Below are 54,543 nucleotides of genomic sequence, written 5' to 3'. Positions count from 1 at the left end.
AAAGTGCAACATCTCTCACCCCAGCAAAATTTGCTTACTTTTGCCTAAACCAAATTACAATTTCAAGTTTAGATTTTACACGTTTATAAAAAAGCTATGCAAGTCCTATAATTAAGAAGACAGATAGCAAATAGCAGCAACATTATTAACAAACTGGAGACCCAAACAACAAAATGGAATATTATTAACATAGTGTTGACGATGAGTAATTTGAGTTGCAACGATACTTAAGTGGAAGTAAATTTTTACAAATGCATGTTTGCCATTTTCAATATAGATACTCTATTGTCATTATTCAAATGATTAAAATGTTAAATAGCACATGTTTTTCTTTGAAAAATAATTATCTTTCGTGAAATGGATTACTTAAGGTTAAAGAGGTAATGCAATTTATAACTGAAGAAGTTGTTATTAATACATACAGTAATTGACAATTGTTTTGTTTATCTTCCTTTTTTCAATACGAATCTATATTGAGTAATTTTTCCGGTAATAAAATTGATGGTGAAGGATAATAATTAGTTATCTTCAACCCATGCCTACTTATTTTCTTTTATCCAGTTCACAAGCGGCTCAAAGTAAAATAATTTCTCAACTTCCGGGTTTAAGTTTCAATTCAGGTAATTTTACTTCATTTCGTTTCAATTTCAATTGGAAACAACTTTTTGAACAGTTTTTTATTGATTCTTTTTAACTATTGTTAGCTCTGTATACTGGAGATAGAATGACAGAAACAATCCACAACAAAATGTTAAAAAAAGTCTCGATATAATTTTCATATTATCTTCCTGGTTTGAACAAATCTTTTAACTTACCATAAATTAACTGCAAATTTTGCGTAATGGATTTGCCCATATTTGAATTTTGCTTATTTTTTTCAAACTTTAACGGATTTTAATATTAAAGTACAAAAATTGAGCTGTTAACAGAATAGAACCTTGTCCTGCTGCGTTTCATGGAGAGTCCTAAGTTAATCCTAAATCCTAGGACTTATGACCAACTTTAGGAGAAAAAGTTTTTGCACTTAAGACCGTTTCAAGTAACTGTCATATCTTTTGTCTTAAACTTAAGACTTATGACAAATTCGCTCTCCTGAAAAAAGGTACAAAATACAATGGCACGGGCATAATACATCTACATCTACATCATACTGCTTAACAATCAATTCTGATTATGACTAGCAGGCGCGTTGTCAGGGAACTGTTAATAAAGAAATTGTTTATATGCAAATTAAAAAGTTAAAAGAATAAAAGTTCTACAAGACTATTAATTTAAAAACATAGTGTGCAGTTTAGAATTTATAGAATGGGTCAAGCCTCTCAGTAAAGATGTTTAAACTGGGGCTGGACTGAACAGTTAGGGGAAGGCTATTCCAAAGACGTATGCTCCTAGGAAAGAAAGAATTTTGATGATATTGTGTCCTCGAGTAGGGTATCAGGTAGTTCAGATTTCTTGTTTGAGTAAGGTATTGGTGGTCAACAAAAACAATGTTGTTTTGGATTTTATACAAGTAGGTTACAGCACTGATGTTTCGACGCTGTTCAAGGGTTTGCCAATTAAGATCATTTATCATTTTTAGCTCGACTTTTCTATGAAAAGGGGAGCTATCCTACTCGCGTCGGCGTCGGCGTTGGCGTCACACCTTGGTTAAGTTTTTCGTACCACCCCACTTTATTTCAGAAGTATTACAAGTATGGCTTTGAAACTTACCATACTTGTTCACCATCATAACCTCCATCTACAGACAAGAGTACATAACTCTGTCAAGGTTTTTGACAGAATTATGGCCCTTTTTTGACTTAGAAAGTGTATTGAGCTTGGTTAAGTTTTTTGTACCACCTCACTTTATTTCAAAACCATTGGAGGTATTGCTTTGAAACTGACCATACTTGTTTACCATCACGACCTTCATCAACAGACAAGAGGACATAACTCTGTCAAGGTTTTTGACAGAATTATGCCCCTTTTTGACTTAGAAAATACATTGAATATGGGTAAAATCCACTTATTGCCTTAACCCTTTGAGATATTGCTTTGAAACTTTTAATGCTATTTCACATCATTACCCCCATCTGTACGCAAGAGAAGGTAACTCTGTCAAGGATTTGTTTTAAAAATTAAGGCCTTTTATCGACTTACAATCTTGGTTAAGTTTTTAGTACCAGTCCACTTTTTGACTGAACTGTTTGAGATATTAATTTGAAAGTTGGAATACTTGTTTACAATCATGATTCCCAAACATGTCCAGGAGAAGGTAATTCTGTCAAAGATTTTATTTGAATTATGGCCCTTAACTGTCAATGTTTTGTATTATAGGCAAGCACTAAAAAACTCAGTTTTTTTTTCTTTCTTACCAGCCCTCTTTTGACTTAAACATTTCAAACTTTGCTGCAGTGTTCAAGGGTATCACACAATTCAGTAAAATAATTCTTCACTAAATATCTTAATGCTCATGGCCATTGTTCACTTTAAAAATACAGAGATTCTTGTATTGCCTTTTACTGCAAAAACTTTTTTTATTGGCAAGCAATAAAAAAGTCGAGCGCGCTGTCTTACGGACAGCTCTTGTTGAGACACTACTTGTATAGTCATATTCATTAAAAATGTATCTAGCAGCTGATCTTTGTACTTGCTCTATCTTATAAATTAGGTATTTCTGCCAAGGATGCCAAACTATGGAGCAATATTCAACCTGAGGTCTAACATAGGTCTTATATGCAGTTTCTTTTATCTTTTTATTTGGAGTTTTAACATTTCTTCTTATGAATCTGAGGGAGTTATTTGCTTTAGATGTGATTTTGTTTATATGTTTGGTCCATGAAAGGTCTTGACTAATAGTGACTCCTAAGTATTTCGCTTCTTGAGTTGAGTTAAGTTGGATGTTATGGAGGGTATAAGGAAATATTACAGGGTTTCTTTTTCTTGTTATCCTAAGAACTTCACATTTGTCAGGGTTGGGTTGAATTCCATGGACCAGTCTTTTTCCCATTTTTCTAAAGCATGAAGGTCATCTTGGAGGCTTTGGGCATCTTGTTTAGATCTGATGGTTAGGTAGACAACAGTATCATCTGCAAAGAGTCTAACCTTACCTTTGACACTATCTGGGAGGTCATTGATGTAAGAAAGGAAAAGACAGGGACCTAATACCGAGCCTTGGGGGACACCTGAGAGAACTGGTAGAATTCCTGATTTTTGACCTTCAACTACAACTTGCTGGGAGCGTGACTTAAGGAAGGAATGGATCCAATTTGTAACCTCATAACTTATACCCAATCTTTCTAGTTTACTCACAAGTTTGTGATGGTCTACCTTATCAAATGCCTTACTGAAATCCATGACTATGACATCAGTTTGTTGGCCACTTTCAAGATTGTCATGAATTTCCTGGGAGAAGCTTACTAGCTGGGACTCACAACTCCGTTTTGACCTGAAGCCATGTTGATAGGGGCTAAGGATGTTGTGTTTATCATAAAAGGACATAATATTGGACACTAAGATGTGCTCCATCAATTTGGACGCTATGCATGTGAGGGAGATTGGTCTATAATTGCTGGGTTTGCATTTTGGGCCTTTTTTGTAAACTGGGGCAATTATTGCATGCTTCCAGTCTTCTGGGAAAATACCTGTTTTAAGTGAGATCTGGAAGATGTGGGTCAGTATGGGAGTAACCTCTTGATGGAGCTCTTTTAATAACCTAGGGGATATTTGGTCAGGACCAGAAGCTTTATTTGGGTTTAGGTCTTTTAAAAGTTTCTTCACACCATCTTCCGATATAGATACTTCTGGCATAGATGGGTGGTGTTTTGGAATAAGCTTCTGTTTGCAAGCCTGGGATAAGCTAAGGGGCTGGGGCCGAGAGAAGACAGACTCAAACTGGGAGTTAAGGATATCTGCTTTAGCGACTGGATCAGTAAATGTTTGACCTTCTGATTTGAGGGGTGCCACACCACAGCTTTCAGTTTTATTACTTTTAACATATTGGTAGAATTTTTTATTTTTCACATTTTGGGAGTCTTGGCTAAAAATGACAGAGTCTAGGTATTGCCAGTATGCTTTCCTAGTTTCTCTTTGGATTTCACTTTTAAGTACTTTGAGCTTTTTGACCAAATCATTTGATGGGGACTTTGACCTTTTAATGTTTGAATAAGTTCTATCACGTTTCCTAATTTTTCGAATAATGGACTTGTTTAACCATGGTAGATCTCGACGTGTTTTAGTGACTTTAGTTGGTATGTGAATAGAACAAAGGTGGTTTAGTGCGTCCTTGAAGGAAATCCAGGCTTTGTTGGGATCAGTGTGGTGTGTTTCACTGTAGACCTTGGCATATTTACTTACGTCATTTTTTAAACAATTCCAGTTTGCCTTATTATAACATTGGATTTCCCTCTTTGATTGAAGTGGATGCCCTCTGTTAATTTTGATTTCATGAAAGACTATGTCATGATCTGAGGAGCCTAAGGGAGGTAGGGTTTTTGTACTATGTACGTGGGAAGGCATGTTTGTGAGGAACAGGTCAAGGACGTTGTTACCTCTGGTAGGGATGTTGACCATTTGCTGTAGGTTCAAGTTAATGAGATTTTCAAGGAAAGAAGTGTATATGTTTGGGAACTTACAACCTTCTGTCAGGGATTCTGTTGACCAGTCGATGCTTGGCATATTGAAGTCCCCAAGCACCCAGACAATACTATTTTTGGGGATCTTTTTTATGGATTGGATTTACTGTGTAATTGATCATAGCAAGTATACAAAGTAATGTATTGCCCTCTTATCATGTTGAGTGAAAATATATACCATATTTCACAATAAAAGATGAAATAACCCTTTTATTTAATTTCATAGTAAAAAATGGTTACAAACCCCCAACTGCAATTGTACAGCGCGCAGTAATATGCGTCTTGTTTTGCACGCGATATTTTAGCGCTACATTGTGACGTCATGTAAACAACTCTTTAAACGTCTGTACAGCGTTAATGACTGAATTAAAGATATTGGTGTTCGGATTTATTTTCTTAGTTAGACCATTATCTATCATTCTATATAGTTTTCAAAACAAAATTCAATAAAAACAAAATTCAATAAAAAGTTTTTTGGTTTTGGAGTGATTTTGACTTAGGACAATCTTAAGATACCTTTAAACATTCCTAGACTTAGGACTGTTTTTGGTCATAAGTATAGGAGTCATAAGTTAGGACCTTTTTTAAGACTTTCTTTGAAACGCAAAATTGTCACAATCTGCTGATGTAATGCACTGGTTGCAAACCTTTGCTTGTCCTTTGAAATAATCCAGCTGATAATCCTTCATGGAAACTTGCCTCAGTTCTTACAGTGAGTTGTAGATTTCCTTGGATTGAAAAACACCATGGAATTCTTATTTGTAATGCTGTCTTTAAGCTTCTGGAAAGCCATATCTTCTTCATGGCCCCAATGAAATGGTACATTTTGTCCAGTCAATCTTCTCAATGGTGCTGTCAAAACTTCATATCTTGGAATAAAGTTTGAAAGAATCTGATATCCAATCGTGCCTAGAAAACTTCTTACTGCATCTCTAGATTCTGGAGCTTTACATTCTTTAACAGCTCTAACTTTTTCTGTTGTTGGCTTAAGTCCTTCACTGGTAAATCGATATCCAAAGAACTCCATGTCCTGTATACCAAATTGGCATTTGTCTTTATTGAATGTGATACTGAAGTCTCTAGCTCATTCAAGTACAGCTTTAAGTGTTTTGTTGTGATCTTTCATAGTCACACCTCCAATGAATATGTCGTCCCTTTGGTTCAGACATTCGATGTGCCACTGGTGAGTCAGATATAGATGATTCAGATACTCAAGATCTTGATTTTGTTGATGTTTCAGTAAAACATCTTAGAATTGGTAAAGAAGAAATTCACAGTAGTGACAGAGTAGGTGATTTCATAAAAACAGTTTCAATTGTAATTAACGATTAATGATGTCATTGTTCACATGGAACTGTCAAAGTGGAGCAGATGTTAATGTTATGGATGAACATCATTTTCATAAATTACTGCGTGGTACTTCAGAACATATAGCTCTTGAAAAATCCAAGTTGAAATTACACAAATGTACATTTGTAAATACACTCCAAAACAGACTGAAGGTATCTGTTGTTTTCAGAGCTACAGTAAGGAATGAAACAAGAGGAACCGAAACAACATTTGTTGTTCTTGAAGGGAAAATAAATTCTCCACCATTGTTGAGCAAAAAGACACTTTTTGATCTGGGCATGTTAGAAATACGACCAGACAGATAGTCAATTCCATTCTGAATATACAAGCGCAATCTGAAATAGATGAAATATTGAACTGTCATCAGGAAGTTTTTCATGGCATAGGACAAATTGAAGATAAGAAAAACAATACAGAATTTCTTGTGAAATTTTCGATGAAGGAAAATACTACACCTGTTGCTTAAAAGCCTAGACCAGCGCCATATTACCTTCAGGCACCTTTACGAGAATGGTAAGATGAGTGCATAAAAGAACAGATCTTTGAGTGTGTAGATCCAGGAGAGCCTATAACATTGTGTTCACCTCTGGTTGTCCAACCAAAGCCGAGATATTGCAATATGAGTAAAGAGTCATTGGGACCTCATATGATAAGGGCATGTGTAGATTTGAGAGTACCAAATACATTTTGTAAGTATATGGAGCGAAACAGAATTTTACAGGCACCGGTTATTAAAGATTTTACTTGTAAGTTTCATGATTGCAAGATATTTTCTAAAATGGATTTAAAAGAAAGGTACCATCAACTAACACTTCATCCAGAGTCAAGAGCTATTGCTACATTTAGTTCACCATGGGGTAATATGCGACCTAGAAGACTAATATTTGGAGCAAATCTTCACAGGATCTTTTTGATGAGGCCATGTTTAGAATTTCTGTCAGACAAACTGCCCCAAAATGGTTTCTTTTCCCACATTTACTACATATTTTACCATAAGCAGGACACAATTCTTTTTGTCGTGGGTGTATCCTATTGCAGTATTTACAAATTCCACTGTTATCTGTTGATCTTGAATCTGTGTGCCTGCTCTCGTATGTTTTCTCTCTGCTAATTTTAGCAACATCATGGGTATTTCTTTGACCCATTGCTCTGACTTGCATCGAAGTATCCTCTTTGACTTGCATCTCAGTCAATGTTTCCTGAAGTGTCCACTTCTTGTGTAACACATTGCGTATAAGGTCTGTGTTATCTGTTGTTTGAATTATTTGTTCCAATATTCTTGCATTAATGTCATGAAAGTCGCAGTTCACAGCTTTTTTTGCTCAATCTTGCCGCATTTTGTGGTCAGTGAATTTATTTAAAGACAGCGCCTGAATACACATTAGTTGGGGAATGATTATAGCCCGGTACCTGGACGATACATAGACAAGCAACGGGAGGTTATCGTGTATTCGTCTGGAGACTGGACGGCTTGATTGTAATTGTGGCTTGAGTTTGTTGTTATTGCCAAAAAAATGTACTTTTGAATATTTATTTATTTAATCAACATGAACTGTCTCATTGAGAAAGAATGTCTACGCGGATGATTCTGAAGTCAAAGTCAAAATATAATTGAAGGAACAGCAAACAGTGGTGGTTCAGTGTCACTCTTACTGACCATTTGCTTGGCCTTCCCCTTGCCTCGAGCAACTGCCTTCTTTGCTGGCATATTGACAACTGACTGATTTATAATAGAATATCATAAAATGTCGAGCATCCATCCTATCCATAGGCGCTGTCCGGACATTGGGCGGCAGATGCCTATTCTTTTGTATGCTTTTTGTAAAATAAGTTCGGCCAGAAGACACCTGGCGACTGTTTAATTCATGAGCACACAAGGTATTAGATTTAAAATCATCAGCAAGATCGTAAAAGCCTCTGATTCTGTAAAAATAGCTTAATCGGGCAGTGCCCATTGTATTTGTATTTTTTTTTATTTTTCTGTGAATCAATATGTAACCTAAGCTTAAGTGTAACTAATCTATCTGACTAAATTATGGAAGATAATTATGTTTAGACATGTAGCAAATGGATAAATAGAACATTGCCAAACTTGACACCCAACCAAGAAAAAATAGTTTGTCATGCTTTATAAACATGTATTGATTACAATAAAGTTTATTAATTTATCTATAATTAATTTATCGTGAGTTGCCCTCCAAACTAAGGTATTCCTAATAATGTCCATGTTTTTGTTCTTAGCGCTATAAACATAACATATAGTGAGAAACTTGAGTTTTTTGATAAATTATTATTGGTTTATCACTTTTCTTTATGTTTATAATATTCTGTCTGATTTGATTATCACATCTTTCATACATTTTTACCGTAATTTTTTAAAGTGCAAAGTAACAGTATCAGATATTAACTGAATTGATTCTTTCATATTATAAAAAAAAAAGTAGAATACAAAAAAAAAACAAAAAAAACAACAGATACATGTACTGAATTTGGCAAAGATACATTTTGTTTACTTATCTTTATTAAGCAAATAAACAGAATGGATAAGCGATCCTAGGTTTTCCTCTTGGTATTACAGTGATTGTTCAAAAACTTGCCAGGAATATTGTAATATTCTATCAAAGCTACATACCTTTGTTTTTTTATCAGTTAAAAATGCTTTTTACCTCAAATACTATATATAAAAATATAAGAATTACAAACAAAGGAGATGTAATCACTTTATAAGATAAGATAATTTTAATGAATTTACACACTTTTTTATTTATATCCTATTAAACCATTTAGTAAAGTGTAAATAACAAAACTTTCTTGTTTATTTACAGAATTTACAGCATAAGTACATGTGACAGAAGATCTACAGTTATGAGTATAGATACAAGAGGCAATTAAATAATGCAAGACAACTAAATATGGCTTCAAATTTTAGTTCAAAACCACCTACAAAGCCATCATCTGCTCCGTATTTCTATGGTCGTATAACTCGCGATGAAGCAGAGGAAATTCTGAAAGAAAGTGGCGCTGTAGAAGGAATGTTCTTGTTGAGAGAGAGCATAAATCCATTGGGAAACTATGCTATAAGTTTATGTCATGCCAGCAAGTAAGGAAGTGATTTAATTCTAAAAATAACTTATTGATTTATGTTAAATTTCCCTAATGGATGTTTCCTAATTGAAACCCTTTTCACTTTTAGGTCATTTTGCCCAATAGAAATTATTATTCTAGAAAAACAGAGTTTGGAAAAGATCCTTATTTTTGCATACAAGTTATTGTTAAAGACTTTAATCAAAAACAATAAAAATCTTGAAAAAAATCTTGTCCCTTTATGTCAAAAAACCCAAGACTTTTTTTTAGTGAAGTCCCTTGAACCTAACTGACCAGTTATGTTACTGATAACAAATTTTATCTTATATTTTAGAGTTTTTCTCTATGTTACTAATGATAAATATATCTTGTATTTTAGAGAACACCACTATGTTTCTGATAATGAATCTATCTTGTATTTTAGAATACACCACTACGTAACTGATAGTGAATCTATCTTGTATTTTAGAGTACACCACTATGTTAATGATAATGAATCTCTCTTGTATTTTAGAGTACACCACTATGTTATTGATAATGAATCTATCTTGTATTTTAGAGAAAACCACTATGTTTCTGATAATGAAAATATCTTGTATTTTAGAGTACACCACTATGTTATTGATAATAAATCTATCTTATATTTTAGAGTACACCACTATGTTATTGAGAAACAGACAGATGGTACTTACATGATTCCGTCGGGGAAGAAATTTTCAGGGCCTATAGAACTAATTTATCACCACCAGTCACAAAAAGATGGGATAGTCACATTATTGACTGTGGGATGTAATAGACACCCTTCACAAGCTCCTGTTGCATTTAGGGGCATGACCTATAGTGACCTTGAACACGAACTTATTAGAAAAGCTAACTCGATAAAGGTAAAGCTATGCTTTTGTAATATTCCTTTTTTTTGTAAAATATTTGAAAACTTGTTAGTGAAAGTGTTTGTACATGGATATATAAATTTGTTTAGTTTTTTATCAGGCATGTACAATGCAGTATGATAATGTTAAGTGTTCAGGGGTATTTGAGCATTTGCCTATTTTCTACAAGTAACTCCTTTTTTTTACTTTTGAACAAGTGAAATCAAATGGTAAATAACCTATTGCTTTTAAACTTTTTTTCACAGAAAAACATGTGCTATGCTTAACTTTGGAAGTCTGTACATAGATTTAAGTTACAGTTACACTGTTATGACCCACTTTGGACCTGTGTCAATGTTGATTAACTTTTTTCTGAAAAGTTTTTTGTAAATATTACACTGTTACTTAGAAGCTTAATGATTATGTAGATGCACCTTGATTGTTTGCTTGTCAACCCCCAATTTTAGGTTAAAAGGTCAAAGTCACTGGTAACTATGTTAATGGTAGCAAAACAAAAAATGGTCATAAAATCAAGGTGCTCTTTTAATTATAGAAATGTTGGTACTCCTTGAATAAGGAAAATACTTCTAAAATCATCTAAAGATCTTTTTGATTTTTTAGGGAGTGAACAAAGAGCGAGCTTTGGGAGCACAGCGTGAGCATTTAGTCATCATGGTCGCTAAAGATTTACATACACGGCAACCCTGGTATCATGGGAAAATAAATAGAGTAGACTCTGAAAATAGACTCAGGACTTCAGGACACAAAGATGGCAAATTTCTGTAAGTAAATTATAAATCCGGCCATGATTTTTTATAGAAATATGGTACCAATTATGGTTGTGAAATCTGGGGAAATGTTTCGCATACAATGTATTGTCAAAATTTGGAACTACATTGTATCAAACAATGAAAACTGTATAGAGTGTACGTTCAACACTAAATTTATTGAACAAGTAGAATAAAATGATTATAGAGGCTAGCATAGTATTATTTTATTCAAGTAAAATTCAAGCGCATAAATGAAAAATACGGGTACTGCTTCTGTACAGGAACTGCTGGCATGCCAGTATGGGTTTGTCATATAAAGATTATATCCATTATGATGTTATATTTCAGTGTACGACTACGAGAAGACAAGAAGACCTTTGCCATATGTATTAGTTATCAAATGGACACAAGACATTATTTGATAGATAAAGATGAAAACAATAAATTTGGAATCCAGGATGGACCGAAATTTGACTGCATTATGATGGTTTGTTATAAGAGTAATAAATACTTCAAAAAATCTTGAAATTAAGAAAACATGTAAATGCTTATATCTTCAAAGGGATCTATTTTTCACGAACTTTCTCATTTCTTCCATGAAACATGGTCTGTGCACAATATTACTACTTTTTAAACTTTAAGTTGTCAAAATTGAAAGTTGAGGTGAGAGCTTATTGGAAAAAAATATTAAGATTTTTTAAAGGGAGATTAATATTTGGGTTTTGTGAAAGGAGGTAATGAAAAGAAATATTTTGGCTCTGTGCAAAGAGATCGATATTTGGCCCTTGTGATTTGAAGATTTATATCTTAAATTAAGAATGGACTTTCAAGATTTTCATATTGATAATAGCAGGGCATACTGTCATTCATTGCACCTCTCACTTTGAAACAAGCAGGAAAACTTTAAAACAGGAAGGAAAACAATGAAAAAATCATGCAGATAATTGTTATCCACTGTGACTTTATTTATTTCTATGAATTGACATAAGGAAACAACAACATATTTAATCATAAGTACTTTCAATGGGCTAGACACAGACCATGTGTCGGCCATTTTTAAAACATTATGTCATAAGTCTGATGATAAATGGTATTAAACACTTTAAAAACTAGAAATGTGTCATCATGCCACGGATGCCCCCGCATGCAGCCAAAATTTCAGATGTTATAATATTTAGTTCCAAATTTGTTTGCACAAATTATTTTTTTCATTTTAAGTTCAAAGCCCTTAAAACTTTACAATATTAACACAAACCATTTTCATACAATGTTCAATGCACTGAAATTATTCAGTCTTAACCTTTTGAAAATAGCATATTGCATATTTGTAGCCAAAATAATGGCTACATACATTTCCACAAAAGTATGAGTGCTGAAACTGAAAGTTCAAAATTTTTCCAACATTCAGGAAAGAAAAGTTTGTCCAAAATTATTGAACCACGACCAAATTCAAGCTTAAACTGCTTATTCCTAAGATGTATCTATATTATTTTCAAAGTGAAAGGGACATAACTCTGCCAAAAAATCATCAAACCATGAGCAAATTCCAACTTGACCTGCTCATTCCTTTGACATATCCATATGTTAAATTTGAGTTGAATATGTAATACTGTTGGGAAGATAATGGACAGAAACTGTAAATTTCATATTATTTTCAAAGTGAAAGGGACATTACTCTGCCAAAAATCATTGAACCATGACCAAATTCGAACTTGGCCTGGGCATTCCAAAAACATATCCATATGTCAAATTTGAGTTGAATGTGTTGTAACGTTGGGGAGATAATAAACAGAAACTGAAAATTTCATATTATTTTCAAAGTGAAAGGGGCATAACTCTGCCAAAAATCATTGAACCATGACCAAATTCGAACTTGACCTGTATTTTCTCATGACATATCCATATGTCAAGTTTTAGTTGAATGTGTTGTACCGTTGGGGAGATAATGAACGGAAACTGAAAATTTCATATTATTTTCAAAGTAAAAGGGGCATAACTCTGCCAAAAATCATTGAACCATGACCAAATTCGAACTTGACCTGTATTTTCTCATGACATATCCATATGTCAAGTTTGAGTTGAATGTGTTGTACCGTTGGGGAGATAATGAACGGAAACTGAAAATTTCATATTATTTTCAATGTAAAAGGGGCATAACTCTGCCAAAAATCATTGAACCATGACCAAATTCGAACTTGACCTGTATTTTCTCATGACATATCCATATGTCAAGTTTGAGTTGAATGTGTTGTACCGTTGGGGAGATAATGAACGGAAACTGAAAATTTCATATTATTTTCAATGTAAAAGGGGCATAACTCTGCCAAAAATCATTGAACCATGACCAAATTCGAACTTGACCTGTATTTTCTCATGACATATCCATATGTCAAATTTGAGTTGAATGTGTGCAACCGTTCTTAAGATAATGAACAGAAACGGATGATGACAGAATGACGGAAGGACGGAATGACGGAACAGGGTAACACTATATGCCCGGCCATTACATGGCGGGGGCATAAAAAATCTTTTAACAACAATTAGAATCTTACCATTGTTTAAATCACTCATCACTCATTATTTTAACAGCCTTTTGGGACTTTTTTATAGACATGAGTAAAGAGTTACTTCTTTTGGCCAAGACACAGATTAAAAGTATTTCATCTGAAAACTTTTGGTTTTTTTTGTGAGTATGTATGGTCAACCATGACCAATGTAACACTGGCAATATGAAAATATGCTATTAGCATGTGATAATCCCAAATAAGTGATGTTGGCTGTAAAGATTTTTAAATTTATTTTATTTTGATTTCAGTTAGTTGACCACTACCACAACAAGCAAGATGGGTTATTGTGCAAGTTAACAGAACCATGTGCTAGTCCTGGATTCAACGCAGACCAGCTTAAAAGTATGAAGCCTTCTTTACATTTACATCTATATTTAAACGTTGAGCTAGGTTTATGATAACTATGGTTATCTCTGTACTTTATTTAACTGCACTTTATTGTGCATTAAAGTTGGTTTTTGTATAAAATGACTTCCAAAAAAGGATTGAAAGGGACAATTTATGTTCAATCCTGAACAAATTTGACCAGTTCTTTGATTGGGTAACCACTATAAAGTACCTTGAGGATAGATGGCAATATCATGAGAGATACACTTATATTAGGAAGTAAAATATGATTGATGATAAGAAGCACTTGCAAATATCATGTCAAAAAGGAAACAAAATTCATTATATACTACAGATTAATTTGTACAATATGAACATTATGATGTCATGATTCAATGATATCATGAAGGAGAGCACATGACTTTACATGGCAGAATTAGTCAAAATGACTAACTTTTAGTAATCCAGTTACAAATACTTTTTACACATATAAACTAGTAGTATTGTTATCCATTTGGACCATACTTGATATTTGAAATAAGTTTGGAAAGGTTAAGCAACTTTTTTAAACCCTTTTACTGGGTGTTAACTGTTAAATCTTGAATAGAACTTGAGTTTATTATCAGTGCAAAGTGCTCTTTCATTACCTGTACAAAGTACTAAAAACAAAGTTGGTTGCCACTCATATGAATTTCTTTACAGAACCAATTTTTAGCTCACCTGTCACAAAGTGACTTGGTGAGTTTTTGTGATCATTTTTCGTCTGTCCGTTGTCCATCCGTAAACTTTTACTTTAAACGACATTTCCTCATAAACCGCCAAGCCAATTTCATCCAAACTTCGCAGGAATGTTCCTTTGGTAGTCAACTTTAAATATTGTTCAAAGAGTTTAATTCCAAGCAGAAGTCTGGTTGCCATGGCAACCGAAAGAAAAAACTTAAAATATCTTCTTTTAGAAAACTGTAAGAGCTAAGGCTTACATATTTGGCATGAAATATCATCTAGTCAGTGTCTACCAAGTTTGTTAAAATAAATGCCCTGGGGTCAAAATTGGCCCCCGGGGGGTCATTGATTTTCCTTATTTGTATATAGTATAACTTAAAAAATCTTCTTTTAAAAAAACCCAAATAGCGAGAGCTAAGATATTTAGCATGAGACATCTTCTAATAGGTGTCTACCATTTTTGTTCAAATAAGGGCCCTGGGGTTAAAACTTTCTTTAAACAAATAATATATATAATATATATAGAATATAATTTCACTGTGAAATTATCAAAATATAGTTTCACTACATGTATCTACTGAAAAGCAAGTATTGACTACAAAATCTTCAATAACTGTGTTTTATAAACAAAATTTTTAGATATTTTTAGGTATTTTGTTTAGATTAGTGTTATGTAGCTGCCAATGGAGGAATGAAAGATTATATGAAATTATCTTATTAGGATCAGAAAATTTTCCCTAAAAATGAGTATTAAAGATTTATCATGATGCATTACTATAATTTTCCCAGTTTATAATTATATTATTCCAATACAATTGCTTGCAGCAACACTCTTTGGGAGACAAATATTTTGGTTGTTGTTGGCATTGTTGCCATAGAGCGGTTAACTTCTTTGTTATATCTTCTTTTATTGTAAAGATGTTATTGTTATACAGAGGGCAGCCCTGTAGAGGTCGCCCTGTATTATTATTAATATTATTAATGCTGATTATCCCATTTTTCAGAATACATGGATTGTAATCTTGGTAACTTAGATTACTATTTAATGAAGTCTACAAGGCGGAGACCCAGTGTACCAGTCCCGCCTATACCTGTAAGTTCCATTTTTAACAGAATGATAATTACAGCTGTATTGTGATCAGAATAAAAATGTTGATTTTCATTTTCACATTAAAGTGGAAACCTTACATGTATTTTTTTTTAGATAAAAAAGTTTCAGCTAAATAAGTAAGCTATTAATAACTTTTAATACAAAGGCATGATATTTTACAAAGCATTTGAATAATGAGATGTGATATATATGATAAGGCAAGAAGTTCCTAACTAGTTACAATTGTGTTTTAGGGTCAAGAAACCCCTCCTCCATTACCATCTGTTGCTAAGCGACCAAGCCTTAAAGATAGGATTCTAAATAAAGTTAATACAAAAAGAGAATTACCCCCGACACCAGATGAGGCACAAAACCGTCTACTAGCAGCTGGTGACTGGGAAGGATCTCAAGGGAGTGAGTATTTCTAGAAAATAATATGAGCCGTGTCACGACAAAACCAACATAGTATGTTTGCGACCAGCATGGATCCAGACCAGCCTGCACATCCCCGCAGTCTGATCAGGATCCATGCTGTTGGCTATCAGTTTCTTTACTTGTTATAGGGTCTGTAAGCGAACAGCATGGATCCTGATCAGACTGCGCGGATGCGCAGGCTGGTCTGGATCCATGCTGGTCGCAAACCCATTATGTTGGTTTTGTCGTGAGGCGGCTCATATTTTGAGTTCTTGCAGATAGTAGTCAAAACACAAAATGTCAGCTCAGGTGCTTCATTTCAAGCACATGAATATGAGAATAGCTGTAAAGGACTTTTTTGACCTAGTGGTTAAGGTTGCTGACTTCTGTCCAGCTAGCTTATGGAAGGTGGTTGGTTCTACTCTGGTGCCTGTTCATGCAAGATATATTGCATGTATTGATAATGTCTGCATATCTTGCATTTTGACTGGTAGACAAAGTATCAAAATATCACTTTCTGTGGAAGTAAACAAATTGTTGGTTTTTTTGTTAGAAAAAAAAATTGTTTGAAGTAATTTAAAACAAACTGGAAGTAATTAATTCAATGCCAGATTACCTGCCGACTCTATGGACAACTTGAAATTGTCAAAATTACCTACACAGCAGTAAAAATTAGAAACCTCATCACTTTTGAAATTGCGAAAGCTGTTGATTGGCTGTTTAAAAGGTCATGAGAAAGCGACCTCTTATTGGTGCCCGTCAGATCTTGATTTTAATCAGATTGAATTTCTTCAGTATAGAATTATGAAAATGTTGACTTTGTTTTATATTTTGTCAGATAGCCATATTGGATTTGACAGTCGACGTGTTACACTTCAGCGACTTGGGATGGATGCTGACAAGTTGGAGGATATTTATGGCAGTGTGCCAAGAACGTTAAAGGATTTTGATCTTAAGCGGAGTCAGATAGAGATTCAGGAAACACTTGGTAAGGCTGTCAGATTAAAGTAGTGGTATTTATGTCCTGGTTTGCTCAATGTTTGAAGTTTAATTTGAATATGCCTGGTTTAATTCTGTTAGTTTAAATGGGGTATGAGCACTGCAAGCACTCAATTAACAAAAAAAACCTTGTAAAGCTCTTCACATGCCCCTCACAACCCACAGGTGCCTGATGTCTAACACATGCCCCCCTATCCTAATCCTATATTATAATAAACAATGTTTATCATAGATACAAGAAGGTATGAAGGGGGTATTAGGCAACAGGTCACCACTGCTACAAGTTCTAAATTCATCAGTAGTGGTGAATTTTTTTTAGCAATTATCTACGGAATTCAGTATAGGTTTTTGTTCTACTCAGTTGTCTTGTTAAGCCAAAAATAATGGTCAAAAGTTCACTTTAGGTGTTTCTCTGACATCAGCACTGGGACATGTTGCATAAATTCCAGCCCCCGAAAAGTAATGAAAAATGAATACAAACATTGAATTTAAGACTACTTGATAAAACAACTTGGTAGAAATTAGTAGAGATATTTGCAGTCTGTATAAAATGTTCAACACATGTCACCTCTTTACTTAATTGGAGTAAGAATGTTGCCATGGTTAAGAGGGGTGGTTTGATGGCATTTAGACAATAATGGGAATTACTTTTTAACAATATATTTAAAGGGACTGCACTGAGAATTTTTGATGACAGGATGGGAATTTTTTTTTTTTGAGATAACGAAAAAGCAATTTACACTGATTTTTGGCAAATACAATGTAATCACAATAAAAATGATTTTAATTATATTTTTTAGTATATATCTTTGTTATCCTTTGCAGATTTTTTCATTTTAAGTGCCTCACTTGATATTTGTATAATTTTCAAATTTTATGTTTTGATGCCTTTGGACCTCAGTAGAGTTCCTTTAAAATTCTTTACAGAACAAGAAGACTCAGAAAGATTTTTGTTTCATAGAAAGTATGTTTTATTGTGCCCCCACGTTAGTGGCGGGCATTTAGATTTACCCTTGTCCGTCCTTCCGTCCGTCCGTCCGTTCACTTTTGTGTCGCACGTAACTCAAAAAGTATTTGACCTAGAGTCATGAAACTTAACAGGAATGTTGATCAGCATGTGTAGTTGTGCACCTGGGTATTTTCGTGTGGATATTTTTAGTATTTTCGGAGTTATTGCCCTTGACTTAGTAAAATTTTGCAATTTTCAACATGTGTCGCACGTAACTCAAAAAGTATTTGACCTAGAGTCATGTAACTTTACAGGAATATTGATCAGCATGTGCAGTTGTGCACCAGGTATTTTCGTCTGGATTTATATAGTATTTTTAGAGTTATTGCCCTTCACTTAGAAATTTTTTGCAATTTTCAACATGTGTCGCAAGTTACTCAAAAAGGATTTGACATAGTCATTAAACCTTATGGGCAGCTTGCTCAGCATATTTAGATTTGCACCTGGGGTTTCGCTTGTGGATTTATCCAGTATTTGTAGAGTTATTTCCCTTGACTTAGTAAAAAGATTGACAAAACAGTGGCGCGGTGGGGGCACCCGTGTCCTATGGACACATTTCTAGTTTAGACTGTATTACATCTTTTAAGTACTTGCAAGGAGATTTGAGTTATGATTATGTACATTTTCATTGATATCACAGACCCCTGTTAAAAAGTTTGATGAGTATATATATGTTTTCCTTTTCTATAGGGTCTGGTCAGTTTGGGTCAGTTTGTAAAGGAATGTGTACTTTAAGAAGTGGTCAGCCGGTTCCTGTGGCGATCAAAACTTTAAAACAGGAAGATTGCCCATCAGCACAGGAAGTAAGTCAATTCATTTACACATATGCTATTCATTTACACATATGCTATTCATTTACACATATGCAATTCATTTACACATATGAGCAGTGCCGTGACAAAACCAACATAATGGGTTTGCGACCAGCATAGATCCAGACCAGCCTGCCCATCCGCGCAGTCTGATCAGATTCCATGCTGTTCGCTTTCAGTTTCTCTACTTGTTATAGAGTATGTAAGCGAACAGCATGGATCCTGATCAGACTGCGTGGATGCGATGGCTGGTCTGGATCCATGCTGGTAGCAAACCCATTATGTTGGTTTTGTCATGGCGAGGCTCATATGCTTTTATATATGCTGACATGTATGCTTTACTACTGTTGAACTACTTTACCATTTTTGGCTACATTGGATCATGTACATTTTTGGCCAAAATGCATCTTTGTTTGTATTGGATATACATGTTGTTACAGCAATATATTTTTTCTGTGTTTGTTAAAAAAAAATGTTTATATAATTTACAGCCGGAGTTGTTAAAAGAAGCTAAAATAATGATGCCCCTTAGTCATAAACACATCGTCCGTATGATAGGTAAGTACTTCAGGTCAATACTTTCAAGCGTATTAAAGGCACATTTTATGCCTCAGAAATCCATATTTTTTAAATTCTTTTAGAACTGTCAAACATGTGTGTAAAATGTTTTAATAGTGAATTTAGAGCATGTTATATGTTTAACAACTGAAAAAATCCATGAATGGCAGCTATGTGTCATTAAAGTAGCTTAAGGAAGTTCATCTATGCAAGAGGTAGTTCATTTATATGGTAAATGAGAAATTGTTTGAAACTGTAGCAAGATACCAAAAATAAAAGGGGTTGGTTTTTTTCAAAGAAATTAAAATGAAAGCATATGTGAGGCATAATGGGCCTTTAAGATAGTTTTATGAAAACAAACTGTACAATCATATTGTTGTAATATTTTTATGGTCACTGGACAGAGTTTCATACAAAATCTACATCAATTATTTAGTGTAAATTAATTTTTAACAAAATGAGAATGAAATGATTTTGACCAAAATATACAATTGTTATTGTAAGTCGTTAAACAGTGATTCCTCTTCTACTGAATATGGAGTTTTGAGGTCAGTGAGATACTGGTCTCTTTATATGAGCCGCGCCAAGACAAAACCAATGTAATGCGTTTGCGACCTCCGCGCAGTCTGATCAGGATTCATGCTGTTCGCCTACAAACCCTATTACAAGTAGAGAAACTGATAGCGAACCCGCTATGTTGGTTTTGTCATGACGCGACTCATATGTATTTTTCTGCATTACCTTAGAGGATAACATGTTTTTAGCTGTGGGAAAACAGGATTGACAAGTTCAGTAAATTTCATGTATATTCTTGTTTGACAAAAAATAAATAAAATTAAAATCTGATTGACCAAGTTAATTTATTTTGAACTTTAATATTTTTGAGGTCAAAATTGCAAAGTCAGCATTTTCTTAGTTGCACATTTTTTTAATCAATTTTTCTACTCTACTTGTGTTAATTTTTGTCAGCATGTTGGATTATTTTTTTGTTTTTAATTGCGTTTATTTAAGGTCGCCGCCGGAAAGCCCATATGGGCGACCGTACACTCAAGTCGGGCCATCCTAGAGCGTCCCACCGAGATTTTTTCGTCGAATTTTTCCAGTTTTATTGGTGGAGGAAGACCCCAGGTGCCCCTCCGGGCATTATTTCAGGCACGAGTGGGCACCTGGGTAGAACCACCGACCTTCCGTAAGCCAGCTGGATGGCTTCCTCACATGAAAGATTTCGACCCAATTGAGGATCGAACCTACAGCGGTGAGGGACCTGTGATCTCAAGTCAGCGACCTTAACCACTGGGCCATGGAGGCCCCCTAGCATGTTGGCATAACCTCTGCATCATTTTTTTATTGATTTTATTGAGTTTTTTTAACACATTTACCAATGTTTGAGCAAAGAACTTTCTTTATTTCAGGGGTGTGTAAATCTGAAAGTATTATGCTTGTTTTGGAGTTAGCTCCAATGGGCCAGTTAAACAATTATCTCAAAAGTCACAGGTAAGGTTTCAGCAAGAATTATAAAGGTTTCATCCTGTTTAATTAATTGCTATCAAATGTAATTTACTGAAAATTACAAACACTTTGTTAGGTATTAGATGCCTGCAGCTGGAAAGAGATTTGTTTTCTTTTTTGATATAGTATACATGTACTATATGGCTAAAAAATCTGTATATGACTTAGTTTATATAATTTCTATATATTTATTTCAGTTTTGTCTAATATTTTGCAATATTCAAATTATATTGACTATAGGGGGTTGGAGTTTTCTAAAAATTTGAAATTTACGAAACATATGATTGTTTTGTTTTCCATAAAAATAAACTTTTCTAAAGAAAAAAAATGTGGATACACTGTATTATCTTATGAACAGAAATGAAATTCTGTGACTTGAGGACTGATCATTTTGCAGAGCTGAAGTTCAGTGTCTTCAGTGCTTTGATTTTAAAAAAAATTCTTTCTGTTTATGTAATATCGCATTTTAGTTGTCTATATCTGTGATGTCCCCTGCTGAACAGCTAATTGTTTTATTGGGGGGGGGGGGGGGTGATAGGTGACCCTTGTTCTTCAACTTACACAGTATAGAGAAGTGATACATTGCATACATTTTTGATACATTGCCTTTTCAAGGTCTTATCTGGAATAAAAAAAAATCAACAATAAAAAAAACAAAACAAAAAACAAGTACAGTTAGTGGTGGAGTGATGGATCAAATTTGGGACCCTGTGGTAACAAGTCCAGTGGCGCGCCTGTTAACACTGATCTGCTCTTTGAATGTAATGGTCATGTCATTTATCTATGTTTCAGGGAGACAACTCAAGCCAACATTGTGGAATTATTATCTCAGGTTGCTATGGGGATGGAATATTTGGAATCTAAGAAGTTTGTTCACAGAGATTTAGCAGCCCGTAATGTGTTACTTGTGTCGGAACATTTCGCTAAAATAAGTGATTTTGGAATGTCAAAGGCCCTTTGTAGAGACAATAATTATTATGAAGTAAGAACTTTTTATCAAGGAATATTGCAGAAAGCTATGCATAACTGCATTGCTGATATTTTTATTCTAATCCTGTTTATTCAAGGTGTAACATTGTGTTATGGCTTTAGTCATGTATGCAAGAGGTCAGAGGGTTAATCTTTATCTGGGTTGTACCAAATAAGAATTATAAACATGGCGTCTGTGCTTTACATAGAAGGCAGTTTCAAAAAGATAGTGTAAAAATTGCGTCCATTCATTCTGAAAGAATAGGCATTTTAGGCTTGGTCGCCAGTTTTTAGTTTATGATTATGTTTTAATGACTTGATATAGCTGCTTTGGTCTCAGTACTTGAAGTACATTTAGACATTTGGACATATGTAACAAAAAGATTGTCAAGTGAGGGGCTTAAATCAAGAACAACTGTGCTGTAACAATAAATCTTTGAAAGTCCCTCTCAAAATTTCGTGTCATATTTTTGTATTATTTCACAAGTTCAAAAAAAGGAAAGCATTAAATTTGATAAGCCAATCATGAATGTGAGTTTTAAACATATTTGATGCTAACTTTTTATTGACATTTTAGGCGAAAGAAGCAGGTAAATGGCCGTTGAAATGGTATGCCCCAGAATGCGTGTACTTTTGGAAGTTTGATTCCAAATCAGATGTGTGGAGTTACGGTGTGACAATGTGGGAGGCCACTTCCTATGGTGACAGGCCATATAATGTAGGTTTATAAATGATAAGTAGTATAATCAGTTTCACTATTAATAAAAAGTCAGAAGATGTACTCTAACTAGTCATCAAAAAATAATTTTCCTTCCTTAAGCCATTGTATGTATTGAAATTAGTCATCAAAAAAATTTCCTTATAAGGTAAAAGAAAGGTACAGTTTTAATTATTTCAAATTTTTTATAAGTAAGCTTGAAGGTGAGAAAAACTAAGAAGTGGGCCTTAGTGGCAGAATTATAAAATATCTGTGACTAGAGTATTGTGCCCCTCATTGCTATGGGAACTAATTCTACTAGAGATAATGTTTGTTTTTGTTGTTTTTTTGTGATGAAGCATATGGACAAGTCAATGGGTTAATTTCACAAAAATGTCCTCATATTATGTAACCTTCATTTAGAATGATATGAGTTAAAGATTGTTTGTAAAATGATAAAATATATGTTCCTTATTTTTCTACTGTAGAAAATGAAAGGGCAGGAGATTTTACATTTCCTGGTAGATGAAGGAAAGAGGCTTCCTAAACCGGAGAATTGTGACGATGAAGTTTATGATGTCATGTTACAGTGCTGGGAATATGAGTAAGTTTTTCTTGCATCTCATTTCAAATTTTAAAGCATTTTCTTCTCTTAATACGCATTGTCAGATGTTTATGTCAACAAATAACAAGTCTTCTGCCCAGGATATGTCAGTGGTTATGTCTCTCAGGTTATTTCCAAGTTATATCTTTCTTGTTATGTCTAACTTTATATGTCTGATGCGGTTATGTCTAAAATTGTTTCTGTTCTAATTATATCTAAAATGATGTCTTTCTTATTCTGTCTAACTTTTTGTCTTATCAGATTATATCTTAAACTATATCTGTCCAGGTTATGTCTAAAATTATGTCTGGTTATGTTTAATGTTATGTTTTATCTAAACAAAGGCTGTGGCTGTTTGAGTAAATAAGTGTGTATTATTATAAACTAGGTAATTTTTAAGATTGAAGGCCATGTTTATGCAATATAGATTTAAAAATGACTAGATTTTTAACATTTATCATAACAAAGAGTTTTCTCCAACTTCCTATGACCTGTAACATTATACACAAATAGGTCAAAAGCAAACACTTCATTGTTGTAAGAGAACATTTTGAAAGTTATTCTCCTTGAAATTTGTCAAAGAAGCATTATGCATTTACTACCTGTTTCTACAAAAACATTGATGAATTGATTGATTTAATAAGATATTTGGTGTTATTGGTATGTTTCATGTACCTTAACCTTTGGATTGGGTTTTAGGTCGATTGGGTCAATGTCAAGGACATCTAAAATATGTCAAGGACACTGAGACTAAAAATAGATTTTCTTCCTCTTTTTTTTCCGCTGTAGCAAGGCCATGGTTTAAGCATTGTCTGAGTGGCATTGAAGAGCAGCCGCAGGTGTGGCCATGGGTGTGGTCGATATTTTTTGTGTTTTTTCTTGACCTTCTTCCTGAAAGTTATAGCATGTGTACTTTATAAAAGTGTATTCTTGCATATGATTTCTAATGTAATTCTAGTATGGTAATTACCTTTTGAGGATGGTAATTACTAATTAACTTCTGAATAAAATGCTTTATGGATTCTTTTCCTTCCTTTAAACTGTGTCGCAAACCAATTATGTTGGTTTTGTCATGACGCGGCTCAAATCTTGAATTGATTCAGGTTTCTGATGAATATTTAATTTGTGCCAACTCTTACTTTTCATAATCATTTGTTGCCCTTTGTATTGGTTTTGCCCTTTGTTTTGGTATGTGAAATATAGATGGTAAATCTTCTTTACCTCAGTCAGCTGGTGGAAATTGTTTTTTCCCCGTACTGTCAGTTCAGACCAAGATCAGCCTGCACTATTTTACTATCTGATCATGATCTTCACTGTTTGCTATTTAGTCAGAATAAAGTTTGTAATTTTCCCTATAAATGCTAATGGTTATGTCCAGATTAAAAGATGGACAAGTTCATATAAGATACAAATGTATTAAGCAGCTTAAGGGTTAATTCTAGATTTATTCACATTAATTGTGTTTCATATCATTGGTTGTGTTTTATCTTTATTATTTCTTATTTTGATGGCTTTGTATTTCATTTATAAACTCGTGTTAAAAATGATGATATTTTTTACTGGACTTCAGAAGCCTAAAATTTAACTATTATCAAAAGACTTCAGAGGCCTTAAATAGCCACTGCCTTTGCACTTTTATCATATTATTGCTATCATTCTTGCATGATATGCTCTGTTCTCTTTCAGTAAACATGACCGACCAACATTCTTGGAGATTCAGTCGTACATGTCAAAAATATACAGACGAATGGCGCGGGAATCTAACAGCTAGCATACGCAGGGAAATTATTTGTTCTCACTCAATAATTTAAATTTCAGGTTTACGTTGGTAAAAATATTGACATTAATTGTTATGCAATCTTGTGTGACAGTTGGGAAAAATAATTATGAACTACTCAAAAACCTACGTACATTTGTTACATGTGATAAGAATATTTATTGCGTTTAAGATGTACATTTGTATTTTTGTTTGAAATGAGTCTTCTGATAGTAAAGTACTGTTAATGTTTAAATGGTTTTTAATGGTTTTTATTATAAATTTGATGTATCAGTTAAAATATAGCTCAATAGCTTTTTCTTGAAAATCACTTTTTATTGTTAGCTGAGATAGGATTTTTTTGTCCCAAAATCTTACTTTTAACTTTTATTTTTTTAAGTGATCCATTTTTCTAACAGTCTAGAGTGATTTATTTCTCCTCCCATAAGTGGACCTTCTATCATTTACAAAAAAGCTATGGGTCCAAAATAAAAACAAAAATGACATTTTGTCCTAAAATTGTTTCTTAAAATCAGCAGTTGGCTGTAAGTTATTGTTGTAGAATAGTAGTACATTAAACTTTGTTATTGCATATATCTAAATACCATCCACCTGCTTTTTACAACAACTATGTTTCTTATTTTATTTAATAATTTTATTTCTTTAAAGTGTATAAAGCTAAAATATCTGCTGCAAAAATAAATTAAAAAAGAATGCTTCAAAAATGCTTATATGGTAATAAATATGGAAGTATATTGACTTAAAAACAAAATGGTGTATGTATGAAATCATTGCTTAATGGTTAAAAAAAACCTACTTACATTGTATAATAGCAGAAAAATGTGTTGTTCAAAACATTTTATTCTGTTCATGTACAATATCCATGAGTATTAATTTAAAGAAACTTTTTTTGCTTGATTGTGGAAACAATATAATTTTAGTGTTGATTAATTTTTAAAAAGTATTCCATAAGATATTCAATGACTATTGAATTTTTCATAAATAAGGGCACTTTTTTTTTCATGCAGTACCAATTAGATTGTTTTTTATTATGATAAATGGCTGTAAATACGGGACTGATTCTGAACTTTCAGACTGTAATTGTCTGTTGAATAGATATTGCTTTAAAATTTGAGTTTTTAACTTTTAAAGCTTAAGCCTTAAAAATGTATAGCTTTAACAGACAAAATATACAACAAAAATTTCAAAGTCTATAAAATCACTTTCTTTAGTTATTATTGTGCTGTTATATATGGAACGAGTTATATCAGAAAGACATCTTAAATCTTTTTTTTTAAACATGATTTTCAAAAGAAACAGAATAAGATATTCCCTAACAATGTTTTCGACTGCTATTTTTATAATGTTGAGTAATAATTTTTTCTCCAGCTTTTTTTTTTAAACACAAGCCTCATACCCTTTTAATTTACAATGTCAAAGGTCCTCAGATGTAAATTAAGAATTTTGATGGAATTTATTGAAATGATAAATCTCAGGACTGTCACACAAGTTTACTATACTGCTGTTGTTTATTTTGTTGTTGTTTTTGTTTGCTTATAAAGTGAAGTTAGTATCAGTTTTATAAATAAAAGTTCTATTTTGTATTAATCATTTTTGTTGCCAAGCTTTATCATGTTATATCAAACAGTATGTGTGTAATTTCCAAGAATGTCGCATTTAAGAAGTGCCGTACGTGCATGTACACATTGTAGTACAAGATTGAATAAGATTGACCTTCTGTCCATCAATTTATGATTTATTTGTTGTTTTCTTTTTAATATTGAATATTATTAAGTTTGTACTGTTTAAAGGGGTTCTCATATCAATGATAATTTTGTTACTGGTTACCAGTTTAATGTTTTGTTAAAAAAAATATTAAAAAAATCTGGATTACACCAGAAAATTCTATGTTATTTCTGGTTGATATCAGATTATTTTTACTCATTTCTGGTTTGTTCTGGCTTTTCTTTGCACAATGTCTGGTTTAAACTGACTTAAAATACTGTAAGAAGTTTTTGATCAATACAAGGAAGTAACAAGACAAAATTTCTGGTTTTGTGAAAATTTTGGTATATTGAAGAGTTAAAGTTTGAGTATGTTAACTCTATTTTAGTGAGGTAAAACTATAATACATTTACGTGTACACTATATGATTTTGGAAAGTCTCAACTTCTCCTCGGTTTTAAATGACAATCTAATACATTTGTACATGTAGTTATTCTGTTGATGTTTAAAATTAATATTATAAATTTTGAGAAGATTTTTTAGGAATTTCACACATCTTAACACTTTAATTACCTCAGGAAAGATGTAGTAAGTCTTTAGGATATCTTATTGTTTTATCATATTAAATATTTAGGTAATTTTTTTTCAGTAAAATATAACCATAGATACAATTGCATTTATTTAGTTACTGTAAATATCTCCTTATCTATATAGATAGTTCTACATTTGACAGAAGAAAAACAGGTCATTCAAAAATACAAAAAGACAGGGGGTAAACATTTGATATATATTTAGTATTGAAAGGAAGATAATGCAAATGCTTGATTGTGACAGTAAGTTGTTTAAATTATGTCCCTTGTTGTTTTGTATGACTGACATCAAATTTAACATCAAGAATGATGTTTCTTTATGTGTCATCCACATAGTTCTTTGTTTACAGAGCCTGAGAATTGTGTCTATATTAGGAGGCGGGCATTTAGTTAGTAGGAAGCTGAGATAAAAAGCTATGAATAGTCATCATGATATCATTTTTGCAATGTGTTATAGCACTGTTTTTTGTTTAATTTAAGTTAACGTTTTATCCGTCAAACAAAAAGTTTAGCATTAGGCCAGTTTCTCTTTCTATTTATGTGATTGTCTTCCTTCATGATTGATATTAAATGTTCGCAACCTACCCTTGCCATTATATCAGGAAAACTTTATGAAAAAAGACCTTTTCTGCCTTTTTTGGAAAAAAGTACCTTGCCTCAATTTGGATTTTTTTAGTGTCTTAGGAATATTGAAATTTCAAAAAAAAGTTCATGACTACCTTATACACGAGTTTAAAGTTTTTATTTATATGTATGCTCATATTACATGATATTTCTTTTAAGAAACAAGTACAAGAAGTCCATTTTAACTTTGGGCAAAAATTCCCATAACTATGGAGATGTAAGAGATTTTTTAATTAAAGGGGCCTGATTTTAGTTTTGACACCATTGCCCCTCACGGCTGTCAGTTAGAATCCCACCAAGTACTTTGGGCTTTTCCATATTCAGGAGGAGGTCCAAAGGTTTGTGTGTGCTTGAAAAGTTGGTTTTACATCAAACATCTCTTCCCCCCCCCTTCACTTCAAACTAAAGAAATAAATTAGAAATCTAAAAATTGAAGAAAGAAATAGACATTAAGCCAAAGGCATTTACTTGGTGTGTGTGTAACAGAAATAAGTTAAAGAAATGCATTGTTATAGTGTATAGATAGAAATTGTACTATGATGTGGATTTTTACTAATGAACTGTAAAATTACTTTCAGAAAGTTTGCCAATATCTAGTTTAGGCTCTGTTGCTGTGATCAGTAATATTAAATTGACCATAAAATGACAGGTAGTGTCACTGGAATAAGTCAACATTATAGTAGACTAGGAATTTGTTTATCAGTTATATTAGTTATATTATATATGCTGAATGACAAACTCAGTTTAATGTCCCACATCATGTTAAAACATTTAGCCATCTGGGCTTTTTATGAGACAGTCATTTGAACCCTGCTCTAAACCCCTGGTGGATAGTGGTGGAAGGGATGTTGCAAGTTTTTACCTTTTGTCTGAACTGGGCTGTTTTTGTTTTGGTGCCAAAATGGAAATGGATATTTGTAAAGTGTTAAATGGAGATTTTGATGATTGATTGTCGACCAACGAGAGAGTGGTGCTTATATCAGGCTTTTAAAAATTCAAAATGAAGTTTCTTCCATTCCAGGAGTGTTAGTTAGGTGTTGTTACGGTTGAGTGGTGTGTTATTAAAGGTGATGATTTCATAATTCTGATGTGTTGGTGTTGAATGTACTTTAAAAAGTGAACAAAGAGGAAACTTATGTTTAAAATGAGTATTAGCAACATTCCATTCTGGTAAAAAGAAAATAGTATTTACAAAAGGTAAAAAAAGCTTGCTCAAATTGCTCAACCCTTTTTGTTGCCGTTAAGATGGTTAGATGCATTACATTCACAAATTTAGTGTTAATTTATGACGGGTATGCCTGCCATAAAAAGTAGAAAATCTTTTACCTGAATTAATATCTTATTTTCATATATATCCCTTAATAGGTTGCAAATAAATCATTTTCTAACAGTTTTTTGTATTTTCCAAATACATGTACAGATGTGTAAGCATTTGTTAAGCTTTTTTTTACCTAAATAAATTCCTGTAATTTAAAGAAATTTCTGTGGCAGATTAACCATACTAATACAAAAGTGTCTCGTGGTGATGAGAGGGTTATTAAAAACTATGACAATTTGTTAAGAATTAATAGTGTCGGTATATGTTCTATTATTTGTAAAACTCTTTAGATTATAGAGATAAATGTTAATAAAATCTTTAGATTAAAATGATAATCATAAAAAATCACCTGCCATTTGTTTACTGTGATAGTTTGCATTTTTGTTCGATTTCGTTTGATTTTTTTGTCTGAATTTTTTTTTTCGTATTTTGCATAATACATTTTTAGTGAGAATTAATTTTAGATGTGTGCATGGAATTCTCATGAATTTTCTTTTCTCAGCCTAGCCTATGTAATATTAATTGCATAATTATGTCATCGATAAATCTTCCTTTTGAATATTTGAAAAAAAAGAAAAAAAGGTGAATATAATTACAAGTTTCCATGTATACAAAAATATTCTTATTCTCTATGCAATTGTAAAAGATTTGACCAGGTGCCTCATGGCTGAGTGGTTATGGTGACCTTAGTACTAGACCATATCTCTGTAGGTTCAAATCCCTTGGGGGAATTTATATACCTTCATCTCACAAAAGTAAATAAGCCACGCCATGACAAAACCAACATAGTGCGTTTGCGACCAGCATGGATCCAAACCAGCCTGTGCATCGGCGCAGTCTGATCATGATCCATGCTATTCGCTATCAGTTTCTCTACTTGTTATACCGTTTGTAAGCAAACAGCATGGATCCTGATCAGAATGCGGAGAGGCGCAGGCTGGTCTGGATCCATGCTGGTCGCAAACCCACTATGTAGGGTTTTGTCATGACACGGCTCAAATAAGGTTGGTAATTCTGAGGAACCCAGCCTATGCTTGAATTAGTTACATGACTGGTAACCTGGGGCCATATGACATTCACAGTGTCAGTTTGACCAACCGAAAAATAAAAAAAGTGGTAATTTTGGATACTTGCATGGATATTTTTTATGAATATTTTTATATCAAGTACATGTATGTAACAGTTATTGCAGTGTTTTGTACATTTCTAATTTGAATCTTTGATGATATGGGAGAACATTATGCATAATACTTTTGTGTTTGAATTTTTTAAAATACAGGGGAAAACTTAGTTTATAATGAACATTTAAGCCTTCATGTATATATACTTAGATATTCTTTCATCAGTTGATGAGTTGTATAAATTAAGCTGTGTGTCTCTCTGATGAAAGTGTGATATGATTTATATTTCACTTGTGAAAATTTCACTTTTTTTACTTTACTGTATTAGCATAAGATGAATTGTTATATCAATAATAAAACTGATTCTAGTTATATTCTAGTTATATAATGATATTTTAAAAGGATCATAGTAAAATGTATCTCACTTTATTGTAGACAACATCTAGATTTAGCCAAAGAATCTTCTGATTTTTTGTTTGCTTGTGTGTTTGTTTTTTCTTATGATTTGTGAGAATTTATGTAAATAGAATTTGTTAAATGTTATTTTGTTCCAGATTATGTTTGTTCTTAATTATTATAAAAATCATAGTGAAGTATTATGCAAAAATTATATATCATTAATTTGTCATTATAGTTCAAGTCTGTGTCTTTAATATTTTATTATTATCTACAAAAATAAAACATTCCATGCTATACTTACATTTCTATTGTTTCATGATATCATAATTTTTATTTGATATATAATGTAGTACATGTAGTTGTTTTAATTGATGCGTGTATGATGGAAATTACAATATCATAGGTACAAGTTTTCAGATATTTGCCAGAAAGTTCAGATTTTTTCTACTCCTGAAAGCCGTCTTTTTCCTTATAAAACCAATTGAAATGATACTAAAATCAGGGTTTTCAGGTCAGGTTTTCTTATATTTTTCACTTTCACCCATGTATTATTATATCAGTGAGATATTTTTGATATCTCTCACTATTTAAACATCAAATCAGCATAGACTAGATACAGAAACTGTTTTAATACAAGTGAACTTGTCACACAAATACTGTATATTAAAATTTTTCAAACCAAATCTGCAGTTCTCACTTTTTAACTTGTTTTCAATGCTCTTTGGGGATGGGGTAGGGATTCTCCCCTTTTCCAGATTTTCTAACTGCTTGTCATAAGAACAGAATTTTCAGATTTTAGGTGTGTTAACAACTTATTTACTATTGAAAGTGAAATATTTCAATTAAGACAGGCATTTTTTTTTTGATTGTTCAAATTAACATAGTTATATCCTCTCTTTAAAATGGAAAAATATTTGTACAACAGCATTTTCACCAATACAATATAATTTTGAGTAGCATTTAGAGATTCAACAATCTTTACATAATTAAAAGTTGAATGTTGAAAGTTGTCCAGTGTAGGGGATAGCACAGAAGGGCAGGTGGGGGTGAAGCTGGATTGTCGCCATGTTGCCTCCAGAGTGTCAAGTTGACCAATAATCAAGTAAGCGACCTAAGAATGCCTCTGTCCGCTTATTTGTCTTTATTTGGAAACATTTATATAATGTATTATCTAAAAAATCATAAGTTTTCTGACCTTGGATAAGGATTAAAAATTTTGTTATTGATTATAAAGATTAAAATCTTATTATGGATTAAAATACAATCAGATTGAAAGTACAATGTTATTGAAATAGGAATATTTTATTTCAGGTATTGATTAGTTAATGTCCAGTAATTTTGTTTTGTAGTTTATTTAACAATATAATGTCAAATATAAGTTCTTATGGGTAATAACTTAAATGCACTTGTACTGACAGACTGGTTTGTCATTTTGTGACATTTTTTTTTAAGCTGTCAAAATTCATCCTTTTTTATACAATGTCTTTTTTAGATTATAATGTAAATATATATAGTTTTATATTTTGAATAAATGTTTCAGCAGAATTTCTTATTATTTTCTGTCAAACAAAAAAATGACATTTAGGAATACTATTGTAAGTGTATATTACAAACTACTTGTTTCACTTGTTTTGGTGCTCAAGATATCAATTCCATATAACCTTGACATAATGGCCGTATTTGTTTACCTTTTTGAAATATAAACCTTTTTTTAGTGTGTGTGTATTGTTAAGCAGAACTGTAAATAAGAATAAGTGGTGTCATGTAGAAATATTTGTATAAATATCTTCTGTGTTATATATAGGAAGCATTGGCTATTGGCTAGTGCTATATGAATTGTTGACATAATTATATGCATGTAGGCATGCTCTTTAATTAAACTATACATTGTACTACAAACTCTCTTGTTACTGTTATCTTTTGATAATAAAATATTTTCATACTTGTAAACTTCTTTTCTTTTTCATTTTCTTGTTGTTTTTTTCTCTCTAAAAACCAAAGCAATGTATTGTGTTGTAAAGTGGCTTTCCTTGGGTTTTAGTGTAGTGAAATTGACAAGTAACCATCTAAAAATAATATATACTGCAGTTGAACGCAATTATTATCAATATCATTTGAAACAGTCTTTTTTTTTTTTTTTTTTAAAGTTTTATACATAAAACAATAAGCCTCTACCCCTCCAATAATTATGAATCCCAAATACACACCCTTTAATTATCACACTACAAACTTGGTAATTCTTTACCACTTGTACCCTCAAGAGGTTATTTAGCACTTCTATCCTCCAATGATCATTTAGCACTTCTACCGTCCAATGATCATTTACCACTTCTACCGTCCAATGATCATTTAACACTTCTACCCTCAAATGATCATTTACCACTTCTACCCTCAAATGATCATTGACAACTTCTACCCTCAAATGATCATTTACCACTTCTATCATCCAATGATTATTTACCACTCACCTCTACTTTCCAGTGATCATTTACCATTTCTGCCCTCACATGATCATTTACCACTTCTATCATCCAATGATCATTTACAACTCGCCTCAACTTTCCAGTGATCATTTACCACTTCTATCTTCAAATGATCATTTACCACTTCTATCTTCAAATGATCATTTACTTCTTCTACTCTCCAATTATCATTCACTACTTTTACCCGCCAATGATCATTTACCACTTCTACCGTCCAATGATCATTTACCACTTCTACCCTCAAATGATCATTTACCACTTCTACCCTCAAATGATCATTTACCACTTCTACCGTCCAATGATCATTTACCACTTCTACCGTCCAATGATCATTTACCACTTCTACCCTCAAATGATCATTAACCACTTCTACCCTCAAATGATCATTTACCACTTCTACCCTCAAATGATCATTTACCACTTCTATCTTCAAATGATCATTTACTACTTCTACTCTCCAATTATCATTCACTACTTTTACCCGCCAATGATCATTTACCACTTCTACCGTCCAATGATCATTTAACCACTTCTACCCTTCAATGATTATTTAACACTTCTACTCTCAAATGATCATTTACCACTTCTATCCTCCAATGATCATTTACCACTTCAACCCTCCAATGATCATTAACCACTCCTATCCTCCAATGTTTATTTGCTACTTTAACCCTCCAATGATCATTAACCACTTCAACCCTCCAATGATCATTAACCACTCCTATCCTCCAATGTTTATTTGCTACTTTAACCCTCCAATGATCATTAACCACTTCAACCCTCCAATGATCATTAACCACTCCTATCCTCCAATGTTTATTTGCTACTTTAACCCTCCAATGATCATTTACCACTTCTATCCTCCAATGTTTATTTGCTACTTTAACCCTCCAATGATCATTAACCACTTCAACCCTCCAATGATCATTAACCACTCCAACCCTATCCCTCCAATGATCATTTCAACCAATGATCATTTACCACTTCAACCCTCCAATGATCATTAACCACTCCTATCCTCCAATGTTTATTTGCTACTTTAACCCTCCAATGATCATTTACCACTTCTATCCTAAAATAATCATGTACCATTTCTACTCTGAAATGATCGTTTACTAAGTACTTCTACCCTCCAATGATCATTTACCACTTCTACACTCCAGTGTTCATTTCCCACTCCTGTCCTGTTTTGAACATTTACCACATCTACCCTCCAATGAACATTTGCCATTTCTACCGTCCAATGATCATTTACCACTTCTACCTCAAATGATCATTTACCACTTCTACCCTCAAATCATCATTTACCACTTCTACCGTCCAATGATCATTTACCACTTCTACCGTCCAATGATCATTTACCACTTCTACCCTCAAATGATCATTTACCACTTCTACCTCAAATGATCATTTACCACCTATACTCTCCAATGATTATTGCTACTTACCCTCCAAAATCATTTACCATCAACCTTCCATGATCATTTGCCACGTACCGTCCAATGACCATTTGCCCCTCATTGCAATGACCATTCGCCATTGATCAGTTGCCTAATGATCACAAATTCTTCCTCCCTAAGGAATATTATTCACCTCCCCTCTTCATTATAAATCCCTTTCCTCTTGAATATACCAAATTATTTTATGCTAACCAATGAGATTCTGAGTTTTATCGTTGTGATAAAATCAATATTAATCACAGTATATCACTCACAGTGCTGGTGATGTAGCTCTGTTGAACTTTTTTTTGACGTAGCCATTGAATGTTTGACGTCATCTTTATATCTACAAAGCTGTTAACAAGTGCCATCCAAACTCGAGACCAAACATGACCTTTCTAGGCAAGTGGTCTTTATTTGGTGGTTACTCTGTTCTATTGGACCCATGAAGTGTTGTCGAAAAGAGGCATTTATATACACGATGGTCTTAATTCACGGGCGGTCTTTAACACAGGTTTTAATGTATCTTTTTCCTGCTCTTATTTTACTTATTTAGGCAATTGATATAAAGAAAATTTATTTTTGTGAATATGCCTCAAGTATAAAGACTATCCACATCGAAGTGCGAAACATTCACATATTCAAGATTGCAATTTTCTCACTTCTCAGTGTGATATTTAGGATACTCATAAAACAGACAATTTTCCTTTATATATCTACATCTATATCATTTTCTGCTAAAATCGCCCTTCACTGTATGTTCAATATTGCAATTATAATTAAAAAGTGCATGTGTTCGATGAATATGACAAAGCAAAATTCGCATCCTTTACTACTGCGTATGAATTTCTTGTATAGTGCTTTTTACATACATTACAGGAAAACAAGTAGGCCATCGTTTGAGGAGTTATCATATAACATGAAGTCATTACACAGGAAGTTATTTCGAAATAGCGCCCGGGAATCTGGATACCTTCAACCGGAAGTAGCCACTAAGCGCGCGACATACCTCGAGTTCGAGTGATCACCTACTGGAACCGGAAGGTGATCAGCCTTTGCCAGGCCAGCCTTTACATACATGAAATTTAACCAGGTTCTATACTATCGGCACCTCATTTTTTGAAATTAAAATTACTTATAATATGAATGGACTGTTCCAAATTCAAAGCAGGACAAATCCGTTACAAAAATTTAGTATGTTAAGAGTTACGTAATCTGCATCATTATGGAAAATAAGGTTCCAAACCGTAAGGCAAACAACAATAACAAAAACACATTTCATTCAAACATTATTGCAAATGCCGGACTCATTTTTCAAACAAATATCTTGCATGAATTTATAGGTTTAAAACCAGTTATTACTTTTATATCTTCTTTTCATACATTGTTTTTATCTCTTAAAAAACAGATTTTAAAAACAATTTTACAAAACACTTGTCCATGCTTTAAGTGAATAGAAGATGGGAAGTTCTTTTCAGAGGAGTACTATTTTTTGAACTGACAATATTAAATACAAACTTTATAAATAACATATAGACATATGAATAAAGGCCAGGAGAAAAACTGGTTCGATTCTGGTGCCCACAAGCTTCTACCAGTTTTCAGGATAACGGATCTTAATTATATAAATCCGAGACAGAAACAACTGGAGGGTGACAGAATTAACTGGAGGGTATACTATTCTGAAATCGCAAACGCCGTCTCCAGCATTCTTTTCTTGTAAAATAACTGCAACAAAAATCTTCTGTTTAATAAAGACTTCTTGTACGAATACGTGAATTTATGTTTTTATCATTTTGCCTGCTGGCAGCCATGCTTGCAACTTATTCTACCCATGAATTTAGTGAAGACTAAGATAAGAACGTCCGATCCGACCATGGTCTACACTATTCGCTATGTAGTCACTACAAATTAAAAAAAGTCCTAAAAAATGATAGAGTCCAGATTGATAGAGTCCATTTAGAATATTTAGCGTGATAAGGTTTCGTAACATTCTATTTTCCGGACATTATTGAACCATCATGGTATGTCAAGGACAAAATAAAATACTAGATCAAATGTTGTAACAATTACAAATTTATTAAATATAAATACTATTCGGAGAAAAAAAGACAAATATCATATTTTTCAGTTTAATGGAAACATTGATAATGTGGTGCACTACATTCGACAAGTATTCAAGAAATGGCGTTGCAGCGTAAGAAAAAATGCGGAATTGCTGATTCGTGTCACGTGCTATTTTCAAAATATGAGAAAGTCATCATTTTGTCACACTTTCGCTCCGCAATACGACAGTCACCACTTTCTCGTATTTTCGCACCATTTTCTCGTATTTTCGCGTTTTCGCCTGGCTCCGTGGAGCGAAAATACGACATGGCACAAAACAGTCTATAGAAATACCACTTTGTCGCAAACCAACGCAAATGTTAAAACTATATCTACGATAAACATGTAAACGATGGTCTAACTAATTTTGTAAGCAATCACGTGTTTTGACTTTGAAAACAACTTTGCATTGAAAGCGGTTATTTTCTTTGCGATTTAACTTTAAGCTGTTTGTTTTGATCAAAATTTCATTTACTAATCCTTATTCTTAAAATTATTGTTGTCCTCTAAATATATGCCCGATTATATAAGTTATTGCTGGGATTATTAGCTGTATAATAATTATATTTTGTATTATGAATGACCTCTGTAGTGGTTACAAATCTCTATCAAAAATACTTGAGAAGTAAAAACATGTATTGCTTGCTATAATAAACTAAATTTACATAAATTAGGTATTATATCCTGGTATACTGAAAAAATCCTTTTTAAATTACAATGACACTTCAACCGGCTTGGCACATTGGTAAGAATAAAAGAGTCAAAAACTTTTACATTACGCATTCGTTAAAAAAATAAACAATCCCTCAATACTCGGATATCACTATTACATACCATTTCCACTTAATGTTACTGAACCTGTTTTCGTACTTTTAACATCTGCAAATGTATAAGGGTTGAATGCGGTTAGGGGCACAAGACGAGGGGGGACAATGAGTGGGGCGTGGGGAAACAGCAAATGTCAATGTTTTAGAGATGGTGTAATTTATTTTTCAAAGGAATATTTTTATAAAGAGCACTATGACTTTTGGTAATATCACTTCTTATGAGGTCAAGTTATGATATCTTGCAAAATATGTCGTTATCTCCATGAAAGGGGCAGTTATTGTATAGGACACGAAACAGGAGATGGGAACAGAAAAGTATCGGGTTCGAGTGTAATTTAAGAAGTAGTCTAGGAAATGATGTTGTTTTGTTTTGTCTTTCCAAAGTACCAAAACATTTTTTTAGATAAAAGAACAAAATGCGGGGTTGTCAAAAGCAGAATGTACAACTCACCAAGGAGCCAATAATTCTCAGTTTGATGATGTTTGATTTGTAAAAATGCATTGTACTATTATCGTAAATTATTCATTTTATGGCATAAAATAAATAAATAAAACCATATATTTTTTGATATGTCCATAGAACTAGCAAACGGTAAACCAACTTTCCTTTACCACATAAAACCTGTTTTTCAGAAGTTTATTATTATACAGAAGGTCTCTTTGTATACCGGTTGGACACATGTATAAATGCAAATTATACGGAAATTCCAACAAAAAACAATTGAAGTAAAATAATATTTATTTGATATCTAAAACTGTTTATGTAAATAAGACATAGTGACATTAAATATAAAATATAAATAACATATAATACATTGAGTAATATCATGCTTACAGCGCTCCCTTCCTGATTAATTTTCTTGTTACTACAATGTATATATAGTTACTTGTTTCTATATAATATTATAGCAACAAAAGAATGTTGTTTTGGCGCCAATATATTTAAACTTCTACAATTTGCCTGTGCGTGCACATACTGCATGCAGGCGTATGTAAATCTTTATTATTTATTGTCATAATCCTGTATGACTACGTAATCAACAAAATTATTAATCGATAAGTATTAAATTAATTGTACGTACTGCAAATTAAAAAATGTTTCCAAAGAAAGAATTTCTAAGATACAAAATGAAAATAAATCTGTTATCCTTAATGAAATGGAAGACAGTTTTTATAAAACATTATATTTAATGTTCTGTTATTCTATTTTCTTTTAGATGAATATATGTAGAAATTATCAAGAAACATCATTTAAAGGTTTTTCTTCATTTTTATCTGAGAAAAAGGGATATTTTACGACAGATATTATTATACATAAAAATGATTAAAACTTTAACAATATATAAACATGAATTCATGAACAAATAAAGTTAAAAAAGAAGATGATATATGATTCAAATTCATATCTACATTTTACAATATTTGACTAACTAAATAACATTAACTTATATACATAGAAGAAGAAAAATCATAGAATAAATGCATAAACATGTCATGTACTAAGGCTCCACTATGGGCTATACAAAAATGCAACATAGTGCTGCGTTATAGGAAATAGAAAATATGCAAAAACCTATAGTTGTAAATATTGTGCTAAAACTATATTAATATCACCTTGTTATGAAATCTTATCCATTTCTAAATCATATGAAAACATTTGTTTTGTTTCATGTGCTGATTTAATTTATATAAAATACTTAATTTACAATACGCCACCTCTTTATAAACATTTTATTTAATATTGCCTTTTTTTACTTGTTTCTCTATATGTCAAAAATATTGGCATCATTATCAAAATGTACTAACCGTAAAAACTACAAATAAGTTCAGGTACGAATTTTAGGTTCAATCGCTTTTAAAATTTTTATATTTACTTTCATAATTTTATATAAGATAGATGGTTTTTGAGGTTACTATTCGTAGGGTAAAATTGTGCGGTCATACAAATATCTGAATCTGAAATCAATTGATATTAAAGCCTAATACATTAAATAATATTAACAAATTATAATCAATTTCATATTAGCATACTATTCATGTGAGCGGGTAACAAGAATAAATGAGCCGTGTCACGACAAAACCAAAATAATGGGTTTGCGACCAGCATGGATCCAGACCAGCCTGCGCATCCGCGCAGTCTGATCAGGATCCATGCTGTTCGCTATCAGTTTCTTTACTTGTTGTATGGTCTGTAAGCGAACAGCATGGATCCTGATCAGACTGCGCGGATGCTAAAGATAAATGCTATCCTCAGATAAAACACATAATCTCTCAATATATTCATATATTACCATTGGTAAAATACAGTTTTTATCGACCGTAGTCGCACAAGTAGTAACAATTGACGCGTGATTGCAAAGACAAAGTATGTTCAAATCCTGTCATTTGGTATTTCTGTAAAAAAAATATAAGAAAGATCAAGGGCGCATCGCCGAAATAGGAAATACTTGTACATGATAACAAATTTTCGGTAACATTTTCGCGTTAATTTTCTATGGCCCTTTCTTGCCATAATCGTTAAACAATACCCTGTTATCATCCTGGAAAAGTTTATCAAAAAAGATCTACGGAATAAAACAATTCATATATGTGGAGGTGTGCTAAACCTTCGATAATGTTTCTCATTTGAACTGGGCACAAGCACTGATTCATCGTGTTTAAGAATTGGCTTTGGCGTTGTCTTCATGTAAAGTCTTGCGTGATGTAACTGTTCTTGACCAGGACTAGATGCTAATTTAGAATTTTCCTCGTCTGGCCAGTGCACGTGCGATAAATGTTTTGGTGATTCCATTCGCACACTTTTTTTCTTAGCTTTCAATACTGATTTTGGCACTGCAGCAACATCCTCCACCGAAATTGTTTCAGGCTTCGTTGAAGAATCGCTAGAATCTGATGTAGTGACATCATCATTTGCGTCTGTGACGTCATCGTCATGTTTCAAGAAATCGTCAATAAGAGTTTGAAATGCATCCGAGCCCCGCGGTATCTTTGAATTAGCAAACAGCAACACTAAATCGTGAATCTCCCCATCCTCGCTTGGAGTTTCAGCAGACATTTTTGGTTCCTTCAATTAAGCGGGTATTACAACAGCAAATGTGTCGTCACAAATGACGACACAAAAAACAATATTATTGCCTTATATAAACGCCTTGATAGTTGCGTTTTAATCTGTTCTAATTGTAACAGATATGTATCAGTGTTTAATGTAATATTTAATATATCAACATCTATAAACTTATCCAAATTAACAGAATGTTGATGTATGTCTGAAATTTATATCACAATTTTACATGTTTGTATTAGATCCCAACTTTATTCCATTCACTTTAAAAACTGGCAATGGCAGTGTAGATATTAGTTTCCGTTCATAAGAGCACGAATTCTCACCCGATAGTAATCTGTAAAACAATGGAATCACATTTAATTTATAGCTCCGTGACCTTTGTTTGTTTTCTCGATTTCTACTAACAACTTCATTAATGGAATAAAAATCAATTAAGTAAAACAATACTGTATTGTCTGTCAATCTTTTGCGTATAAAAGTCGCTAACATACAAAATAAGTCTATCCAAATTGATCACGCAGAGGTTAAAATAGGTATTAAATTACATACTCGTTGTCTTCCTCCAATATTCATTTGTTATAAAATCACATTTGTCAATCGGATACCGTCGTCTTTTGTCCTGCGTTTTTTTATTCAGCGTTTTGAATATACTGTATATGGCAAATATACCGTACAATGAGATTGACTATAATGTCTATACTATATATATGGCTTCAATCGTGCAAATGTTAAAACATGAAATCTTAAATACACTATCAAGCCCTTTGTATACAATAGATCCTTTACAAATATGGATTAAATTGTTTCGAATATGATTGTTATTATTAAATCGGTCAGTTATTAGTGCCAAGATTCGGATTATAATACCAAATCTATTAATACATACAGTTAAAGGATTTGTTTATGAAATATGAAAAAAGCTACAAGAATAAAAACATACGAGTTTAATTTCTTTTAAGCAGTTAGTCAATATCGAGTTTCGTGGTTTAACAAGTATAAGTCCTAAATCTAATAAATGTTTAAAAATGTTTGTTCATTTCACGAAGATATTAAGCAATATTGCAGGAAACATTTTTGTAAAATTACATGGTTTTTTTTATTCATATTGCTTGTAGGATGTTACTTGAATCAAGTCCCATTATTTATTTGTCAAGGGGATGATGTTTTTGTTATACACAATTATAGTACTAAAGACAATTCCCTAAGTTTACCTGCGATGATGATTTTAGATTCTAGCATAATTACATATGACCAAAAATAAAGTTTTTATTTTGAAAGTTCGAATGAACGGCACCGTTTGAAAAAAAAAAGGAATTAAGTTATTAATATGTTTATGCAGTTTTTAAAATTCTTATGAAAATATAGATATTTTTTTCTTCAAAAATACATAAAATCTCTAAAAACCATGACATTGCCGAAAGTGACTGATTAACGTACCATAACGATCAAATAACCCATTTAATACTTTGATAACAGAAAGCAGACGAAACTAGTTTTTACTAAACTATTTGCACAAGAAGAAACATTTGTTTTGGTACTTTCGCTGCAGACGATACCTATAGATTTATTCCCACGTTTTTTGCAGGATTCCTGAAATAACTTACCTGTTCAAAGCATTTCCGCAGGATCAGTTGATCCTCTTTACAATCATCTTAATTATCACAAGAGGTTAATTTAGAAACAAAACACGTGTTTTACGTGATACTCTTACAATAACCAATTTTTGCACGATGTTCACGTGGCGGATTAATTGATATGATAAAAGAAAAGTCGCTTCTTTATGGCTATTTGCTGAACCATATAATTTTATATATGTCTATAAATCATATTTGGATAATCTTAATTATTTTTTTCCCTAATCTACTAACATAATGCCAATCATTAAACTTAAATAAAAAACTTATTTAAAAAAAAAAAAACAGCAAAAGACATGTGCATTTTATTTAAAAAATATAAGTGATAAAATTGGGAATAAATATACTTATTTGGGATACAAAACAAAAACATGAAGTAATAAGCAACTCAACTCCATTCCAAAAACTTGAACAACAATTGATACGAGGGAAACATAATAATGACATACTACTGTATTAATTTCAGTTGAAGACGAATATCATTTCATTCTTTTAGCATGCTATTATGTTACGTCCTAAGAATATATATATTATAGCATAACCTTTAGTTTAAACATATTTATTCTCAGAATATGTACATAATAACATTTGAAATATATACACATACAAAATTTGAAAATATTCAAAGAAGAGGATAAGAACGAAAGACTAGGTCTTATAGAATTCTTCTCCTTTTAGTTGTTAAATATTTCGGTGTTGAACTGGTGATGTAAAATTTTCTGAGAAAAATATATATAACCATACGTATAATAGAAACAAATATATATGGAGTATGAAAGAAGTAGTTATTCAATTTCACAAAAGAGAAAAAGGGGTAGGAGAGTCTCATAATTATTTGTTATGTGTTAAATCGTTAAAGGAATCTTTTAGTTTTTGCTATAAAAGACTGCACGTTAGAGAATATTGTTGAATCATCCTCATCTGATAGGCCCGGGTTTCCGAAGAGAAGAATATCGAGATTGATATCAAAAGCTTGAATATTAATAAATAATTCATTTCGGTACACATTGTAGCGATAACATTCAAAGAAGAAGTGATAGTTGGTTTTGACTTGACCACATTCACATAAAGGTGAGGGAGATATGTTTTTTTTAGAAAAAGATGATAATTTAAAGAACTGCATTTTGTGCGAAGACGTGTATGGAGAACCTGTAATTTTCTGTTACCAGAGTAGTAGTATTTAGGTGTGCGTTTCCTGTTACGTGTTAAGAAGTTCTTGAATTGGTAAGTTCCGAACTTCGGTTGGTAAGTTGTTCCAATCGCGTATAGTAGAGGGAAGAAAGAAGTTGTAGTATAAAGAAGTTCGCGCATATATTCCAGCAGTATTATCAGAGTTACGTAAATTATAACGCATAACCTTTAAATTCAAGACGAAAGGTATGATATTTGATAATATTTAGCACTTAATATAAATACAAATACAATCAGCTTAATCCACCAAAATATCAACATAATCTTATTTTGGTCTTTGTGACTTAAATTTGTATGAAAATTGCATAACATCGGAAAAGTCTTAAATAAATCTACTTGCTTTCTTATCTGTAAAGTTTGCTTCTAAATCCATCTAAATATATTATGTATATATTCTATTTTTGTAGAAATTATGTTGAATGACGTAATGCAAGCTCTAGACAGGCTAATTAACAAAAAGGCAATAAAACACAAAGGTGAAATAAAAATACTTTTAGTTATACGTTGTAATGATTGAAGATTATGAGAAAATAATTATCAGCATATGCATTAAGTTCGGCATTAGACCTTAAGACCTCTTGTTTCTCGAAACAACCAGATACAAGACGAGGTGAATATTGAATCAAGCATAAAACTCCTTACATATATAGTGTTTTCTTACCACTTTATAGATCATATGTGATATTGATAAAGTAGATCATATTGGATATTAATAAAGTATTTGATACATATTTTGATATACAAAATCTGGGTATCTATTAGACAAACATTTCATTTTCAACCTTGTGTTTACCTGCATTTGTTTTTTAATTTTTGAAAATATGGAACTTTCTTTCTATCAGAATGCTATACATTTGGTATTAATTGCATGTTTTTAACTAAATTCCCAAAACAAATGCGTTTTGATTTAATAGTCTGTGTGTGACATTTTTTATCATTATAGCTTAAAAAGTCATGTTTGCCATTCAAGATTATCACAAGTAAAACTTTAAGCAAATCTTTCAAATGCTTGAGCCACTAATTTATAAATGATAAGTTTTATTTTTTTAATAACATTCAAATATCAGTCTCTAAAGAAATGTCTTCAATCAAGAATAGCAGCGCTGTATTAAGGTAAATAGAATAACTGGACCAAAACAATGACTAATAGGATATTAGATTTATAAAATCACTTAAGGGATCATATTCGCTTGCTAAAATGTATCATTGCTTTTCTTAGTTTTATTTTAGTTCGAATGTTGGAAACTGTAAGCTTGTTTAAACACTTTAGAATCCGTTCTCGAAATTATCTAGTAATTAGTGCAATTAAGTTACAGTTACAAACTTTTTATTTTAAGACTATTTCTTTGGCATCAAAATTACTTAAAATGACACAAACAGTTAGATTTCAAAAGAAAGTTGAAAGAAGATTATATATTATCTTCTCCATTTACACAAACTTCTCAGATCAATTATTTTAAAAGCTCATCTGTCGCTAAAAATAACGTCTGCAACATGAATTTCTCATCAATTTCAGTGATGAGGAAACAATAGGTAAACCGATGACAGGAAAGGTTCAACATTTTCTGAATGTTTTCGCATGTTTGTCAGTATGAGGCCAATATGGTGACCACAACAATTGTTTCCATGGAAACGAATTACCAAAGTATGACTTTTTTTATCTATTTCCGGTCCATTTCCTTCGATAGTTTAGGCGGAACAAATGATAAACTAAAAACAATACAAGAATGTGTTTAGCACGAGGAACTAAACTATAGTAACTGAACATGATACCCGAAGACTTTTTCCTACATAAATGTTTCAGGATATATAAAAAATAATTAATTTAATTCATACAATATAAACCTAACTGTATTACTAAAGAAAACTAATTTAATCGTTACACGGAAACGAATTGCATTGAACAGAAACTGCTTTTATCATAAGACATAGTTTATTATTGCACAAAACAATCAAAGATCCTAACACCAATCATATCATTTTATATGGAACTACTTACGTTTCTGAAGTTATAAAGTTAAAAGGTCATAACATTATCAAGTGAATATCAGGATTTGGTTTCCAAATACTACATTAACTTGTAATTATTATAACATAAAATTCTGTCATTTAAACGTATCGTTTGAATGTATTATTAGCCTAGCTTAGCGTTATATAATCATTAGTCAATTATCTCGTCTGATAACTTCATTAACTGGTTTGTCAGAGATTACAACAATTCCTAAATATTATCTTTTGCTGTTGTTATCTTCATAATACACATTGTTCATCTAAACGATTTTTGCTCTTTCATTAATACATTTTGCGTCAATAAGTACTTATTATTTGTTTTACCTGTATTCAATATCCATATACTAACTATAGAATTAGGAAGGCAGGAAAATATACCACTAAGATAAAGTGCTAGACAATATTCGATTAGATTATCTAAATCCATCGAGCGATTCGCAAAAGATATCAACGTCATCTCGACGGCCATTTTTGCGATGCGGTTGTCAATAACGTAACGTCTATACGCGTGGACGTTCTGCCGTTACTTGACAACAGGTGCGTAATGACCGGAAATAGCCTCAATATGGGATTTTGGCATGTCATATTCAAAAAAACGAAACGCATTTTTATTACTAATTATAGTAACATATGCAATAAAATTAGTTATTATTTAGCATATGAACATAAAACTGTTATATATACTATGTCATGTCATATTTGTCTGTTTTGCTGACTTGTTGAAATGTTTTTCTCCACTTGCAAGAGTACGTGAAATCAACATTGCAGCTAAACTCACATTTTGTTAGCTTGAAATTTTCAGTTACAGCTGACAATGTTTATATAATGCTTTATATTTCGTTTGACATAATAAGTACATCATTAGTTATGCGTCTAAATATTTTGTTTTTTTTTCTGCAGTTGTAAATTTTGTATCAATTATAGCTGCAGGTGGAAATGTTTCTTTTGCTCCAATCCATATTGTGAATGCAGATATGAATGCAATATAGTGTCATCACGTTTACAGTTCCGCCTCCATGATATTAAGTATATTTACCGTTCAATGACTGGTATACAGTTTTTGTGGCCTACAATTTGGACAAACAAGTTGAGCAAAAGACCCAGTTTTGTTGTTCTTTTGGCTATTTCAACTTTATTTTGACAGACTGCTACACCTCGGTATATCTTGTTAAAACCTTAATTAACATCGAGGGCTTATGAGGTGGCTTAGCTTTATACCCTAAAGTTACAATTTATGTATATGGTCTTATTAAAAATATCATTCTCTTGTTATGTTTATGTGGTCGCACGGTCATAATTTACTGTCACAAAAGAAAGTTTTTATAATGCATTATGTATTTCGTAAATATGATAAATATAATTCAATAAGCATAATTTACAAAGTGGATATTTTTATTCAGTGAACAGCAACATCCACTTAATTGTGAACATTATTCGACAAATACTTCTCTTGAGTATTACCAAGTGAGAAGTCATCAATAAAATTAAGTACCACTTCCCACTTTGTGAACATTGTTATCTTAAATACACCGGGCACAATTTAAACCATGAACATTATTCATTGATCACTAGTCATTTCATGAACATATATCACTTACGAGCTACTTATTACATGATTTGTTTTCCTGACTATTCATCACATCCTAACTATAATTAACAGAATTAACATAAATCTCTCGAAACTATAAAACTAAATTTATTTTGAGAACGTAATTCATAAGTAAGTGCATTTATTCAGTTTTTGGCTCGACTATTCGATAAGAATAAGTAGAGCTATTGTAGTCACCCAAGCGTCGGCGTCGGCGTAACCATTTATGTTAATTTTTTTGTAATACCTCAAACATTTTCAAAGTACATTGACATATGGCTTTAAAACTTTGCACCATGATCCCAACCTGTAGACAGAAGGAGGTAACTGTATCAAATATTTTGACAGAATTATGCCCCTTTTTCGATTTAGAATTTACATGAAAGATTTTGTAATAACGCAAATATTTTTAAAGTCCATTGAAACTTTGCACACTTGTTCACCATCATGATTCCAACCTGTAGACAGGAGGAGGTAACTCTATTAAGCATTTCGCAGAATAATGCCCCTTTTTTTAACTTAGAATTTACATTAAAGTTTGCATACCACCTCAGATATTTTCATATTCTACTGACATCTGGCTTTGAAACAAGTTGAAATTTTATACTTTTCTTTGTGAGCATAATAGGACTCTCTTCAATGCCTATAACTGTTACATGGATTTAAAGAAAAATTTTGCCCTTTTGTTAACTTAGAAAAATTTACTCGTACATTATCAAGGCTTTTTACTATCAAGCACTAAGAATGTCCTACCGACAGCTCTTGTTTTAATATAATGTTCTTTTATTCACAAAAACAATATAAATCACCAAGAATATGAATTATAGCAGATTTATGTGAAAGAAATAAAAACATTTTGAGCAACTGTTTTACACAGGAAATGTCATTGCAAAATCAATTGTTTTGTTACGTTTTGTTTATTCTAAAAGAGCAATGTTTTGTCAAATATCTTTCTTCAGAATTGTATTTAAACATCATTCGTGTATTATGTGGAGAGAACAACAGACTTGCATATTTCACCTCATTTTCTGTATCTTATTTTCGCTTGGGTAAAAAGCTTAATGGACATCATAGGGTAACATAAAACATACTAATAAATTAATTTCAAAACCATTTTTGTTGCATTTTTGTGTGTTTTAATATATATGCAAGTTGATATATGTGATACTATTGTATGTGTTTATGTATATTCCCTGAATAAATCGATACAATCAAATTCTACACTTGAGCCTACACTGTAGAAAGTTCTTTTTGTTCATAGAAAAAAAGATTCTCCCAAAAAAGTATTAAAGAGTTTGAAAAAAAAAAACGATAAATCTTAAAGGTTCATTACATCCTCAAAAAACCTTAATTAACAAAGGGGGCTGACGAGGTGGCTTATTTTTATCCCCTACAGTTATAATTAATGTACATATGGTCAAGTTTCAATATCATTCTCTTGATACGTTTATGTGGTCGCACGGTCATTTTTTACTGTCACAAAAGAAACTTTTCATAAAGCATTATGTATTTCGCAAAAATGAGTATTATAAATCTCTTGAGTACTACCAAGTGAGAAGTCATTAATAAAATCATATGCCACTTCCCACTTTGTGAACATTGACACATAAAAAAACTAACTTTAAAATCACTGGGCACTATTCAAACCATGAACATTATTCATTGATCTCTAGTCAATTCATGAACATAAATCACTTACAAGCTACTTATAACATGCTTTTTTTACTACTTCTCACATCCCAACTAAAATTAACAGAATTAACTTTAATCTCTCGAAATTATTTATAATATATATATTCATAAGAAAGTGCATTTATTCAGTTTTTTAATATAATGTTCTTTTATTCACCACAACAATACAAATCACCAAGAATATGAATTATAGTAGAAGTTATGTGAAAGAAATAAAAACATTTTAAGCAAAAATTTTACACAGGAAATGTCATTGCAAAATGAATTGTTTTGTTATGTTTTGTTTATTCTAAAACAACAATGTTTTGTCAAATATCTTTCTTCAGAATTGTATTTAAACACCCTTCGTGTTTTATGTGAAGAGAACAACAGATTTGCATATTTCCGCACATTTTCTGTATCTTATTTTCGTTTGGATAAAAGAAATAAATATTCGTGGAATAAATCATAACTTTGTCTGAATAATTGTCAATAGATGAAAGCTTCATAAATGTACATGCTATCAAATACTATTTAGCCTACACGTTTGTTCATAGAAAGAAAGATATCTCCCTAAAAAGTATCGAAGAGTTTGAAAAAAAGAAATCTTAAAGGTTTATTACATCCTAAAATGTTATTATTTTTCATTTCTTTTTACTTATATACATTTATGATAATTTGGCGATCTTTCAGTACTCGTCGGCCAAATACTAGTAGCTGCATCATCTTTTGCTTTTTGGTTATAAGTAAAGCAACAGAGCCTTAGTATTTTGTATAAAGTACAAAATACATTTTTATTAACGTTTTTTTCTACATTCATGTCATCATTTCAAATTAAACTCTTCGATCTTGACATCATAAAAATCTAACATGTTCTAATCCAGTAATAAAACGTTATTAAACAGTGCTTTGCCTTTTCTTTAGAGGAAAAATCGTATTTATTTCTGATGCTTAAATACATGTAGTCCTTAAGCGAAGAAGTTCAATGTAAGCTATAACAAATTCACTTGAGCTGAGAAAAATTCTTTCCATCTGAATTATTTCTCTTAAAAAGCATTAAACTGGTATAGTTGCTGCATGTTGCATAACGTGGATGGTAAGAATATTTTCTTTGGCATCATAATTACTTAAAAAGATTTCAAAAGAAAGTTGAAAGAAGATTATATATTATCTTCTCCATTTACACAAACTTCTCAGATCAATTATTTTAAAAGCTCATCTGTCGCTAAATATAACGTCTGCAACATGAATTTCTCATCAATTTCAGTGATGAGGAAACAATAGGTAAACCGATGACAGGAAAGGTTCAACATTATCTGAATGTTTTCGCTTGTTTGTCAGTATGAGGCCAATATGATGACCACAACTATTGTTTCCATGGAAACGAATCACCAAAATATGACTTTGTGTGATCCTATTTCTGGTCCATTTCCTTTGATAGTTTAGGCGGAACAAATGATAAACTGAAAACAATGTAATAAATCATTTAGCACGTGCAGTGAAAATAACGAAACAGACAAACTGAATGAATTTGAAGAGTAATCTTCGAGTATGCATAAATAAATTCAAACCTTTTCCGTCGCCTTAACTGGATTCGAAAGTGGTTCGCCTTTTGCAAAAATATAAAGCCAATCCAAACCTGCACATCCTTGCAATGTGCACATCTGCATTGCCATTTACAAATATCAACTTATTGCTGTTGTCGTCGTTGTTTTTTTATATTACTTTTTATTTATGTTGTTTTTAACCTTAAAAGATAACATGTATTTTCATACCGCTCTTATAATATGATACAAGAAAAATAGAACGACAATATTTAATATTGTTTTGTTTTCGTTGTTTTCGTTGTTGTTGTTGTGTCTTTTTTTAATTATCATCATTCCACTGCGTAAGTTTCTTATATTAACCGGTTTATCTTATGCACTATCAACAGAATTAAAATTTTACATTATAGAAATGGAGCAACTGATGAAGTATAGCTTACTAATTTTGGAATTAAATTGTTAATGTTACATTTGGTAATGCTTTTTAGAAATGACGCAGTTCGTTGAAATGGAAACTATTGACGGCAGAAGGTATCGAATTCATCTTCTACATTTACACTTGCAAATCATTTTCATTTTATTAACAGCTGTTTGTCACTTAAAATAATGTCGGTAACATGATTTTCTCATCCGTTGACGTGTAGATTAGGATACAAAACGGAATAAGTTTACATGGAATGATCTAAAACATCTTCTTTATTTCTTACGGTTGATTTGCTTACAGCTTCAAGGATTTTCAAAAAGAATAAATTGTTTTTAGAGCAGAAAAGAACAGTTTTTAGAGCAGAAAAGAACAGTTTTTAGAGCAGAAAAGAACAGTTTTTAGAGCAGAAAAGAACGGAGGAGTATATTTTAAAAGTCCAGGACAGTTTTGGATGGTATTTGCTTTTACCAGAAACAAAACACTTCTGCATTTTACGACTTTAACTTTATAGTAGTACATTAAGAAGGCTAGTTGCCAAAAAAGGTTCCTGAAACCACTAAGGTATTCGTACATTATTTCGTTTAATAATTTACTGTGAATTATCACCAGTCGAAGTACTAATTTCACACGCTCCAATTATTCTTACATCAAATTCTGTAATTGAAACGTATCATTTGAATTTTGAATGCATTATTGTCATTGGTGAGCGTTATATAACCATTAGTCAATTATCTCGTCTGCTGCCTTCATTAGATAGTTTGTTAGAGATTGCAACAATTTGAAATAATATATACATAAATTGTGTATTATATTTAAAAATTGTGCTGTATGCAAATGTGTGCATAAAAACTATCACAGTATCAATTGATATTGTGCAATTAAAAGTCTTGTTTAAATCAAAAATAAAATGTTTTTCAACTGATAACAAATAGTAATTGCTTACTAAATCAGCAGTTACCGAAAACACTTTCCCATTCGATACCATTAAAGCTATAACATATTTCAACTATCAACAAGTGTATAGTTACATATACTCGTATATTTGAATAATTCAATAATCCCTTTAAATAAATGTTATTTATGAAGAAAACATATTGGTTAAAATGGATAAGAAAAACATAAAAAATGTTATTAAATATACGTTGTCTTTAAAACAAAGAAAAGTGTTTTGCCAATTTGATGACCAGCTGAAACGTTTCTATAATAACCTACCTTCCAAATGATATCAGACTTGTAACAATATAGACGTTACTGTATTATTAAACAAGACTAATTAATAGTAAGACTGAAACAAATGTCTGTTGCATTTTACCGAAACAGCTTTTATCATAAGACATTATTTTATTGCATAAAACAATCAAATCTTAACACCAATCATATTATTTTAAATGTAACTCATTGCGTTTCTGATTGCGTTTCTGACGGAAATAAAGTCAAGAGGTCATTACATTATTAAGTGAACATCGGTATTTGGTTTCCGAATAATACTGTCTTGTAATTATTCTAACATAAAATTCTGTCATTAAAACGTATCATTTGAATGTATTATTAGCCTAGCTTAGCGTTATATAACCATTAGTCAATTATCTCGTCTGCTAACTTCATTAACTAGTTTGTCAGAGATTACAACAATTCCTAAGTATTATCTTTTGCTGTTGTTATCTTCATAATACAAATTGTTTGTTCATCCAAACGATTTTTGTTCTTTCATTAATACTTTTTGCGTTAATAAGTACTATATAATTTGTTTTACCTGTATTCAATATTCATATACTAACTATTGAATCAGGAAGGCAGGAAAATATACCACTAAGATAAAGTGCTAGGCTATGTACGTACATTATTCAAACTGAGGTATTCTAAATAATTCATCGGTTACTTTTTAAAGAACTTTATGCCACTTTCAAAGTTCTGTATATAATATTATATGATCAAATTAGCTCGATAATTGATATACAGATAGAACAAAAATAATTGATTTCTTACCTTTGAGAAATTTATGAAGTTTCAGAATGTCACTGTTTGGTAAAACTTGATAAAATGTATACATTTAAACTTACTTGATAATGATTTATTTATTATTGCGATGTACACTCAATCGTCTTTTTTACCAAATGTATATTTTATGGTACTTTTATTGTTGTATTTTTAGGCATAATGAGTTAATTTACTGTCATAAAGATCCTTCCTTTAAGTTGTTGACTCTAAGAAGAATCGACATACTTTTAAGGTCACTTGACGACTTTTCAGCTTTTCGTGCGGACTTAGACCCCATATGTTCCCCATGCATAATATTTTGTGAGCACCTGTGTAGAATGATCACCTGCAATATACCACATAGGCTTTAACATAAAGTTGAAAGTCGGCAGATGACTGGATGTCTTTGACATTGTAACGGTCACAGAGCTCCAATATACTAAACATAGATGTTGTATGAACTGTTCAAGGTCAGGTTAGACAAACATGTTAGGTCGAATTCGTCAGGGAATAGGGATAAGGAAACTTAAAATACATGTAATTTGAATGAAATATGGGCATGCTTTGTTCAAAATACTATAAAATAATTTTACTTAAACTAATTATACAAAGTTACCATGGTTAAAGTTATTGAGCGGGAAGCGTCTTGGTAAAGTCCTGTTTCAAATAAGCACTTGGTCCTATAATATATGTCAAGGTCATATTTAAAAAGATTGTACAACGAGTATATTTCCAACACATTCATTGTTATCTTTAAAAGCATATCATCAAATTTCTGACAACAACAGTTAAAACCAATTATCATATCTTAATATACTGCTTTGCTTATACATGCACCTCTTTCATAACTTATTATCAAAACTTACATATATGTACAATCACAAGCGTTGTGGCAACGTTCTTACAAATACGATTTTAAAAACGAATACGGAAGTATAAAATAAGATACATTGCTTATAGTCACCAGTAAGGTGTTTTAATTTTGTATCAATTTCTCATTAGACAAACGTCGGTCATGCATATCTATCTAAATATATACGTAGAGGTTATTACATGGGGCAAGTGTGCCTTTTGTCCATATTGGCACACTTGGTGACTTATTTGCCCGAGGGCTTTAGCCCGAGGGCAAATTCGAACCAAGTGCTCGAACTAAAGGCACACTTGCCCCATGTAATGACCTGTTTATTGCACATGTTTCCACAAAAGCATAAGTGTCAGCTGGCTGTCCCTGTTGTTCGATTAGATAATCTAAATCCATCGAGCGATTCGCCAAAGATTTCAACGTCATCTCGACGGCCATTTTTTGCGATGCGGTTGTCAATTACGTAACGTCTATACGCGAGGACGTTCTGCCGTTACTGGACAACAGGTGCGTGATGACCGGAAATTGCCTCAATATGGGATTTTGGCACACTTGGCAAGTGCGCCAATATGGTTGCGCATGTCATATTCAGAAAAAAGAAACGCATTTTTATTACTAATTATAGTAACATATACAATAAAATTATTAAAGTTTTAGCATATGAACATAAAACTGTTATAAATACTATGTTATGTCATATTTGTCTGTTTTGCTGACTTGTTGAAATGTTTTTCTCCACTTGCTAGAAAAAGTACGTGAAATCAACATTGCAGCTTGCAGATTTGAAAACTCACATTTTGTTAGCTTGCAGTTTTCAGTTACAGCTGACAATGTTTATTTATTTCTTTATATTTCGTTTGACATAATAAGTGCATCATTAGTTATGCGTCTAATTATTTTGTTTTTCTGCAGTTGTAAATTCTGTATCAATTATAGCTGCAGGTGGAAATATTTCTTTTGCTCCTATCCATCTTGTGGATGCAGATATAAATACAATATAGTGTCATCACGTTTACAGTTCCGCCTTCATGATATTAAGTGTATTTACCGTTCAATGACTGGTATACAGTTTTTGTGGCCTACAATTTGGACAAACAAGTTGAGCAAAAGACCCAACTTTGTTGTTCTTTTGGCTATTTCAACATTATTTTGACAGATTGCTACACCTTAAAACCTTAATTAACAACGAGGGCTTATGAGGTGGTTTATTTTTATCCCCTGCAGTT

General features: G+C 32.1%; 2 protein-coding genes across 3 annotated transcripts; one reads left to right on the top strand and one right to left on the bottom strand.

Annotated features, from left to right (window-relative positions):
- Positions 1-489: 489 nt before the first annotated feature.
- LOC132731936 (tyrosine-protein kinase SYK-like) lies at positions 490-36,190 on the top strand. Of its 2 annotated transcripts, none has more exons than XM_060718230.1 (16): positions 490-620; positions 8,789-9,063; positions 9,697-9,931; positions 10,538-10,698; positions 11,035-11,173; positions 13,502-13,595; positions 15,308-15,396; positions 15,648-15,807; positions 16,646-16,795; positions 18,506-18,618; positions 19,119-19,185; positions 20,598-20,679; positions 21,487-21,676; positions 22,241-22,381; positions 22,849-22,964; positions 35,299-36,190. In XM_060718230.1, exons 2-16 carry the CDS (start codon positions 8,876-8,878, stop codon positions 35,441-35,443), a joined length of 2,070 nt encoding a protein of 689 aa, XP_060574213.1. In that variant the 5' UTR covers positions 490-620; positions 8,789-8,875; the 3' UTR covers positions 35,444-36,190. The 2 variants fall into 2 exon arrangements, with proteins under 2 accessions (XP_060574213.1, XP_060574214.1); XM_060718231.1 differs by lacking the exon at positions 35,299-36,190 and adding an exon at positions 24,651-32,447.
- Positions 36,191-38,073: 1,883 nt separating this feature from the next.
- On the bottom strand, positions 38,074-41,101 carry LOC132731935 (uncharacterized). The gene is made up of 2 exons (XM_060718229.1): positions 40,966-41,101; positions 38,074-40,750 (listed from the first exon to the last, which is right to left on the bottom strand). Exon 2 carries the CDS (start codon positions 40,405-40,407, stop codon positions 39,934-39,936), a length of 474 nt encoding a protein of 157 aa, XP_060574212.1. The 5' UTR covers positions 40,408-40,750; positions 40,966-41,101; the 3' UTR covers positions 38,074-39,933.
- Between the last annotated feature and the right edge of the window lie 13,442 nt (positions 41,102-54,543).

The sequence above is a fragment of the Ruditapes philippinarum genome, unplaced genomic scaffold, assembly GCF_026571515.1.
Source record: "Ruditapes philippinarum isolate M1 unplaced genomic scaffold, ASM2657151v2 ctg10_1_1_1_1, whole genome shotgun sequence".
NCBI lineage: Eukaryota > Metazoa > Mollusca > Bivalvia > Venerida > Veneridae > Ruditapes > Ruditapes philippinarum.
The sequence above is the reverse complement of the archived record's forward strand: the minus strand, read 5'-3'. Positions and strand labels throughout refer to the sequence as shown.

What these genes read in the sequence shown, in the direction of transcription:
- LOC132731935 (XM_060718229.1), bottom strand. Translation starts at nt 40,407, where the DNA reads ATGTCTGCTGAAACTCCAAGCGAGGATGGGGAGATTCACGATTTAGTG.
- LOC132731936 (XM_060718230.1), top strand. Translation starts at nt 8,876, where the DNA reads ATGGCTTCAAATTTTAGTTCAAAACCACCTACAAAGCCATCATCTGCT. An exon ending in CACAAAGATGGCAAATTTCT is followed by an intron (nt 10,699 to 11,034) that starts GTAAGTAAATTA and finishes GTTATATTTCAG; the next exon opens with TGTACGACTACGAGAAGACA. An exon ending in ATTGCCCATCAGCACAGGAA is followed by an intron (nt 18,619 to 19,118) that starts GTAAGTCAATTC and finishes TATAATTTACAG; the next exon opens with CCGGAGTTGTTAAAAGAAGC.